Source organism: Osmerus eperlanus, chromosome 9 (genome assembly GCF_963692335.1).
Source record: "Osmerus eperlanus chromosome 9, fOsmEpe2.1, whole genome shotgun sequence".
NCBI classification, from domain to species: domain Eukaryota; kingdom Metazoa; phylum Chordata; class Actinopteri; order Osmeriformes; family Osmeridae; genus Osmerus; species Osmerus eperlanus.
This window is the reverse complement of record NC_085026.1, coordinates 18,278,207-18,348,789: the sequence shown is the minus strand read 5'-3', so window position 1 is coordinate 18,348,789 and position 70,583 is coordinate 18,278,207. Positions and strand designations below refer to the sequence as shown.

At 50.3% G+C, this 70,583-nt stretch overlaps 2 protein-coding genes and 1 long non-coding RNA gene across 8 annotated transcripts; 1 reads left to right on the top strand and 2 right to left on the bottom strand.

Annotated features, from left to right (window-relative positions):
- Positions 1–11,136: 11,136 nt before the first annotated feature.
- On the bottom strand, positions 11,137–24,855 carry bmf1 (BCL2 modifying factor 1). Of its 2 annotated transcripts, none has more exons than XM_062470079.1 (4): positions 24,715–24,855; positions 22,673–22,863; positions 20,405–20,583; positions 11,137–15,201 (listed from the first exon to the last, which is right to left on the bottom strand). In XM_062470079.1, the coding sequence occupies exons 2-4, from the start codon at positions 22,836–22,838 to the stop codon at positions 15,103–15,105; spliced, it is 444 nt and encodes a 147-aa protein (XP_062326063.1). In that variant the 5' UTR covers positions 22,839–22,863; positions 24,715–24,855; the 3' UTR covers positions 11,137–15,102. The 2 variants fall into 2 exon arrangements, with proteins under 2 accessions (XP_062326063.1, XP_062326064.1); XM_062470080.1 differs by lacking the exon at positions 24,715–24,855 and adding an exon at positions 23,756–24,199.
- A 5,726-nt stretch (positions 24,856–30,581) lies between these two features.
- LOC134027002 (uncharacterized) lies at positions 30,582–38,277 on the bottom strand. Its single transcript, XR_009931401.1, has 3 exons — positions 38,139–38,277; positions 34,289–35,686; positions 30,582–31,076 (listed from the first exon to the last, which is right to left on the bottom strand). It is a non-coding gene; the product is annotated as an uncharacterized LOC134027002 (long non-coding RNA).
- A 10,955-nt stretch (positions 38,278–49,232) lies between these two features.
- On the top strand, positions 49,233–54,563 carry LOC134026909 (adhesion G-protein coupled receptor G2-like). Of its 5 annotated transcripts, none has more exons than XM_062469956.1 (16): positions 49,233–49,323; positions 49,424–49,609; positions 49,706–49,755; positions 49,897–50,049; positions 50,197–50,277; positions 50,390–50,546; positions 50,973–51,129; positions 51,611–51,742; positions 51,862–51,972; positions 52,065–52,119; positions 52,225–52,322; positions 52,432–52,550; positions 52,677–52,942; positions 53,273–53,363; positions 53,447–53,727; positions 53,982–54,563. In XM_062469956.1, the coding sequence occupies exons 4-16, from the start codon at positions 49,965–49,967 to the stop codon at positions 54,095–54,097; spliced, it is 1,749 nt and encodes a 582-aa protein (XP_062325940.1). In that variant the 5' UTR covers positions 49,233–49,323; positions 49,424–49,609; positions 49,706–49,755; positions 49,897–49,964; the 3' UTR covers positions 54,098–54,563. The 5 variants fall into 5 exon arrangements, with proteins under 5 accessions (XP_062325940.1, XP_062325938.1, XP_062325937.1 ...); XM_062469954.1 differs by having other exon boundaries at positions 49,706–49,765; positions 52,068–52,119; XM_062469953.1 differs by having other exon boundaries at positions 49,706–49,765.
- The last annotated feature ends 16,020 nt before the right edge of the window (positions 54,564–70,583 follow it).

Sequence of the window (70,583 nt, the reverse complement as noted above, 5' to 3'; positions counted from 1 at the left end):
GTAAAAACACGCTAGCATGTGATGTAACACACTATAACATGTAAAAACACCTATCATGTGATGTAACACACTATAACATGTAAAAACACGCTATCATGTGATGTAACACACTATAACATGTAAAACACGCTAACATGTGATGTAACACACTATAACATGTAAAAACACGCTATCATGTGATGTAACACACTATAACATGTAAAAACACGCTAACATGTGATGTAACACACTATAACTTGTAAAAACACGCTAGCATGTGATGTAACACACTATAACATGTAAAAACACACTATCATGTGATGTAACACACTATAACATGTAAAACACGCTATCATGTGATGTAACACACTATAACATGTAAAAACACGCTAACATGTGATGTAACACACACCTAGTACTACATGTTCTAATATGTAATAACACGCTATAATGTGATATAACTCACTATAACACGTAAGAACAGGCCTCAACATGTAATAACACGCTATAACACCGTTAGATGGATAGATTTACTTTATTAATCCCCAGGTGTCTTCACAGCCAGGAACAAAAACATGTAAACAGTCACAACACAAACAACACAATAAATCACATTATATAATCACAATACAATTTCAGATAAATGTAATAAGATAAATAAATACAATAATGCTTAAAGCCCAGGGGCCGGTTGCACAAAACACCTTAAGTTAAGATTTTCCTTAAAGTCAGAGTTAAGGTTTCCTTAAAATATAATCAGTTTCACAAAACACCCTTAAGTCTTCTCCTTAAGGTTTCCTTAAATGTTCCCTTAAGTATTTAAGGCAGGGGTCCCCAAACCACGGCCCGCCAACGCATTTGGACCGGCCCTCTGAACAATGCCAGAGACTTTTTTTTTTATATAAAAAAAAAAGGTTTTACACTGATTGATATACAGAAGTAAGTAAATGTTTTGATTTCATTAGCAATGAATATGAAAATGTTTTATTACAATAGTAACAATGCTCTTTTAAAAGGCTATATATCCCTTGATATGTACAGATGTACGGTGCATAACAAAATAATAAACTAATCTAGCATAATTAATACATTTAAAACATAATAAATCTCCACAATAATACTGCTAGTCACTCTGGGGACACATCCCCCCCAATATTCAAATCTGGTCAAAATGTCCCCCCCAATATATTGATATAAAGATATAAATAAAATATAAATGTGCTACACTATGAAAGGCAACCAAATATAAAAATAAATTAATTTTTAACAAAAGTCTCAGGGCGGGACCCTCAGACTCCCCAGCAGATTTCGCCCCCCCCCCCATGTTAACTCCATGGCTACGGTCTTGCTCCGCCCATGTAATTTTCTGTTACAGACCGGCCCCACATTAAAGAAAGGAAAAATGATCTGGCCCTCGCAGAACAAAGCTTGGGGACCCCTGATTTAAGGTTTTCTCCTTATCTTGGTCTTATACTTAAGGTTTCCCTTAAAGTTTGTTAAAGCGTTGCACGAAAGACCTTAGCAGACAAAGTAAGGAAGAAAACTTAAGGTACATGGTTGTTGCACGGTTGTTGCACGGTTGTTACATGGTTATTATGTTGTTGTTACACTGTTACAACACTGTTATTACACTGTTATTACATCGCTATTACACTGCTATCATGTTGAAATTACACTATGACGTTGTTATTACACTGTTGTTACATTGTTATTAAACAGTTATTACACTGTATATACACTTATACTGTGTAAATACCCTGTTACTGTACTTCTAGTATCAGTACTTCACTATTAGCCCACACTTCTTTACTTTAACTTGAGTGAAGAATGTGTGTACTTTTGCCAACTCTGCATTATAACACACTTTAACATGCTACAACACATTATAACACGTAGCAGCCCAGTAATGAATGAATGAAAACCTTTATTGCCCCGAGGGGAATACCAAGAGCTTGAAAACAGATACTTTCAACCCTGCAGACAGTACGGTGGACATAACATCATTATTAAAAAGCACAACGGGACAACAGAGTCGTTGTGACTGCGTGCTTCAGTCTGACGGTTCCTGTGCTGCTAGCGACGTGAAACCGCTCCCCTCCGTGTCCCTCGACCACAAGCTCACCACCGCCTCACTCCAGCATCGCTGCCGCTTGGAGGGCAAGGCTGCTTCATTGCCACCACAGGGCCAACCCCCCTCACCACAGTCACATGGACGCCTGATGGCCTGCAACCCAACCATGTGTTCACCGTCTACCTTACCTAGCTTTCTTTCATCCACTCAACTTCAGCTTGTGACTCAGAGCAGAAACTGTGTGAGTAGTACTTCCTGTGTTTGTGGGTAGTACTTCCTGTGTTTGTGGGTAGTACTTCCAGTGGCACAAGGTTTGTGATTGCGGCAGCAGAGAGGATGCATGCTGACAGGGATCTTAAACCCCAAATTAAGAAGTTTCATTTTGAGATGGTCAAAATATGACGCATTAGTACAGAGATTCTAGACAGATAGATATGTAGCTAGAAGGCCAGTGTATGCAGGGTAGTTGGTGCATCTGCACCAGATTTGGGGAACTAGCATTAAGGACCCGAGGAGCTGTTTTTGACATCAGTATGATCGCAGTTTAGTAAATCATTTCAGCCATCACAAGTGTCAAAAACAAATGTTGCACATCTCGACTCATTAACTCACAGAGTCTTTTCCAACCCTCTCCACTCCATGACTCTGTTTGAAAATTCATCTGGCTGTCTTGGAAGGGAATTATTTATGAGGAGAATCTGTTCAAACCACCCATCTTGTTTTGTTTAGCTGTGTTCCCGAGGCGTGTGTTCAGCAGGGAATCTCTCATCAGGTTGTCTCCGTGCGGTTAATGGATTCAGTACCTAGAAAACACAATATGAAACCAAATTGTTTTGAAACAAGTTCCTAATTACTAGTCTGCCACATCCATAATGATATTATTGATATGAGTCTCTCTTTGTCCAAAAACATTCACAGCATCCTGACAGGAGTCCTAATGAGACGTGATTCTGGTTGTTTTGTTTGTCTTGGGGAGTGTTTTCACAACTTCCCAGGGGTGCCGTGGTGAAGGCGAGGGCGAGGGCTGAGGGGGGACTGGAGACTCTCTGAGAGGATGACCCAGCAGGCTCCTGCTCCAGATGTTCTCTTTGAGGAGCCCGGGTTCAGGAGTTTATCCAGAACCCCCTGGGCCAAGCCGCTCGCCGCCTGCAAGGAGCAGGAGCCTGCTGATTGGCTGGGATGGGACCGAGATGGCCCACTCTGGTCTGAGACCAAGGAGGTTACCGTGGTGACCTGGTGGCCCCCCATGGAGCTGTCAGTTGACATGGTCAGAGAGAAAGGAAGAGAGGAAGAGAGATAAAGACAGATAAAGACAGAGAGAGACACACACACAGAGAGAGAGAGAGAGAGAGAGAGAGAGAGAGAGAGAGAGAGAGAGAGAGAGAGAGAGAGAGAGAGAGAGAGAGAGAGAGAGAGAGAGAGAGAGAGAGAGAGAGAGAGAGAGAGAGACAGACAGAGAGAGACACAGAGAGAGACACAGAGAGAGACACAGAGAGAGACACAGAGAGAGATATACAGAGAGAGACAGAGAGAGAGACACAGAGAGAGAGACAAAGACAGACAGAGAGAGAGACAGAGAGAGAGAGACAGAGAGAGAGAGACAGAGAGAGAGAGACAGAGAGAGGTTCTGAGCAGTAATCCACTGATCCATCACACTCTGATCCATCACACTAACACCACACTCCTACTACCACATGCAGAACAAGATAACATGTTTGGAGATAACTGTGTCTAGAAACCACTCTCACTCAAATAAACCAGAATAACCCCTGTGAGTCCTGAAGCCTTCTCTACAGCTATGAGACCTGCAGGCTATGCTCCAGAAAGGGAGGAGAGGAGGAGAGGTGGAGGAGAGGTGGAGGAGAGGTGGAGGAGAGGAGAGGCGGTGGAGAGGTGGAGGAGAGGCGGTGGAGAGGAGAGGTGGAGGAGAGGTGGAGGAGAGGTGGAGGAGAGGTGGAGGAGAGGTGGAGGAGAAGTGGAGGAGAGGTGGAGGAGAGGTGGAGGAGAGGTGGAGGAGAGGTGGAGGAAAAGTGGAGGAGAGGTGGAGAAGAGGTGGAGAAGAGGTGGAGGAGAGGACAGGCAGTCTACTACTTTGTTTATTGCCTTCCAGTCTTGGCTCCTCCAGCCCTGCAGCTCGTGCAGTTGTTTGAGAGGAGTTGGCGTTCATCCGACCTGGAGCACACCAGCCCTGTCAGTCAGCTGCTAGCCCAGGGAGGGAGGGGGAGGGAGAGAGGGAGGGTGTGTGTATGGGAAGGAGGGAGGGAGCAAAGAAAGAAAAGTGAGCAAGAGAAAAGGAGAGAAAGAGGACGGGTGGAAAGAGGGGGAAGGGAGGTCTGAGTGAGAGCGTGCGAGAGAGAGAGAGAGAGAGAGAGAGAGAGAGAGAGAGAGAGAGAGAGAGAGAGTAAGCTTGGTTCACTGTTTTGAAATCTAAGCTTGGAAAAATGGGCTCCAAAGTTTAACACTTTTCTAAATGTTTTAGCAGTTGTTACTGTTCAGAGGAGTGCAGGCCTGAGCTCTCCTCACACGCAGAGCTCAGACAGTTTGTTTTTCTCCACCTCCCCCCACACCCCCGCCCCCCCCCCACACGTCTCTTATCAAGGTGAGGCGTGCTAACATGGCAGACATATCTGGCACCCGTCCAGCTTCATAAAACACTCACTGATCTGGACCAATGCAAAACAGGAGTCTCTCCTCTCTTTATCTCCAGGTCTGTCTGCCTGGAGACCTGTCTGCCTGTCTATCTGTCTGCCTGTCTGTCTGACAACCTGTCTGCCAGCTTGGCTGGCTGGAGAGACCCTGTGTTTCTCTGGGTGAGGAATGGACAGCTGAGCTCTTCTTCTGTGGTTGCTGAACAGCACAGGCAGAGCCTCCGTGGAGGCGGCAGGAAACCACAGCACCAGGAACCTCCTTCCTGCCAGTCAGCTCTCAACAATGAGCTGGCTTGTTTATGTACTGTCTACTGAGTGACTGAGTCCCGCATGATTCAACCTGGGCTCAGGTCTCCTGGTGCTACATGCCATGGCATGGCTCTCCACAAACACATGTCCACACGCTCACAATCACATACTGCACACGCTCTCTCTCTTACACACACTATCTTTTTTGTTCTCTAACAAGCTCTCTTTCACCTGCTCTCTCTCTTGCTCTCGCATTCATTCTCTGTCTCTCTCTCTCTCCTCTCTCTCTCTCTTCTCTCTCTCTCTCTCTCTCTCTCTCTCTCTCTCTCTCTCTCTCTCTCTCTCTCTCTCTCACACCACACACACACACCCACACAAACAAGTGACTGATACAAAAACACAGTTTTTGAGGAGAGGTTGCCCGAGGAGAGGTTAGTGAGTTAATAAGTTAGTATCTTTTAATTGGGGTTGACACAGCATCTGATAAGTGAGACTTGTGAAAGAATAATAAAACTGCAAACGTAGAAAACAACAGGCAGCAGGCCTGAATGGAGGTTCACCGGGTTCACATGCTGGAAGATTTAAATCCCTCCCCTTCACCGCAGGATACTGCCAGTGTTTGTGAGTCAGTGATTGTGTGTGTGTAAGTGTGTGTGTGTGAATGAGTGAGTGTGTGAATGTGTGAGTGTGTGAGTGTGTGTGTGTGTGTGTGTATGTGTGTGAGTGTGTGAATGTGTGAGTGTGTGAGAGTGTGTGTGTGAGAGTGTGTGTGTGCGAGTGTGTGCGTGTCACAGCTGTGAGGCTGGGTGTGACTACCGCTCAAAGCACAGCTCTGCCTGGTTGCTCTCGGTAAACAAAGGGGAACTGGAAGAGGGCTGATTGCACAACCTCTCTTCAAGAGTGAGAGTACATAGAGGGACTGAAGCCTGGCAGTAAATCCAGAGAGAACGGCACTCTCAAAGTTCAATCATCTCTCTGGAAGGATCTTCTAACAGCCGTGCAGCCACCCTGCGTGTGTTTGCACACCAGAGATATTAAACTCAGTTTGGACTCTGCATTAGCAGGGTTAGCACTGGGGCTCAGCACAGCTGTGTATGGTCTGGGATGTGGGAGTAGGGGGTGTAGGGAGGTGGGGGAGTAGGGGATGGGGGCGCGGGGGAGGGGCTGGGCTGGAGGAGGTCAGTTGTGTTAGGGTGGGGCTGTGGAGGGTGGGGGTGGCAGAGTGCAGGGTGAGTTGAGGGGGTTGCTGCTTCAAGGCAAGCCCCCCCTCCTCCTCCTCCCCTCCCCTCCCCTCCCCTCCCCTCCCCTCCCCCCCTCCCCTCTCTCTGTGGGTATGTTGGCTCAGCTGGTGTTCCCATGCCAACAGTGCTCTGGCCTTCCTGCCCTCCCCACCAGATGTGGACAGAAGAGAGGAAGGAGAGAGGAGGCATGTTTCCCTCTCCCTCTTTCTCTTTTTCACTCTCTTCCTCTCCCTTTCCCTCTCTCTCTCTCTTTCACTCTCCTCTCCCCCTCTCTCTCTTTCACTCTCCTCCTCTCCCTCTCTCTCTTTCACTCTCCTCCTCTCCCTCTCCCTCTCTTTCACGCTCCTCCTCTCCCTCTCCCTTTCTCTTTCAGTCTCCTCCTGTCCCTCTCCCTCTCTCTTTCACTCTCCTCCTGTCCCTCTCCCTCTCTCTTTCACTCTCCTCCTCTCCCTCTCTCTCTCTTTCACTCTCCACCTCTCCCTCTCTTTCACTCTCCTCCTCTCCCTCTCTCTCCCCTGCCCCCTCTCTCTTCCCCCCTCCCTCCCCCCTCTCTCTCCTCCCCCCTGCTCTTTCTGTCTCATGACACATGAGTCCACACTGTCAGGAAGAGTCTAAATCTGAGACGACAGGACTGCAGAGCACTTACTTGGTGATGATGTTGGTTGTCATTCTGTTGGTCCTGAAGGCAGCCTGTTAGTGTTGTAGTGACATGTTACCAGCCCTCATACGGACCGACCAGAGCGAGACAGACAGCAGCTCTCGTGTGTTTGGTATCCAAGGCACTAGACGAGGCCCTGACACACAAAGTGTACAAAAACAACACAGCGAGTAACAGTGTGTAAATGATACAGTCTTATCTGAGGGAAGGTGTGTAACGTTGTTGATGATCTGGGTTTTTAACAAACTTGGTAAAACATGGTGTCATGTGACAGGTCAGAGGTCAGTGCTGCTGTTGCCCAGGCTCTCAGGTCAGAGCAATGCTGAGCATGGCTCATCCTCACACCAACATCAACACGCCACGCTGACCACAGTGCTGTTTGCCAACTTGAAATGTACATACAAACATACAGCATGTGCTCCCGTCCTTCCCCTTGTCGCGATACGATCATCACAGACTGAAGTTGTCACTTCCTGGAAGAGAAAAGCATGATGACTCGTAATACTACAACCAGACCAGGTCCCTTGCAGCATGAGGAAGAACAAAGACCATTCATGTCACGACAGCAACAGCCTGCTATTCTTCTTCACACATCTCCCCAGAGAGTGCTTACTCACTGCCAACAGTCCAACATCACTACTGACTCAGTCATTCATGTCACAAGAGTCTCATCTAAATGAGCTGCAGTTACTGTCTTCCCTCTTTCAAACACGTCTAAGTGAAATTATAGCTTAATCAAATAAGTGTGCACACAGGTAACCATTTAGTAACTTCCCCAGGCTGGTGAGTGTATGTGAGGCGTGTTTGGGAGGAGGAGGGACCAACAGGCAGACAGGCAGACAGACAGACAGACAGACAGGCAGGCAGGCAGGCAGGCAGGCAGGCAGGCAGGCATAGAGACAGACAGGCAGGCAGACAGGCAGACAGGCAGGCATAGAGACAGACAGACAGACAGACAGGCAGACAGGCAGGCAGGCATAGAGACAGGCAGACAGACAGACAGGCAGGCAGGCAGGCAGGCAGGCAGACAGGCATAGAGAAAGGCAGGCAGACAGGCATAGAAACAGGCAGACAGACAGACAGGCAGGCAGGCAGGCAGGCAGGCATAGAGACAGGCAGACAGACAGACAGACAGGCAGGCAGACAGGCAGGCAGGCAGACAGGCATAGAGAAAGGCAGGCAGACAGGCATAGAAACAGGCAGACAGACAGACAGACAGACAGGCAGGCAGGCAGGCATAGAGACAGGCAGACAGACAGACAGACAGGCAGGCAGGCAGACATAGAGACAGGCAGACAGACAGACAGGCAGGCAGGCATAGATACAGGCAGACAGACAGACAGACAGACAGGCAGGCAGGCAGGCAGGCAGGCATAGAGACAGGCAGACAGACAGACAGACAGAGAGACAGGCAGGCAGGCAGGCAGGCATAGAGACAGGCAGACAGACAGACAGGCAGGCATGCATAGAGACAGGCAGACAGACAGACAGACAGGCAGGCAGACAGGCATAGAGACAGGCAGGCAGACAGGCATAGAGACAGGCAGACAGACAGACAGACAGACAGACAGGCAGGCAGGCATAGAGACAGACAGGCAGGCAGGCAGGCAGGCAGACAGACAGGCATAGAGACAGGCAGGCAGACAGGCATAGAGACAGGCAGACAGACAGACAGACAGACAGACAGGCAGGCAGGCAGGCAGGCAGACAGGCATAGAGACAGGCAGGCAGACAGGCATAGAGACAGGCAGACAGACAGACAGGCAGGCAGGCATAGAAACAGGCAGACAGACAGACAGGCAGGCAGACAGGCAGACAGGCATAGAGACAGGCAGACAGACAGACAGGCAGGCATAGAGACAGGCAGACAGACAGACAGACAGGCAGGCAGGCAGGCATAGAGACAGGCAGACAGACAGACAGACAGGCAGGCAGGCAGGCATAGAGACAGACAGGCAGGCAGGCATAGAGACAGGCAGACAGGCAGACAGACAGGCAGGCAGGCAGGCAGGCATAGAGACAGGCAGACAGACAGGCAGACAGGCAGACAGACAGACAGGCAGGCAGGCAGGCAGGCATAGAGACAGGCAGACAGGCAGACAGGCAGACAGACAGACAGACAGGCAGGCAGGCAGGCAGGCATGCAGGCATAGAGGCAGGCATAGAAGCAGATATCCGACCCTGGACCCTGGAACTGCTCCCCCAAAGGTGAAGCAGATATCCGCCCCTGGACTCAGCAAGTGGTTCTGCTGTTCTGTTTGTAAACGCAGAACCCATGCAGCCAGACATGGAGGAGTTAACCGCTCTGTTTTGATTGGCTTCACAGACATAAACAAGAGCTGCCCTCGCAAGTGACCCCTGCCTCTGACCCCAGAGATAGACGCTGCCTCTAATGGGTGTCTCTTTCAGCAGAGGGGCCCAAGACACAAAGGGGCCATTGTTTGGGTGAGAGCTGAGAGTCTCCCAGCTTGGCCAGGGGAGAGAAGCCCAGAGGAGCCCAGAGAAGCCCAGAGGAGCCCAGAGGAGACCAGAGGAGCCCAGAGGAGACCAGAGGAGAACAGAGAAGACCAGAGCCCAGAGGAGCCCAGAGGAGCCCAGAGGAGCCCAGAGGAGACCAGAGAAGACCAGAAGAGACCAGAGGAGATCAGAGTAGATCAGAGACCAGAGAGCCAGGAAGGTAAACAGTCAGAGACTCATGGTTCATCTCAGGGTGCGAATTACAGGGAAGTTTGGGGGGGTCTGACCCTCCTAATTAAGACGTGGACCCCCCCAAAAGAGGTAAAAACAACAGGTCGGGGGGGTTGATACACGCCCTGGAGAAGAAGTTGACCCCCCCCGATTTTCATTGTATAATTCGCACTCTGGTTCATCTAATAGATCGAACATTCTAGCTTCACTAAAACATGTCACTGGCTCGGGCCCCCTCCTACCAATCAGAATCAGAAGAAGCTCCCTTTACAATATCCACACGTCCACAAACACCATCACGGCTTGGTCATATGGTCACAGGAAAGAGGGATCAGATGTTAATACAGTGTATTTTCTGACAGTGATGTCAGTCGGTATATCCTTTCCTCCAGAGACATGGCTGAAGTCCAGGATCAGGATCCATCAACGCAGCACAGACAGGTACAGTGTTTACTGAACTGCAGGGATTTTCTTCTCTCTCCTTTGTGCAAGCTCAACCACATCCTCTGAAACACACACACACCCAGGCACACACACGTGCAGGTGAGTCAGTGTGTGTTTGGTGCCTCAGGTGAGGGAGGATCCTGCTGGTGTGGCCAGACAGGTGAATCAGGTATCAGACAGGTGAATCAGGTATCAGAGAGGTGTAGCTGCCACCAGGCTGCGTGACAATGGAGCTGCCACGCGCCAGCCCTGCCAGGAGATCCTGGAGAAGAGACCCCTGGGACCCTCTGGTACACACCTCACTACCTGGGACCCTCTGGTACACACCTCACTACCTGGGACCCTCTGGTACACACCTCACTACCTGGGACCCTCTGGTACACACCTCACTACCTGGGACCCTCTGGTACACACCTCACTACCTTAGACACGGCACAAATACTGTTGCCAATACTTCATGTATAAACATGTATACTGTATGCATTGTAGAACTGTCCAAAGTACACAGTAAGAACACAGTAAGAACATTCCCCCCAGTTTTCTTGGTATATTTCCATGTTAGGCAGGCTGCTTCTCACTGTGACCATCCTGTCACCAGCGATCCGTCAGGTGCTATGAAAGCAGCCAGGTACAGAACTGAGGAACCAATCAGCTGGCTCCACAGGCTGACCTCTGACCTCACAGGAAGTGACATCAAGCAGGAGAGAGAGCACTCTGCCTCCTGGGTCTAAACATGGACACATCCCTCTGCTCAGCCCAGTGGGGCGGGACACTGTGGGTTTCATCCTTCCACTGTTGATGTTGCTACGCTAAACTCTAGGAGTGTGTGTGTGTGTGGAGTACTGACAGCTAGTCATTAGTGAAGTCTGAGAGCTCCCTTGCGTCCAGTAAATTAATGACCAGGAGGAATGGAATGGGCACCACAGCGGCCAAACGCCTGGCTAGCTTCACGTGTCTGGCCCGCTCTGCAACGCTGAAAACCTTAACGATGCACTCCTGATCACATGCACGTCTTACAGTTGGGATGAACTTTAGGAGTTCAGGGAAAGAGTAGTTGTTTCACAGCAGAATCTAAAAGTTAACGTACTACTCACCTAAATGAGTTTATTTATTTATTTTACAAGAGGCTTTTGTTTGAAGGAAACAGGCAGGACGATGCACTTTCAATAACATTTTATTGAAAAAAGTACCAATAAAACAAGAAATTCAGAAAAAGATTTGTAGAGCAAAGCTCCTATGTACAGCATATTGCACTACATAACACATTGTCCTTATTTTCATATATCAACAAAAAGTAAAACAAAAAATTAGTGCACAGTACAGTCTCGAAAAACACACAGTCAATGTTTACAAAAATGCTACATGTTCACTGGGTCTCTTCTTGGTGGTCAGAGAGTGTGTGATAATCAAGACTTGGTTGAGACTGAGCAGTTAAAGGCATCTTTTAGTAGCACATGTACAGGTCATCTGTTTATCTTTAAGGAAGGGCAATGTGGGATTGTTACGAATACTCTACCACCAAATTAAAATCACAGAAAATCATTTGTGTTGGCTTGGTGTGGTTTAACACCAGGACCAAGACACAGACGGAATGTTGAATGTTCCTTTTATAGAAGGAAGACCTTGATCTCATTGGACTTGAAATGATAAATCAGGTATTAAAAATGATTTTAAAAGCCTGAACTGTCCTTATAAAAAGACCCTTTTGATAAGAAAATACATTTTCAAAAGTTCAGAACGACCATGAGAAAGAAATGTCCTTAATTAAAAATGTCAAACAATAAACATCAAAATTTAAACCTTCCTCAAAAAACTTCAAATGTATATATAAAGTGGACTACAAAATTCAAGACACTGACGGTTTCCATAAACTACAAATCCCAGTCAGGGGTTCCTGTAGACTAACACAATCATGATTAAATGACAGGTGAATCTGTGTGCAGCCAGGGAACCCCCAACCCAGGGCATCAAGGTGGCGTGTTTCCCTTTCCAATAAATCAAGCAGAAGGTCGTAGTGCAGGACCCAGACAGCCCCCACTGTGCAGCCAGGCTCATCTGGGCCTGCCTAGCACCGTCTTCTGAGAGAACAGCCCAGGGACTTTACAACACAGGAGAACAGGGACCCGACAGATCTACGAACACAAAGTACTTTCCAGTGCATGTTGATTACAAAGAAATGATAGAAATAAGAGTTTAACCCATAAACCAAAAAATGCCCTAGTTGGGAAAGGAAGCAGGTATCTAAAATGCCCTCGTTGGGAAAGGCAGGGTTCTGGAACAGGGCGAACGCTTACAAGATGTTTGTCTGACGTCATTAGGGTCAGTCTGCTGTCACACGAGGGGACGTGAGGTTGTGCCGAGGGCCTGGGTGGGAAAAGACAACTGGCTGTAGAGAGACGCGGCAGAATCGATGTGGTCTGTAGTTTGCACAGCTGTGCACGTTTAGCGCAGTCTCTCTGAACAGAGGACATGCGGAGGGGGATTTAGATCATGTCTTAACCGTTAAGCCCATCACTGGAGATCAAAAGCCTCAGGGAATACCAGACACCACCAGGCACACACCGCACAGTCAGATACACATCTAAGACCAAAAAAAAGGGTAATAGAAATTGCACACACAAGCATATACAGTAGAAATGGGCAAAGACACAAAATAAAATAAATACAGAAGGGGGATAAAAAAATATAAATTACAAACCTAAACAATAGGAGGGGCAGAAGGAGCAGGGGGAGGAGCCTGTTTACAGGGGGAGGAGCCTGTATGTGGGGGGAGGGGCCTGTCTGTAGCTGAGTGTCTCAAGATGAGGAGGAGGAAGGGGGAAGAGGGAGGCCTGAAGGAGGAACAGGAGGAGCAAGAGCAGGAGGAGACCACAGGGAGACTAGTCAGAAGCTAGGATAACTGGCTCAGCGTTCAGGATCTGCAGGAAACAACATTGAAGAGGAAAATTCAGCTCTTCTCCCTTCCTAGTCCCTGTCTGGGGTCAGCCCTGAGCTCTCCTCAGCACCTGTCCCTGTGCTCCAGACCCCAGGGGGCACACGCTACCTGCCAGAACACATGGGAGACCGCATCCACCATCCAGAGAGTGAATTCTGGTTCTCAAGGATTTGAAGGCCAAGATGTTCTGTGTCCCTGAGAGATAAGCATGTGTAGGATCCTAAACACGGAGGAAGCTCTGATCACATGGGGACGGCTTAGCAGACCTGACGGGATGAATCAGCAGGCTCCTGCTGTGGACTGCTCCTTCAACTAAACATCAAATATACAACAAACAGCATCTTCAAAAAAAGAATCAGTGTCTTCAAACGTTCAAACATATTCAGGTTTCAACAATAATTACAGTCTTTTTCTCACAAGGAGTTTCGTCGAATTGCAGAGAATGGCTCTCAGGTCAACTGGGTTCAAAACCAACAGTGGTCATTTCTACCTAGAGGACAACAGACGCTAGCAGGGCACCCTGCAGGTGGAGGGTGGGGCAGGTTGAACATATCCTGAGAAGAGAACAAACTTGTTTCGCAGGAGGGTCTGTACAGTATTGCTTTGGTGTCCAGAGTTTATGTGGGTCCTGAAAACACATCCAGAGAATCTAGAAAATGTTTGTCTGTTTCATCCAATGTTTGGCGTTTGCTCACGGTCCAGATTCACTATTCAGTCACTCAGGTCTTCAGAGTAGGAGAAAACACATTGTGTACAATCACGCCATGAGAAAACGGACACAGTTCAAACCTTCATTGGTTGACGAGGTTGTCTTGGTGGTTGTCTGCTCTGAGCACCAGTCCTAGTACAAACACAGTGGCTCTACAGCTCCACTTCAAGGGCATCTCAGAACTGACTGAGGAGAAACAGCGCCTCTGCACCCTGGGGTCTCCAGGCAGATGTGTCTCTCAGCAGCTTGAAATGCCTAACAACACATTGCACATAGGTGCACAGATGTCATAATCATCTTTTTAACTGCCCGAGAAGCATTCAGAATGAAAGATATCCAAGTGACTGGAGGAGCAAAGACTTAGAGGGCATAAAAAGTAAAAACTTTTTTGAAACTCCGAGGAGCAGAACAAGTTGAGGTGCAAACTGCTTTGTTCAGAAAAAAACGACCTCTTTGGGAGTTAGTAGGTCGTCATGTTGACCCGTAACCCACGAGGAGTCCCCTCCCCTGAGCCCCTCCCCTTGGCATCGCTCGCTGTCTGACTGCTCTCCAGCAGGCAGACGCTTTGTGGCGGGAGATATAGATAGATATTGATAAGGCATTCCCAGGCCAGCGGAGGAGTTCCAGACGTATACACAGGTGTATAAACGGAAGTGCAAACAATAAGATTCAACAAGAACAACCTACTGTACAAAATTGTAAATCACACATTTACCAAAACATCAACATTGTCCTGAAGAATCTCGTGATACAACATGGCAACTTCTCGGGAGAAAAAAATTATGTAAAAATGACAAAACAACATTGTTTGTAAAAGGGCTGCTGTCTCCGCCAGCGGATACTGAGCTTCAGTCTCCTCAGACCCTGGGCGATGAGGCACGGCCATCTGGAGTCCAGTCTGGGGAGGAGAGATGGGGGCTGTAGTCCTAATCTGACTGGCGAGATGGGGGGCTGTAGTCCTACTATGAGTGGAGAGATTGGGGCTGTAGTCCTAATCTGACTGGAGAAATGGGGGGCTGTAGTCCTAATGAGTGGAGAGATGGGGGGCTGTAGTCCTAATCTGACTGGAGAGATGGGGGGCTGTAGTCCTAATATGAGTGGAGATATGGGGGCTGTAGTCCCAATCTGACTGGAGAGATGGGGGCTGTAGTCCTCTGAGTGGAGAGATGGGGGCTGTAGTCCTCTGAGTGGGGAGATGGGGGCTGTAGTCCTCTGAGTGGAGAGATGGGGGCTGTAGTCCTCTGAGTGGAGAGATGGGGGATGTAGTCCTCATCTGAGTGGAGAGATGGGGGATGTAGTCCTCTGAGTGGAGAGATGGGGGATTTAGTCCTCATCTGAGTGGAGAGATGGGGGTTGTAGTCCTCTGAGTGGAGAGATGGGGGTTGTAGTCCTCTGAGTGGAGAGATGGGGGTTGTAGTCCTCTGAGTGGAGAGATGGGGGTTGTAGTCCTCTGAGTGGAGAGATGGGGGTTGTAGTCCTCTCACCTCCGTCCCCTGGGGTCTCTCTCCAGCAGCAGGGACAGGAGAGCTGAGGCCATGCGCCACCACACAGCTCCCTGGTTCCTTTGGTTTCTGTGGTACTGCAACACAGACAGCCACAGATGAGGCCGACAGTCATGAAACTTAAAAAACAGAAGCTGCTCAGGTGGCTGGAGTATTTTGATTTAGAAAATGTTTTATGTCCTCCAAGAGGCAATTTGTTGTGCAGGACAGAACACAAGCTTAGTGTCCTCCGCACTACTCGTTAGGCTCACTGCTAACTACCCCTCTTAGGAGTCCGCTCTACTGGCTCACTGCTAACTACCCCTCTTAGGAGTCCGCTCTACTGGCTCACTGCTAACTACCCCTCTTAGGAGTCCGCTCTACTGGCTCACTGCTAACTACCCCTCTTAGGAGTCCGCTCTACTGGCTCACTGCTAACTAACTCTCTCTCTATCTATCTGGAGAGCCAACTGGATTGCGTGTGTTCTGGGGGAATAATGTTATCTGGACCATTGAGAGGGGGAGATAAGATAATTGTGGTAAATAGGATTTGGGAGCTTTGAGGAGGGAGGGAGAGGGGTTGAGTTTGTGTGTCTAGGAGAAGCGTACAGTAGCTCTGCCCTGCAGACTCAACAGCTTCGTCCACAGACGAAACGCAGACGCTGCCTGGTCTGATAGCACTGTCGCTATGTTCAGACGCAGGCTATAAACCAGAGAAGAGCTGGAGCACACGACCAGATAAGCTTTTGGAACAATGCTGCTGAGTGCACGTTTTCATCCACAGCAACATCCAACTGTTTGTGTAGCTCTATGTATCTGACAGGGAAGATTAGATCGTTGGTGTTGACACAAGTGTGGAGGCAGTGTCTGGGTCTCAGTCTCAACGCCAGTCTGTTCACCAGCGGCCTGGCACTGTAATGACATGCTCCCCTTCAGAGGAGCATGGAATGTTGGTCCCGCCCGCGACGCTCGCTAACTGGGTCCCGCCTGAGCCCGCTCGCTAACTGGGTCCCGCCTGAGCCCGCTCGCTAACTGGGTCCCGCACACTTCAGTCTCCACTGTTGCTCTTCAAAGGTAAACACTGGAGGAGGGTGGAAGGAGTGGCTGTGGGCTGTTTGTCTGCCGGGAACGCTGATAGAACCTGTTTTCTGTTGTAATGAAGATCTAAACCTGGCCATTTCACAACATCAGACAGTGCTTCGTGAAAACACTTATCCACAGCACTGATTTGCTCACCTGTGCTTGCAGGTCACGAACACCATTGCTTAGTACAGTATCTGTATGTCACTGAGTACACCTGAACTGCTCAACTCCCACTGCAGATAGGAGGCCTACTGTGTCTGTGTGTGTCTGTGTGTGCGTGTGCGTGTGTGTGTGTGTGAGTGAGAATAAAGATTAGTATGACAGAAAATAGAGGGAGGGGCCTAGATTAGAATGTGATCTACTCATCTCTAGATTATCCTGATTTACACCAAACAGTCAGTACAGTACTACAGTATCACAGACAGCGTTAAGAGTTTATCACACTGTCTGTCTAGCTGTACAGTCATGAGTCATGCCACCAACTGTCAAACAGGAGCTTTATATCTAAGCACTAGATAGCAGAGGAGAGGAGAGCTGATGCAATGTGTCGTCAACCTCAGCCTGGTGTCTGTCTGCCTGTCTGCCTGTCAGCCTGTCAGCCTGTCTGCCTGTCAGCCTGCTGCTCCCTGGATACCCCTTATCTGCCCCCGACCAGCCTGCTGCCCTCACCGGCCTGCTGCCCACACCGGCCTGCTGCCCTCACCGGCCTGCTGCCCTCACCAGCATGCTGCCCACACCAGCCTGCTGCCCTCACCAGCCTGCTGCCCTCACCGGCCTGCTGCCCTCACCGGCATGCTGCCCTCACTGGCCTGCTGCCCTCAAAGGCCTGCTGCCCACACCGGCCTGCTGCCCACACCGGCCTGCTGCCCTCACCAGCCTGCTGCCCTCACCGGCATGCTGCCCTCACTGGCCTGCTGCCCTCACTGGCCTGCTGCCCACACCGGCCTGCTGCCCACACCGGCCTGCTGCCCACACCAGCGTGCTGCCCTCACCAGCCTGCTGCCCTCACCGGCCTGCTGCCCTCACCGGCCTGCTGCCCTCACCGGCCTGCTGCCCACACCGGCCTGCTGCCCTCACTGGCCTGCTGCCCTCAAAGGCCTGCTGCCCACACCAGCTGGGTTGCATACCCAGTCAAGAAGAATAGCAAAGGTAGAGAAGCATCAGAAGAGATTAACTTGTCCACTGCTAAACTGCCCCTGCCCCCTCCCTCCCTCCCTCCCTCTCCCTCCCTCCCTCCCTCCCTCCCTCCCTCTCGAAGAGAGAAGGAGCCTCTGGAGGAACAGAGTAGAGATAAGGACTGACACATGCACCCAGACAAACACAAACACACCAAGCACTTCACTCAACACACTGGTGAGCAGGGAGTATGAAGAGGTGTGTAACCCTGCAGACAGGCCCATCAGGACTGTCATCCTGTCTCTGACGGCAGGGAGCCTCCAGCCACACCCTCCTCCAGGAGACTCCTCTCCTCCAGCTCTGCTCTGCTCTCCTCTCCTCTCCTCCAGCCCTGCTCTGCTCTCCTCTCCTCCAGCCCTCCTCTCCTCCAGCCCTCCTCTCCTCCAGCCCTCCTCTCCTCCAGCCCTCCTCTCCTCCAGGCCTCCTCTCCTCTCCTCCAGCCCTCCTCTCCTCCAGCCCTCCTCTCCTCCAGCCCTCCTCTCCTCCAGCCCTGCTCTCCTCTCCTCCGGCCCTCCTCTCCTCCAGCCCTGCTCTCCTCTCCTCCAGCCCTGCTCTCCTCTCCTCCAGCCCTCCTCTCCTCCAGCCCTGCTCTCCTCTCCTCCAGCCCTCCTCTCCTCCAGCCCTGCTCTCCTCTCCTCCGGCACTGCTCTCCTCTCCTCCAGCCCTGCTCTCCTCTCCTCCAGCCCTGCTCTCCTCTCCTCCGGCACTGCTCTCCTCTCCTCCGGCCCTGCTCTCCTCTCCTCCAGCCCTCCTCTCCTCTCCTCTGGCCCTGCTCTCCTCTCCTCCGGCCCTGCTCTCCTCTCCTCCGGCACTGCTCTCCTCTCCTCCGGCACTGCTCTCCTCTCCTCCGGCCCTGCTCTCCTCTCCTCCAGCCCTCCTCTCCTCTCCTCTGGCCCTGCTCTCCTCTCCTCCGGCACTGCTCTCCTCTCCTCCGGCACTGCTCTCCTCTCCTCTGGCCCTGCTCTCCTCTCCTCTGGCCCTGCTCTCCTCTCCTCTGGCCCTGCTCTCCTCTCCTCCGGCACTGCTCTCCTCTCCTCTCCTCCAGCCCTCCTCTCCTCTCCTCTGGCCCTGCTCTCCTCTCCTCCGGCCCTGCTCTCCTCTTCTCCGGCCCTCCTCTCCTCCAGCCCTCCTCTCCTCTAGCCCAGCTATTTATCTGTCAGCACCATCCCTCCCTCTCCTGCACTCAGGCAGCCTAACTGCCCAACACACACACAGACACACACAGAGAGGCAAGAAGCTGGCAGAAGTGTGAAGGGGCCTGCTGTAGACTTTACACAACCTGAACACTGAGGCAGGAGAAGCAGCCCTGGGCCAACAGACCAGACAGACTTAACCCACACACCCTCTCTCTCTCTCTACTCTCCTCTCTACTCTCCTCTCCTCTCTCCTCTCTCCTCTCTCCTCTCTCCTCTCTACTCTCCTCTCTCTCTCTCTCTACTCTTCTCTCACCCACACAACCCCTGGGTTCTAAATTTTCTAGTAAGGCATTATTAAATAATCTGTGTTAAACGGATCCTGGTTTTGTGAGTGTATGTGTGTGTGTTGAATCTCTTAGCACCTTTAGGATATGACATCACCCACAAGGCCTCCTCCCTTTGCTGGTCATGATGTGTGTGTGTGTGTGTGTGTGTGTGTGTGTGTGTGTGAGTGTGTGAGTGTGAGGGTGTGTGTTTATTCAGCAACAGAGACAGAGAGCCACTTCCTCCTCCAGCCTGGTCTGTGGGCTGAACAGCAGTGTTCCAGATAACACAGTAACCAGCAGCCTGTCTGAGTGTCAAACACACGAGGCCTCCACAGCTCCCGCCTGCTAACCCTAACCCTGCTAACCCTGCCAACCCTAACCCTGCTAACCCTGCCAACCCTAACTATGCTAACCATAACCCTGCCACTCCTTTTAAAACCTAACCCTGCTAACCCTGCTAACCCTGCCAACCCTAACCCTGCCAACCCTAACCCTGCTAACCCTGCCAACCCTAACCCTGCTAACCCTGCTAACCCTGCCAACCCTAACCCTGCTTACCCTGCCAACCCTAACCCTGCTAACCATAACCCTGCCAACCCTAACCCTGCTAACCCTGCCAACCCTAACCCTGCTAACCCTGCCAACCCTAACCCTGCTAACCCTGCTAACCCTAACCCTGCCAACCCTAACCCTGCCAACCCTAACCCTGCTAACCCTGCCAACCCTAACCCTGCCAACCCCAACCCTGCTAACCCTAACCCTGCCAACCCTAACCCTGCTAACCCTGCCAACCCTAACCCTGCTAACCCTAACCCTGCCAACCCTAACCCTGCTAACCCTGCTAACCCTAACCCTGCCAACCCTAATCCGGATAACCCTAACCCGGATAACCCTGACCCTAACACCGCTAATCCTAACCCTGCCAACCGTAACCCGGATAACCCTGATCCTAACCCCGCTAACCTAACCCTGCTAACCCTAACCCTGCTAACCCTAACCCTGGGGGAAAATCACTCACACCAGAGAACTCAACCAGAAGTGGCTTGTATCTATAAAAGAGATTGGGCTAAACACTCTTGATTCTAACTGGACGGATTCTGCTCAGCTCTGACGGCCCCTCAGGCTGTGGGGGGCACCAAGTCCTGCACTTCTGCTTTCTCGGGGTGGAAGATTGTGTGTGTGTGTGTCCTTACATGTGTGTCTTTGTTTGTATGTCTGCTTTTGTTTGAACTTGTTTTCTCTGGCTGTGGTGTTCACAGTGACATGGCCTCAGAGGGGTGAACCCTGGTGTCAGCCTGACCAGAAGGGGGCCGCGTACCCCCTCCACCTCTGCCCCAGGAGAGAGGCAGCAGGAGGAAACGGAGGGAAGACTGAGGGAGGGGGGGGTGGGAGGCAGAAGGAAATAAACAGGAAGAGCCGGCGGGGGAGGGGAGTGGCTGAGACTGGCAGAAGGGGGTTGGACAGGGGCTGAGGGGGGGGCGGGGGAGGGGGGGAGGGGTGGTAGGGGGGGAAGGGTGGTAGGGGGGGAGGGGTAGAGGGGGAGGCGAGAGGGGGGGGGGGGGGTGAGCGTCTCCGCTCACCATGTGTAGGTGCTCCTGGTGGAACTGGTCTCCGATCAGCTGGAGCTTGTGTCCGACGCGAGCCTCCATGCTGTCCTGCTGCAGCTCCATGTCTCCAGGCCCCTCCTCCCCCCGCCCGGCCGCCGGGGCGACCACACGCTCGGAGTGCGCTGGGAAGTGCAGACGAAACCCTGCGTTGCCTGTGGCAACAACAACAAACACGTCACGTCTGGTCCTGAGCACGCACAGACACACTGAGACACACTGTGATACACTGGGCACACCCAGACACACTGTGACACACTGGGCATGCTCAAACACACTGTGACACACTGGGCATGCTCAGACACACTGTGACACACTGGGCACGCTCAGACACACTGAGACACACTGGGCACACTCAGACACTTCCTCTTCTCTGCCCTCACGCAGCTCAGTTCTCATGGGCTGCCCCGTCGCCAGCTTGTATCATGTCAGGGGTTATACAACCCTTCCAGGCCATCACACTAAACCCCAGCTAAGATGTGCTGTCCTCACTGGCAGGCCTGAGTAGCAGCACCTGGTGCTGTTTGGAAGAGAGATGACTGTGAGGCATGCTTCCTGTAGGGGAACCTGGACCCACAGCAGCACCACTAGCGCTGAGAGACCAGGAACAGGTCAGACAGACCGGGTGAGAGACAGACAGGGTGAGAGACAGACAGGGTGAGAGACAGACAGGGTGAGAGACAGACAGGGTGAGAGACAGACCGGGTGAGAGACAGACCGGGTGAGAGACAGACAGGGTGAGAGACAGACAGGGTGAGACACAGGTGTTTTCCAGGGACAGACAGGGTGAGAGACAGACCGGGTGAGAGACAGACAGGGTGAGAGACAGACCGGGTGAGACACAGGTGTTTTCCAGGGACAGACAGGGTGAGAGACAGACCGGGTGAGAGACAGACAGGGTGAGAGACAGACCGGGTGAGACACAGGTGTTTTCCAGGGACAGACAGGGTGAGAGACAGACCGGGTGAGAGACAGACAGGGTGAGAGACAGACAGGGTGAGAGACAGGTGTGTTTTCCAGGGACAGCCAGGTGTTTCAGGTGCGGTCTGTCCTCACGTCCCTGTAGAACAGCGTCAGCCAGGCGCCTGCTGCATGTCACAGCAGCTGGTTACACACACTCTCACACACTCTCATACTCACACACACGTACTCACACACACTTCGGGCCATAAAGCTAGTGCGGCCGGACTGCCAGGCGCCAGGCCTGCTGACACTGAGCCTAGCTGCTTCTCACAGCAGCCCTCTGGCTGTTTGATAGGCCATCTCAGGTCAGCACATCCACACCTGTTTTCAGGTGTGGAGCTCAATGTGTCCCATGCTGCTCACTTCTAGTGAGCTACATGGTGTGTATGTGAGTGTGTGTGTTGGTGCGTGTATGTGTGTGTTTCAATGTGAGTGTGTGTGTGAGTTTCCATGCGTGTGAGTGTGTGCGAGAGTTTTTTGTGTGCGTTTCCATGTGTGTGAATGTGTGAGTTTGTGCGTGGGTGTGTTTCCATGGGTGTGAGTTTGATGTGTGAGTTTGTGTGTGTGTGTGTTTCCATGTGTGTGAATTTGTGAGTTTGTGTGTGTGTGTGTGTTTCCATGTGTGTGAGTTTGTGCGTGTGTGTGTTTCCATGAGTGTGAGTTTGTGTGTGTGTGTGTTTCCATGTGTGTGAGTTTGTGCGTGTGTGTGTTTCCATGAGTGTGAGTTTGTGTGTGTGTTTCCATGTGTGTGAGTTTGATGTGTGAGTTTGTGCGTGTGTGTGTTTCCATGTGTGTGAGTTTGATGTGTGAGTTTGTGTGTGTGTGTGTTTCCATGTGTGTGAGTTTGATGTGTGAGTTTGTGTGTGTGTGTGTTTCCATGTGTGTGAGTTTGATGTGTGAGTTTGTGTGTGTGTGTGTTTCCATGTGTGTGAGTTTGTGCGTGTGTGTGTTTCCATGAGTGTGAGTTTGTGTGTGTGTGTGTTTCCATGTGTGTGAGTTTGTGCGTGTGTGTGTTTCCATGTGTGTGAGTTTGATGTGTGAGTTTGTGTGTGTGTGTGTTTCCATGTGTGTGAGTTTGATGTGTGAGTTTGTGTGTGTGTGTGTTTCCATGTGTGTGAGTTTGATGTGTGAGTTTGTGTGTGTGTGTGTTTCCATGTGTGTGAGTTTGATGTGTGAGTTTGTGTGTGTGTGTGTTTCCATGTGTGTGAGTTTGATGTGTGAGTTTGTGTGTGTTTCCATGTGTGTGAGTTTGTGCGTGAGAGTGAGTGAGTGTAGCCTCACCGTAGAACAGAGGTCTTGGCTGGTCTGAGCAGGGCAGCATCCCGCTGGGACTCTCCAGGGCGGGGCCAGGTGTCTGGGTACCCCGGTGTTCGTACTTTACCTCCCTGAAAATGGTGCGCCAGGAAAGCGAGTCTGGCTCAAACACATCGTCCTCCTCATCATCCATACGGGGGTGCTGTTCTCTGGACGCCCTGTGGGGACAGGAAGAGCAAACAGGTGTTCAGACAAAATCCCCTTGAGATGAGAGGTGTTAGCAGACCGGCTAGTCTGTCATTACCTGCACACAGGACAGGGTGGAAAAGGTTTCCCATGTAGGTCAAGACACTGACCCTAATGTGGACAAGACAAGAGAGCCCGAGTCTGAGGAGTTTACAGAAAGGAGTTTACAGAAAGGTAATTTTTTAAGCACTAACTACAGTATCATTAAAGACTACCTATCTGATCCATAATAACGGGCTGTACAAGAGCTCAACCGCAGCCGTGGACGAGCTGTGGAACCCAAAACGGACATAGGTCTGCCTCAGTTTGTGGTGAACAAACACAGTGCTGATTTAGACAAATGCCTGTGCTCAGCGCCTAACAGTGATAAAACCACACTGTGGCCGCAGCCTCGCTGACTAAATGTACCTAAATGGAGGGTTAGAAAAGCGAGGAGAAGTTAGAGGCAGTGTCTCTATCTCACTCCTCATCCACACAGCCCTTGGTCCTAACTAGCCCCAAGACACAGGGAGTAACAGAAAACTGGCTAAGTGGCTAATGCTAATGACTACCATAAACACTTTGCAAACCGAAAAAATAGACCTGGGGCTAATTTAGGAGACCATTACTCGACCATTTAAATCTATAAAAAGTTTCACCACAACATATATTTTCCTCTTGACAATCGCTAAAAATGGATCCTTAAATGTTAACCGTGTAATGTTCAGTACCTCCCATATTTCTGGGGAATCAAATCAAGCAGTAATCTCTGAAGAATCCCACTCCAACATCACCACCACTAAAGGACTATGAATGATATAGTGGGTCAAACAGTTATCAAAATACTGAAATGGAAGAAGCCTTGTAAACTCACTCCAAACTCACCATCAGTCCTATAATGCAGGGTTAGACTGTTACCACACTTCCAAATGAGTGTTCCCAGCCAACAGATAATGACAGCCTCGGGAGAACACTAGCCGCTCTCGCTGCTCCTGTCAGCCTGCCAGCAACATAGAAGTTTCCTCCCGCCAGCAGCAGAGAGGCTCCGTCTCCCCGGGCGCTATCAAGCCTGCCTCGCTGCACTCGTGCTAAGCTCTGAGTGTAAAACCACGTAATGCTTTGTTTTGACAAGAACATGGAAGTTGCAAAAAAAATAAATCAGGAGATATATTGAGGGATGTTACTACGCCCCAGCTCTGCCGCAGCCCAGTGACTGGCTCTAGGCTGGTATCAGCAGAGCCCTCTGCTGTAGAACCGACTCGTCCTCACAACACATCGCTCTCCTACTGACTCTCTCACACACTAACGTATGCGCTAATTAACATGCAAGCAAAACACAGAATGGGAGCAACTCCATTTGTAAACATGTGAATGGGGTTGCCGGGCTGTTATCCGGCGTCATTAAAGTCGTGTCTAAAAAGCAATGATACTAACTATCGAGATTTTAAACTAACTGCCGAGTCAGTTTGATTGGTGTAGGAGACAAATAAATTGCCGACCCTACACAATACAACACTTATCGGTTACAAATGTCAGCCATCCACAAAAGGACACAGGATCGTACCCTCGTAGGCTACTTTGCGGGCGACACCGCCGATATAGACGGTCTGCAGCCTGGAGCGATTGCGTCAAATATTGTGGCTTTATTGATGTTTAAACAGACTGAGTCTTTTTACGCAGGACACCCTGCGTAAAAAGATGTATTAGCCTAGTTGTAAATTTTCAGAGAATGAACATAACAAAAGACAACTGATAACGTTTTTCGTTAAAATTGTAGGCAAAAATTACATCTAAATATATAAAACGCGCGCGCAGCACGAGAAGTTAAAAAAATAGGAACTCACCTCAATATTATGTTAATTATTAGTCGTCGTTTGTTCTGACAAAATTTAGTGTTCCAGTCTTGAGCCAAATCAAGCGAAATTAGTCCGTATCACACAAAGACAACTTTCATTCTGTCTGTGAGACTATTGACAACACGCCGATTTCTTTTCGCAAACGTCAGCTCCGTAAGTCACTCCGCCTTTTCTGGGCGTGACGGAGGAACGCGCTTGTGTGTACTTGTTAAAGACACACCGCCCTGCCGCTCTGCCACGGGAGGGCTGCTGTGCCCACAGTCTCTGCTTCTTTAAGACCTGAGGACGTTCAGTTCCTGCAACCTATGAGCGTGTTTGTTATGATCCCGCCTTCCATTCAGACACGTGGACGGGAAATTCCCGGTAGCACGAGACATGTTTTACTATGTCACTCAGCTGATCCGCTAAGTTGTGGCTCACCGGCGTGCATGGAGGTTTGCAGAGTTTGTATGGTTTGAGCGCTGATAAAGGGATTGATTGAAGAGAGTTGCATTAAGAAGTAATTATGTGGCCCAGCACTTGTGCTTTGACCAGGATGTATTTCAAGACATCGGATACATTTGTCAGAATTAACTGTACTGTGTGATTTTCATATTTAGAATAGCATTGGTGGGCTTGCTCTGGCAGCACCACTACATGTGTTTTAGAAAGGCATTCATCTGGCAAGGACGCATCAGAACATTATCACCCCAACCCTCCTCACCAAGCAATGTGGAGAGAGAGGAACAGACAGAGAAAAAAGTGGGAGAGCTAATGGGCTGGTATGGAGGGTGCTGGCTGGGCTGGTATGGAGGGTGCTGGGCTGGTATGGAGGGTGCTAGGCTGGTATGGAGGGTGCTGGGCTGGTATGGAGGGTGCTGGGCTGGTATGGAGGGTGCTGGCTAGGCTGGTATGGAGGGTGCTGGGCTGGTATGGAGGGTGCTGGGCTGGTATGGAGGGTGCTAGGCTGGTATGGAGGGTGCTGGGCTGGTATGGAGGGTGCTGGGCTGGTATGGAGGGTGCTAGGCTGGTATGGAGGGTGCTGGGCTGGTATGGAGGGTGCTAGGCTGGTATGGAGGGTGCTGGGCTGGTATGGAGGGTGCTGGGCTGGTATGGAGGGTGCTGGGCTGGTATGGAGGGTGCTGGGCTGGTATGGAGGGTGCTGGGCTGGTATGGAGGGTGCTGGGCTGGTATGGAGGGTGCTGGGCTGGTATGGAGGGTGCTGGGCTGGTATGGAGGGTGCTGGGCTGGTATGGAGGGTGCTGGCTGGGCTGGTATGGAGGGTGCTGGGCTGGTATGGAGGGTGCTGGCTGTGCTGGTATGGAGGGTGCTGGCTAGGCTGGTATGGAGGGTGCTAGGCTGGTATGGAGGGTGCTGGGCTGGTATGGAGGGTGCTGGGCTGGTATGGAGGGTGCTGGGCTGGTATGGAGGGTGCTGGGCTGGTATGGAGGGTGCTGGGCTGGTATGGAGGGTGCTGGGCTGGTATGGAGGGTGCTGGCTGGGCTGGTATGGAGGGTGCTGGGCTGGTATGGAGGGTGCTGGCTGGGCTGGTATGGAGGGTGCTAGGCTGGTATGGAGGGTGCTGGGCTGGTATGGAGGGTGCTGGGCTGGTATGGAGGGTGCTGTGCTGGTATGGAGGGTGCTGGGCTGGTATGGAGGGTGCTGGGCTGGTATGGAGGGTGCTAGGCTGGTATGGAGGGTGCTGGGCTGGTATGGAGGGTGCTGGGCTGGTATGGAGGGTGCTGGGCTGGTATGGAGGGTGCTGGGCTGGTATGGAGGGTGCTGGGCTGGTATGGAGGGTGCTGGGCTGGTATGGAGGGTGCTGGGCTGGTATGGAGGGTGCTGTGCTGGTATGGAGGGTGCTAGGCTGGTATGGAGGGTGCTGGGCTGGTATGGAGGGTGCTGGGCTGGTATGGAGGGTGCTAGGCTGGTATGGAGGGTGCTGGGCTGGTATGGAGGGTGCTAGGCTGGTATGGAGGGTGCTGGGCTGGTATGGAGGGTGCTGGGCTGGTATGGAGGGTGCTGGGCTGGTATGGAGGGTGCTGGGCTGGTATGGAGGGTGCTGGGCTGGTATGGAGGGTGCTGGCTGGGCTGGTATGGAGGGTGCTGGCTGGGCTGGTATGGAGGGTGCTGGGCTGGTATGGAGGGTGCTGGCTGTGCTGGTATGGAGGGTGCTGGCTAGGCTGGTATGGAGGGTGCTAGGCTGGTATGGAGGGTGCTGGGCTGGTATGGAGGGTGCTGGGCTGGTATGGAGGGTGCTGGGCTGGTATGGAGGGTGCTGGCTGGGCTGGTATGGAGGGTGCTGGGCTGGTATGGAGGGTGCTGGCTGGGCTGGTATGGAGGGTGCTGGGCTGGTATGGAGGGTGCTGGCTGGGCTGGTATGGAGGGTGCTAGGCTGGTATGGAGGGTGCTGGGCTGGTATGGAGGGTGCTGGGCTGGTATGGAGGGTGCTGTGCTGGTATGGAGGGTGCTGGGCTGGTATGGAGGGTGCTAGGCTGGTATGGAGGGTGCTGGGCTGGTATGGAGGGTGCTGGGCTGGTATGGAGGGTGCTGGGCTGGTATGGAGGGTGCTGGGCTGGTATGGAGGGTGCTGGGCTAGTATGGAGGGTGCTGGGCTGGTATGGAGGGTGCTGGCTAGGCTGGTATGGAGGGTGCTGGGCTGGTATGGAGGGTGCTGGCTAGGCTGGTATGGAGGGTGCTGGGCTGGTATGGAGGGTGCTGGGCTGGTATGGAGGGTGCTGGGCTGGTATGGAGGGTGCTGGGCTGGTATGGAGGGTGCTGGCTGGGCTGGTATGGAGGGTGCTAGGCTGGTATGGAGGGTGCTGGGCTGGTATGGAGGGTGCTGGGCTGGTATGGAGGGTGCTGGGCTGGTATGGAGGGTGCTGGGCTGGTATGGAGGGTGCTGGGCTGGTATGGAGGGTGCTGGGCTGGTATGGAGGGTGCTAGGCTGGTATGGAGGGTGCTAGGCTGGTATGGAGGGTGCTGGGCTGGTATGGAGGGTGCTGGGCTGGTATGGAGGGTGCTGGGCTGGTATGGAGGGTGCTGGGCTGGTATGGAGGGTGCTGGCTGGGCTGGTATGGAGGGTGCTGGCTGGGCTGGTATGGAGGGTGCTGGGCTGGTATGGAGGGTGCTGGCTGGGCTGGTATGGAGGGTGCTGGGCTGGTATGGAGGGTGCTGGGCTGGTATGGAGGGTGCTGGGCTGGTATGGAGGGTGCTGGGCTGGTATGGAGGGTGCTGGGCTGGTATGGAGGGTGCTGTGCTGGTATGGAGGGTGCTAGGCTGGTATGGAGGGTGCTGGGCTGGTATGGAGGGTGCTGGGCTGGTATGGAGGGTGCTAGGCTGGTATGGAGGGTGCTGGGCTGGTATGGAGGGTGCTAGGCTGGTATGGAGGGTGCTGGGCTGGTATGGAGGGTGCTGGGCTGGTATGGAGGGTGCTGGGCTGGTATGGAGGGTGCTGGGCTGGTATGGAGGGTGCTGGGCTGGTATGGAGGGTGCTGGGCTGGTATGGAGGGTGCTGGCTGTGCTGGTATGGAGGGTGCTGGCTAGGCTGGTATGGAGGGTGCTAGGCTGGTATGGAGGGTGCTGGGCTGGTATGGAGGGTGCTGGGCTGGTATGGAGGGTGCTGGGCTGGTATGGAGGGTGCTGGCTGGGCTGGTATGGAGGGTGCTGGGCTGGTATGGAGGGTGCTGGCTGGGCTGGTATGGAGGGTGCTGGGCTGGTATGGAGGGTGCTGGCTGGGCTGGTATGGAGGGTGCTAGGCTGGTATGGAGGGTGCTGGGCTGGTATGGAGGGTGCTGGGCTGGTATGGAGGGTGCTGTGCTGGTATGGAGGGTGCTGGGCTGGTATGGAGGGTGCTAGGCTGGTATGGAGGGTGCTGGGCTGGTATGGAGGGTGCTGGGCTGGTATGGAGGGTGCTGGGCTGGTATGGAGGGTGCTGGGCTGGTATGGAGGGTGCTGGGCTGGTATGGAGGGTGCTGGCTAGGCTGGTATGGAGGGTGCTGGGCTGGTATGGAGGGTGCTGGGCTGGTATGGAGGGTGCTGGGCTGGTATGGAGGGTGCTGGGCTGGTATGGAGGGTGCTGGCTGGGCTGGTATGGAGGGTGCTAGGCTGGTATGGAGGGTGCTGGGCTGGTATGGAGGGTGCTAGGCTGGTATGGAGGGTGCTGGGCTGGTATGGAGGGTGCTGGGCTGGTATGGAGGGTGCTGGGCTGGTATGGAGGGTGCTGGGCTGGTATGGAGGGTGCTGGGCTGGTATGGAGGGTGCTGGGCTGGTATGGAGGGTGCTGGGCTGGTATGGAGGGTGCTGGGCTGGTATGGAGGGTGCTGGGCTGGTATGGAGGGTGCTAGGCTGGTATGGAGGGTGCTGGGCTGGTATGGAGGGTGCTGGGCTGGTATGGAGGGTGCTGGGCTGGTATGGAGGGTGCTGGGCTGGTATGGAGGGTGCTGGGCTGGTATGGAGGGTGCTGGGCTGGTATGGAGGGTGCTGGCTGGGCTGGTATGGAGGGTGCTGGGCTGGTATGGAGGGTGCTGGGCTGGTATGGAGGGTGCTGGCTGGGCTGGTATGGAGGGTGCTGGGCTGGTATGGAGGGTGCTGGCTGGGCTGGTATGGAGGGTGCTGGCTGGGCTGGTATGGAGGGTGCTGGGCTGGTATGGAGGGTGCTGGGCTGGTATGGAGGGTGCTGGGCTGGTATGGAGGGTGCTGGGCTGGTATGGAGGGTGCTGGGCTGGTATGGAGGGTGCTGGGCTGGTATGGAGGGTGCTAGGCTGGTATGGAGGGTGCTGGGCTGGTATGGAGGGTGCTGGGCTGGTATGGAGGGTGCTGGCTGGGCTGGTATGGAGGGTGCTGGGCTGGTATGGAGGGTGCTGGGCTGGTATGGAGGGTGCTGGGCTGGTATGGAGGGTGCTGGCTAGGCTGGTATGGAGGGTGCTGGGCTGGTATGGAGGGTGCTGGGCTGGTATGGAGGGTGCTGGGCTGGTATGGAGGGTGCTGTGCTGGTATGGAGGGTGCTGGGCTGGTATGGAGGGTGCTGGGCAGGCAGGTGCAGAGTGGGTTCCTCCCTCATGGGTGCATCACTGATCAATAAACACTGTGACAGCTGAGGGTGACCCTGCATTCTCCCACACAACAGTCACCCTGCCCCCATCTCTCTCTCTCACACACTCTATATGTCTCTCTCCCTCTGTCAGGTCTGGCCTGCTACAGTGGCTGCGTGAGAAGTCATGGGTCCCTGGTTTCTCTCTGCTTCTTTGCCGGGCCCTGGGTGCACCTGCAGCCTGTCTGGGGGTGGATTAGTTTCTCAGTGTGATATTGGAAACGTGATCATCCTCGCATGAGCGACCTCTAAAATAACAACGGCTTGGAGGAGAGGATGCACTGACGGTAAGCTCCTTTGTGCGGCAGGAAAACAAAATAGCTTTTCAATTTGCCACTTTAGAGTTCGTTGATAGAGACAAGTCGCGCAGAACTGAAGTAATTACTACAAAAAAGATAATTGCCCTTATATCACACTGAGTAGAATGTTATGTCACCCAATGCCTTTATTATGTCATGATTGTCAAACAGCCTTTTCACATGAGGTGATGAGGCTATGTGTGCTGGCATGTTTCCACATGAGTCATCAAGACCTAGACTGAGAAAGTAATCCCATAGTTTACAATGCTTTGTTTTCCTTTCTGTAAATGTTTTGAGGAAAGAGTTTATTGAAATAACCCTCCAGTATCACTGCCGTTATGATCTGTGTACACTTGTTTTCTCAGCAGCCTGTCACCAGGGGAAGTGCTACATGCAGATCCACTTAATACATTTCATACTTTAGACTCAATGATACTATTCGCCACAAACATGACTGGATACTTGGGAGTTCGCTTTATTTCTCTTATGATGAATTTCTTCATTTTATGATTATGAATATTTAATAGAGTATTTGACATCATAAACTACGGATTTGGTTGGGAGTGGTGTTATAAAGAGTGTTTACATCTTAGGAGCCCCATTCATATTTAATAACATGCAGTATGGCAGGATGTCCAGTATCAGGGATTATGAGCAGCAGGGGTCCTGAGATGGCAGAACAGCATCTCTTCTGTATCCAGGCTGTTCTCGGAAGCATTCTAATTACCCAGCCGTTTATCATTCAAATGTCTTTTTCAATCTCCATCATTTGTCTTGTGCTGACACGACCCATGCTGAGGCATGCTCCGAATCCCACACATGGAGACGTGAGATTAGAATAAGGAAAAAAAAGTATTTCACACTGAGAACCGGCAGTAATTTGTTTGTACAGGCACTGAGTCGAATGTCTGTTGAGTTGAGAGGGCATCAGTGTGGTCGCTGGCGTGTGGTCGCTGGCGTGTGCTTGCGGCGTGGAGGAGCTGCAGAAACAAACAAGTTCCCTTCAACGCCAGGCAGGCATCACTTTCAGTTGCATCAGAATGCTCTTACTAAGAGAGACTGTGAGACACACACACACACCACACACACACACACACACACCACACACACACACACACACACACACACCACACACACACACACACCACACACACACACACACACACCACACACACACACACACACCACACACACACACACCACACACACGCACACACACACACACACAGCTGCGCACATCACATGCTCCACTTCCCAGGCATCCTCCCACTCGATATCTCTCCACACAATCACTCACAAACACACGTACACACACACACAGACTCCCACCACAACATCATCAGCATGTGAATCCTGCCTAGAAACTAGAAAGGGGCGGGAAGGGGGAGGGGGATTCCATGTTCTCCAATTGGACGTGTTCCATGGCAACCACGTCCTCACAGCCAGCCAGTCAGAAGAGGAATGTGAGGACAGTGGAGACCCCGGTCAGGGAGCCTTGCTGACCTGGTAGAGAGGGTGCTGAACTAGGGATGCTCCCCCGTCGTCTCGTCACTGTCACCGACTCTAGAGACCCCAGGGCCACTCTGGCTAGCCCTCCTGGTGTTTACACCCTTCCTTCTCCCTTTTACACGCACACAGTCTTCTCATGGAATCTTCCTAGAAGTGTTGGTGCCACAGGGTCAAGATCGCTATCGCTAAACATCAACAATGTGAGACCAGCGTGAGGGGGACCAGGGAGAACAGGAGGAGGTGTGTGACCCACCAGGGTTGTGCTCCTGTAAACCCTATGCTGGTTTAGCTTCAGGTCTGTTATTGGATCATCAAAGTGATCTGTTGTTTTTGCAAAGCTAAATGACCCGGAGACATGCTGCTCCTTTTCTCCTCACGTCCGGCTGCCTCTCATCCTAGAACATTAGCAGGGCAGAGGGGCTTGCTTAACACCCTGCCATGAATGAAACTGTCCTGGAACGACAGGCAGAGGAGATGACAGAACAGAAGTATGACAGTCTAAGATTCATTGTGGCATTGACTCTTCTATTTACTGGTTGTTTTTTTTATCTGGCGGGGCGCGTGACAGCGTGTCTGTCAGAATCAGACATCTAGGAGAGGAGACAGAGATGACAAGATGTGTGTGTCTACAGCCCCTTGCAGGTCCTCTCAGGTGAAGACAGAGTCAATTATGCAGCAGGTCAAGCGCTGGGGGAGAGGGGTGTAGAATTTGCATCTGACCCCCCAGCTTTGTTCAGACAGAGAAATGTCTGAAGGTGAGGAGGACTCAGGACGGCCTCGTTATTAATGACATGTGATCCCTCCTCGGTAACAGAGATACGCAGAAACAAACCACCATTGTTTTCCTCTGGTGAACAAACATCTTGCCGGCAGAGCCTCCCCTTCACTGGCCAAACAAACAAACAAATATAGTTCCCGAAAGATGAGTAAGCGCTTTACTGGAAGAATCTGTTTCAGGGTAAGAGTTCCTTCCTCCTAAAGGCCAATTGCAGAAGACAATCCGACACAATAAAAAAAGGCGACTTCCATGTTGTGTTCAAGTGATCCATCTGACTGTGTTTGTTTGGGTTCAAACTTTAGGTTGGCATAGATCACTCATATTTGTTGTTAGATAATCTCTATTTTATTCCCATGTAATCCATGAAGAATAACCAAGTGTTCTAGTTTACTGTAACAAGCTGCAATTGTCAAAAGGGCCTAATCTGAATGTCTGAATGCAAAGACTGAACCCAGGATGTACAATTCATAAACATAAACTGGTCAATCAGGGTGTGAATCACCTGACCTGAGGTCTGTCTAAATCCATCTGTTTGAACAGTGGCCTTTCCATTGGTCACAGCTGATCCTGTCATCCTGGGTCCTGAGGCACAAACACAAGACTGGGATTTACTGTCCTGGCTGCATGTGCAGCTATGTACATCCAGGAATTAGAGCTACTGTTGTTATGTTGTTGACGTGTAACCCTGGGAGCTTTAACAAGCAGGCCACGCATGTAATGGCCCTGTGTCCGTCCATCACAACATGACATGCAGGATATTAAACATGTGAAAACATAATATTCTGGAGACAATGTTTGAACAAACTCTACATCCTTATTGAGACGTTACATGATGCTTTACCCTGACGGTCATTTCTGTTCTCTAGTCAGTGGATTTTTTTATGCACACTGAGGATGTGAGACTTGAGACCTCTCTACCAGCTCAGAGAGCGCTGATCTTTACCTGAACTGGTTATCTTCCCCTCAGGTGTCTGTCAGCTGCGTGTGTGTACCGTGGCTCACCACACATCACACACATTCAAGTCCACACCTCGGGTGATGCTTTCATCTTTAGTGATAAGAATCTACAACTGCAGACTCTGCTGTCCACAGTTAGAAGTTCTGCCTCCAGAGAGCTGCCTGGGCCCGTGCTTAACCACACAACGGATAAACTAGCTGCTTTAGGGATTCTAAGCATCATTTGATGAGATCATGAGTGTGTGAGGAAAGCTGCTTTCATCTGTTTTATCCTATGAAGTTTTGACACACACACACACACACACACGCAAGCAGCAGAGATGACTGTGGGAGAGTTGACCGGTGACCCTGCCTCTACAAAGACACCCTGTTTAATCTGCTGCACACATTAAAATCTGGCCGCCTAAAAGCAGGCATGTTCAAACAGATGTGGACATGACTGTCTCTCTCTATCCCGCGTGCTCGTTCTTTCTTTTCCCTCCCTCCCTCCCTCTCTCCCTCTCTCTCTGAAGGGAGAGAACACAGCTCAGAGGAGGAGAGGAGGAACAGCATGGAGACCGCACGCTACGAATGAGTCAATCTCACACCAGGGTTAGGACAACACAAAGAGCCCTCAAACCACACAGCAAGTCTCCCTCTCACACATAAAGGACTTTCCCCCGTACAATATCCACTGAAGGATCCCACTGCTCCTCAAAAGCCTTGAAGTGCCAAGAGCTTTTTAATTTTTTTAATGTTATCTTACTCTCGCAATCCTATTCTTGAAGTCATCAAGTAGTTTTGCAGTTTTACAACTTTATTGTTCCATAATTTATTGGAGCGCTGTGATACATCTATCTGTGATCATCAGTCATTCCACATGAATCCATCTGCAGGGTACCTGCAGACCACTGGCAGAGCGTTACTGTGGTAATCAGACAAGTGTTTGTTTCTCTGGGGCTTAATTACCTGTGGGTGGTTTAAAGTGGGCCTGGCTCGATCCCGGCTAGGAGCCGACGGCGTGACAAGCCAGCCTGTGTGGAGAAGCAGCACCAAAGGCATCCATCAGCAGCTGCTAATTACACAGCCCCGGGGAGCCTCAGGGTCCTGTTTCTGCTGCTGCCACTAAACACTTAGCATCCATATTTAATCAAACCTCATTATCTCACTACAATGTAGGAAGCAGCCATACCCTTACCTGATACCAGACATGGTCGACACACACACACACACACACACACAGAAAGAAAATCACACACGCCACCACCTAAAGACAGAGACAACGACAGCCAGACACATCAGCACAGCCCTCCAGCTGGCACACACACACACGCACCCACATACACACACTTCCCAAAAGTCTGTCTAGAAGTGACTCAAACCTTTGATGTGTAGATGTTCCGCAAGTTTTGCTTTCTCAGCAGAATGGCATTTCCATTCAGGATCCTCTGGTCAGACCTCGTTCTGGTTCAAACAGCAGCACAGCCAACATGAGGTTAAGCCTTTATCCACACAACAACGGCAGGTTTGTTGCTGGGTTATCAGCTTAGAGGCAGCTTGATGTCATTCTCTCAAGTCAAGGCTGTTGTATGTTGGACATCAAATATGACTTAGATCAGACCACCTGGCCATGTTATGGTCAGGGGAGACAATCACCACAATATCACAGCCAGTAACAGTGGGATTTAGCTACTGTCAAATCATTTCAGTGAGATGATTGTGTGTCTCTTTAGGTGTGTATGTGTGCAAGTGCATGTGTGTGTATGTCATGTGTATACAAGGGCACATGTCAGTGTGTGTGTTGCGCACATGTGTGTTTGTGTGTGCAAGGGCATGTGTGTGTGTGTGTGTTTACAGTACGTACTAGGGGAGATCAGTGAGAGTTAAGGGCCAGCTGGAGAGCTCCAGCTCTCTGCCAGAACCTAACTGACATGCTTGAGCAAGCCCTTTCAAGACCTGGTCCCAACAATTTGTACTTACACTGGCCCGGATCATTATCCAGCGCTTGTCATTCCAGCGCCAGGCCTCCAGCCAGCTGTAACCTGAGCCACAGCTGAAACATTCAGGAGCTATTAAACAAAAACACTCCAAACTCACCTGTCTCGTACCTGTGAATGAAGGTGTAGACCCAACCTCACATGGATGCTTTCTCCATCTTCATGGGAGGAATTTCTGTACTTGGGAACACTCATAACAAACAAGCCAAACATGTAAAGACCCCAGTCAGATATGTATTGTATTTTGATCCTGAATGATACAGTGGAATTGAAAAGCAAACTTCTCACCATCCAGGTATTAGTCTGTTCCTCTACAGCAGGGTTGGTGTAGCCACGTCCTGACTCTCAGAGGTCCTGTCACCTGTCCAAACTTTGTAAGCAGAATTTATCATCATCTTCATCATCGACACTTGCAAGTCCCAGTGAATCATGAGCCGTTTCGTCAGTCACATTGGCATGATGCAGACTCACTCTAAATGTTTTAGAAGGTACGTGCATAAAGCGTGGTGCTTTATGTCACCATTAGGCCTCTGTACGGCCTGACCCCGGCCACACAGGCCCAACTGTAAACAAGGCATTTAGGAGTCATCTGACCCCTAGCAGGGACAGGTAATCAGGCGGTGACCTCAGAAACAGCAGTTTCTCCTTTCCCGCCCATGGCACAAACACACCCTCCCAGGGAAAGTGTGCACACCTGTCCTGTGCTCCCACCACACACACCATGTACACAAACACAGCGGCCGTTCACACCAAACCACATACACACGTGCACAAAACTTCCCACGTACACCTTCGCACCATGACAACACGTTCATGATGTCATGATTTACTCATGTTTGATCTTCAGTGTAACCTTTTCATTATTCATCTCTATCAGTTTTAAATAATGGTTATATCATTGTGACCAAAATCTAAGTGAGCTGTTGATGAAAACCTGGAGAGCCAGTGTAACAGAATACACTGAGGCGTCACAAGGTATAACCCTGAATTATTCATCCAAGAGAAACACCAGCGATAGAAAATCAATCATTCAATCCCATGCACATACAGACTTCTGAAATATTAGCTGGGTAAGAACACCATACATCAGTCCATGGATGCCTCTTAATGTATATTCCATTAAATATTTACAGGCAGTCATGATGAGCTGTGAGTGTGAGCTCCACTGTCCCAGGACTCCCAGTCTGGCTGATATACAGGTCTCTGGTACACTGACCTCATATGTGTGTGTGTGTGTGTGTGTGAGAGAGACAGAGAGAGAGAGAGAGAGGGGAGAGAGAGAGAGGGGGGAGAGAGAGAGAGGGGGGGGGGGGAGAGAGAGAGGGGGGGGGAGAGAGAGAGAGAGAGGGGGGGAGAGAGAGAGAGAGAGGGGGGAGAGGGGGAGATAAAAGAAAGAGAAAAACTATAAATGTCTTCACAGTATGTTTGTGCAAAAATGTGTGTGTTTCTGTGTGTGTGTTTCTGTGTGTGTGTGAGTGCGTGAGAGGAGGGGTCACTCCATCCACTCCACCCGCTGCTCCGCATGGTGAGTGTGTGTGAGTGTGTGAGTGTGTGTGAGTGTGTGTTGTGGTGGCAGACTGAAGGGGTCACGTGAGAGCTGACCTCCAGGCAGAGTTACGTGACCCCCCTTGTGGGCAGAGATGAAGTCAGATTCTCTAATACACGGAAAACAAAAGTGCTGTCAGTCAGTCTGGACAAGACCTCACCAGCAGCAGCACAGGAGAATTCCAACAGACCCAGCAACTGTCTGCTGGGCACTTATGGAGTATTGATGATGAAACTGTGGGTTTTACAGTGCTCCTAATGGCCATTAGCTAAGTGTTGACAAAGAAACATTTGACTTCCTTTATAGATACCAAACCATTATGTACTCAGACAAATATGACACTTCTAAATTCTTTTTAAGATGTCGTACAGTAATGGCCACAATCATGTGTCTCTCAGTGTTTTAACACAGCAGTGACGAGTCTACAGCACGTAAACAACCTCTTCAGGGATCTGAATGTGTAATGTGAATGCGTCTCTATGCAGCATGTTGGACATTATGATACCATATAGATCCATGTATGGACCTGATAGGTTAAAAGCCACGCTGCAAACAGCTCATCCTGCTTAGTCTCCTCTCTCTGTCCTGAGGAGGATGGAGCTCACTGATTGGCCAGTTGATTGAATCCCAGCAAAACCTTGATAATCAGTTTAATCACTTTAACACCTAGCTCAACGAAAACAGTTTGATAACAAAGCGATTTTAAAAAGAAAAACTAGGATATATTTTCTACAATATTTTGTACCTTCACCCTGGAATACCCCATCTTCCTCCCCCATTGAGGTCCTGTATATACTGTGTGTTTTCAATGTGTCCGTCAGTCCTTGTTAGCTTGATAGGCGAATCGTGTCAGTGAGCCGTAATGAGCATCAGAATGAGATCATTTGCTGTGACTTGCCGCTAGCAGTCAACTGAGCGAGTTTGTTATGAGCGAGAACGAAGAGGTCATGTATGTTTACACAGCGAAAACCTTCCTCCATCACAGCTGAGACAAATGTTGTGAAATGTCTCCACGCTCCGTCTGACAAGGTAGTTCGTCACTCACGGGATTCGAACGCTCGGCCTCCGACTTGCCAAGCAAGTTTGTAACTTCTGGTGAAATTACAAACGTGACTTTTAATAATAAGAACAGGTTGGTTTACTCTTAGCTATTGCTCTCTTAAATCTACACTCAGCTACACCTAGCTAATGTTACTGCTCAAATCGGTTCGGACGATGGCTAGCTAGTGATAGCTAGCTCTTGCTACTTTTACTGTGTGAGTTAGACAAACCTTACCATCGTAATTGTCGATGTAGCTCGAAACGTAGGCTACAATTTGAACCCATTTTCCCTCTTGCTTGAAGGGGAGCAACATAGAATCCAACTAATCTGTTAATTGTCATTTTTGGAAGATCACCTAAACTCATAGTAAAAAACGGCATATTGTGGGAGCGATAACTTAACTGCTAGCTACTGGAAGTTGTTACCTTGGCTTATGCAATATGCGGAAGTGATGCGTGGAGAGTGAGCGTCATCATGGCTCAAACCTAGCCGACTTTACGACGGTTAGCTAATTAGCTCTGATTAAAGCACCGGCTACAGATTACACATATAGTAATTTACCGTTAACTATTATCATACAACTTTGTGAGTACAGAAAAATAATAGTTTCTCAACATATTTTATTCCCTATTATTCAATAAATTAAATCTTACTTGCTGCTACTGTAGGCTAATAAATTCCGACTGTCCTTGATTGACCGCTGGTGAGTGAGTAACGTTAAAATAAACTGACGACAGAGGCGAGAGAGAGAGGAAAGAGTCCAGTTTGTTGAATGGACATTGCCGCTGATTTTGATGCAGCTGTCAACCAGAACTACTTTCACAACAGAAAGCCCGCTGTGTTTCGTAAGTTTTGTGTAAAACAACAATTTTGTGATCCTGGGAATGTGTGCACGCACCGAAAATTACAACCCAACTTTTAACCTAAAAGATTCGGGGTTTTTGAGAAAACTTTCGGGGCTCAAGCTCCAAGCCACCGCTCCGCCCATGACTGACCAGTACTAAACCACATTCCTGGTGTATGAAGTGACCGCTAGTCGACCGCCCCGAAGGAATCCCTTTGATTGCGGTTCTATCTGCTGAACGATCAATACACACCGCTACTCTGATAAGAGAGCTGGCCTCACATCAAAGCACACTCCTGCCGGATAATACTCGTCTAATATTAATGGAAGGGCAAGGGTCTCCTTTCAAGTGGGGGGAATTAGATTGAGATCAAGTTGCCAATTAAATGTAGATAATTTATTGTTAATTAGGCTACTACACCGAAATAAGACATAGTAATTTTATACTCAGTTGTCCATCTCGAATAATAATTGCTTTTACTTGAAACGGGAAAGGAAAGATGCCATAACTCTGTAACACCAACAGCCTGAACACAAGCATCATAATGTGAAGCACCCAACCACACAGTGTGTGTTGAACCATATGCAAGCATGAAGGATGCTTGCATACTGGAGCTGTTGGGTGGCAGTCACAGCATAGAGAGACCAGATGATATGCATAACTCTGCAGCAACACTATCCTCCGAGCGTGTCTCACTGGGGGGCAGACCTGCGACCCCCTCCCTCCCTGACCCCCACGTCTGTCCACCAGAGAGAGAGAGAGGGGGGGGGGGCTGGGGTCCAGCCACAGAGATGGGCCCCTGTTTACCTGAACTCTACACACCTCTCTGAGGGTCTAGATCAATACTCTCTCCCTCAAACCCACACACACTCACGCACACTCACACCACAAACTGATAACACTGTCTTTGATGTTTGGAACATCATTGAGTCGGGTGGTAAAATTATATTCTGCTTTGTTTTGCTTCCGGCTGGCAATCGCTTTAGAAATTCCCGTCTTTCGATTCATCTTGTCAGAGAGGATGATTTATTGATCAGAGCGTGGCATGAAAGCAAGAAGGCTGGGCTGGGAGAGAGCTCTCCTCCTGTCTGTGCACAAGTGTCAGAGAACGCAAGGATCTGCTGTGTGGCTCTGCTGGAATGTTAAATATTCATGCATGAAGATGCTTTAACATATGGATTAACATCCATATTTCATGCTGGGGGGGCACATGGCAGGCTAGCTCACTGTACCAATTGCCTTCCTAACGATAAACATCTCAGTCTTCTCTCTCCTGCCCTTTCTCTCCTGCCCCTGGGCAACAACCACAGGAGCTACAGGAGATGACAACACAGGCATGAGCCCAGGGTCTCTGCTAATGAGCCAGTGAGAGCCATTCTGGGTCATTCCTCCTTGAGAAGTTCACATAAAAGCAGCTTTATTGATTGCTCATAGCAGGCAGTGAAGTTTCCTGTGTCTCCCCCTTCTTGCCTCCTCCTCCTCTGAGGAAGAGCTTGGCCAGAACAGCAGAGAGACTCTTGGTTTGTTTTCATCAGACGGGTCAGAGACGTCATCCTGAAACAGCATTGTTTGTGTTCCTGAGTAGGAGCAGGATGCCACGATGGCCTTGTTGTTCTCTCCATGACCTTTCCCCTGGAAATGTAATCTTTCCTTCTTCTCGGGGGCTTAACTCCTCCATACAGTTCAGGAACATGGGCTAATGATACAGCCACCACAGGGACAACAACCTCTCACACGTCACAGAAGGCAAACACTGCTTCACACAGAGACCAGATGCCTGTAAAAACCTCATCATGTATGTTTCTGTTAGACCTGCAGGCCACTGTGTCCTACAATCACCGGGACTGAAGACAGTTTTCCAGGAAAACCCCTAAAAACCCCAGAAGGTTGGTGAGGGGCTGGGCAGGCAGGCAGGGCTGGGCAGGGCTGGGGTGGGCTGGGGTCAGTGTGCTGTATGCAGATGCATGGGCTGGAGGCTCAGTGGGGTCTCTCTGTGAGTTCCTTAATCCTCTCCTTTGTCAGGGTAATGTGCTGACTCTGGGAGTCCTACTGGAGCACCCCCTACCTCAGCACACACTCACACACACTTCAGCCACCTGCAGCTGTGGCCAGGAATGATGACATCAGGTTTGACAAAAGACCCTCTCTGACCTCCAGCTGGGGAGTTATGGGTGTGAAAGTCCTTTATCAGGGGGGAACCCTAACCCCCCCCCCCCCCCCCCCCCCCCGTGACCCTGGGAAGGACAATCAGACATTTCAGTGCCTCAACAGTCCTCTTAACCTGTTTGGGTTCTTATTCATCCTGAGGGAAACAGAAGCAGGGATCGGTTGTGTCATTGTCAACATATTCAATCAAGACGCTGCATGTTGGAGTTAAACTCATCAAACAGGTTCTGTGTCATCTCAGTCTGAGCTGTGATCTGGACCCTGGAGGTCAGCTGGGACCAGGAGCAGCGGGGTGTATCTGAGCCAGAGAGAGGCTCCCTCAGCCTCAGAGGAGGGGGCTGTTAGAGGCTCCCTCAGCCTCAGAGGACGGGGCTGTTAGAGGCAGGCCCCACCTCGAGCTCGGAGCCCTTCTGATAGGCTGGCATCCGACACACACAAGACGTGCTGGATGATGTCACTTCCCGCTGCCAGACGGCTGTGGAGGCGGGCCTGGTCGATGGGACAGTCACCTTCCCAGGGTTCCAGACAGAAACATGATGAAACCCTCGTCTCAGGGTGGTCATGGATCTGTGGGAGTCGCCCCCAGTGAGGTCACCACCCACTTAGATCTTGTGGCCTTGCCCCGCTTGACTCATGTGGGGCAAGGGAGAGGGAGGGGGAGAGGAGGGGTTGGGCGTGTCATGGAGGACCACACACGCCTCTCTGGTCACGGTGCCTGCGATGAGGGCAACAACCGGCCGGTCTATGAATAGTGAGACGTGTTAGAAAGTGGGATAGGGGATGTGGGGAGACTGAGGTATTTCTGCTCCATTTGTGGCTTGTGAGTCAGACTAGAAATCCTTTACTGTGAGGTACTTATCAGAATCATGTAACATTAGACAACTACAGAAGCACCAGAACTGCTTAACTCCAAAAAATGAATCACCTCCTCTTGTTTATGACCTGTTGTTTTTCCCAACATGCCTCTCTCTGCAGGCCTCCCACAGTCCGTCCCAGCTCATCCCTCCATTTCCACATTCCTGCTTTTGGTCCTGTTTCTCTCACTCCTCTGCGAGCCCTCTCCTCCTCCTTCACACCCCTCCGTGACGCTAGCCAGTCTGTTATTACAGCTCCTGGATCTCCTGCCTTTCTGAGGCTCTTCACACCTCTGTGTGGCCCCACACCCGGCACCCTGGAGGGGCTTAGCAGTACGACACAGGCCCCTAGTTCACAGCCCCCAGCCCCCTTCCCCCAGTCCCAGTCCCCTAGCCATTAGTTCATAGCTCCCGTGAGTCTAAGGGCCGGGTAAACAGCTGTTGTCATGATGTAGTCCCAACATCTCCTGCGAGGGGAACTGGACCTCAGTGATGGGTGATGCCCCCTAACGAACCTCGTCCACCTGGACTTTCCACAGCGGTGTTTCTGTGTTGCTGGGGCCTGTCTGTGTGTTTGTTGTTGATCTGGAGGCCTGAGGTACTGGCCAGTGTAGGGTGCCAGCCTGTGACCTGGTAAATGAGAAGCTATGAAATGTTAATGGGAGAAACACAACCGCCCTGTTTTGTTTTGCCATTTAAAGCTTTCAAGGTCATTAATTATGATCGGGTTTTTTTCACGCCCTTTCTCCCCTCCCCTCCCAGATATTTGGATTACAGTTAGCAGAGGTGGACTTTACAGTTGTGTTCTGGTAACCGGAGTGGACTTCAGTTTACAGCAAATTGATTTATATCTGTGATATTTCATCCAGATGCCGATCAGGTTTTACAGTGGGCAGTAAAGCAATCAGTGACCTCACCACACAGACCCATCCATCATGGCTACGCACAGTGAGACACACACACCCCGCACACACAAACATTCACATACGCACACACACACAAACAACAGGGTAATGCAAGAGTCAACCAGGAAAGAAATCATGTCCTGTCCTGAGTGTGACGGCCTAATCCATCACACCTCCAGTTCAGACGGAAGATCTTTGTCTCTGACCAGACTGGAGACGGAACGACATTCAACATAATAACAAAATAAACAGTAGGTGCCAATGACTCTTGCTATCTGTGTGTGTAATTGTGTGTGTGTGGGTGTGTGAGTGTGTGTGTGCATGAATGCATGTGTGTGTGTGTGTAGGGCACCTGTCTCTTCTGGGCCTCTCTTCTTCTGTGCATGTTGGAGCCTGTACCCCCCCCCCCCCCGTACCCCCCCCCCCCCCTCCAGCTGCCCAGCATCACACTGCTATTTATGACCCACATACAGGGTCAGCGATGCACCTTCCCTCTCCAAACACACACACACCGCTCCTCTCATGTCCCACATTCCAACATACACACAGACCCCTCCACCTCCCCCTCCCCCTCCCCCTCCACCTCCCCCTCCCCCTCCCCCTCCCCCTCCCCCTCCCCCTCCCCCTCCCCCTCCCCCTCCCCCTCCCCTCCCCTCCCCTCCCCTCCCCTCCCCCTCCCCCTCCACCTCCACCTCCCCCTCCCCCCCCTCCCCCTCCCCCCCCTCCCACTCCACCTCCCCCTCCCCCTCCACACACCTGCAGCATCACAGCACCCAGCTCTCTGAACACACACACACACCTGCAGCATCACAGCACCCAGCTCTCTGAACACACACACACACCTGCAGCATCACAGCAACCAGCTCTCTGAACACACACCTGCAGCATCACAGCACCCAGCTCTCTGAACACACACACACACCTGCAGCATCACAGCACCCAGCTCTCTGAACACACACACACACCTGCAGCATCACAGCACCCAGCTCTCTGAACACACACACACACCTGCAGCATCACAGCACCCAGCTCTCTGAACACACACCTGCAGCATCACAGCACCCAGCTCTCTGAACACACACACACACCTGCAGCATCACAGCACCCAGCTCTCTGAACACACACACACACCTGCAGCATCACAGCACCCAGCTCTCTGAACACACACCTGCAGCATCACAGCACCCAGCTCTCTGAACACACACACACACCTGCAGCATCACAGCACCCAGCTCTCTGAACACACACACACACACACCTGCAGCATCACAGCACCCAGCTCTTTGAACACACACACACACCTGCAGCATCACAGCACCCAGCTCTTTGAACACACACACACACACCTGGCCTGCAGCTGTTCAGCCAGGCTCTGCAGCTAACCACTAGCAGTCAATCATCTGTACATTCACTGTCACTATCAATAAGTACTGTACATCAACTACACAATTGATTGGTGGATTCAAGACTGGATCTCAAACTGAAACACATTCATCATCTGCTGTGGCCAGGAACGATCGGGGGTCATGGAAACTAATGACCCAGTCAGACTGGTCTGATGCAGTCATGATCACATGACAGATTAGCCTGGTTTCACGCTGGTCAGTAACCAGGTTTCTGGCGGTTTAGTGGAGGAGCATGTCACACGGTTAGTTTAGTCTGACCTCTCCACACTCTGCCAATGACATCACTGTCTTAATCTGTTGAATTAAGTTGGAGCGTGTCAATGAAAACTCGATCCATCCAGAATGTGATTGTATCTTAAATGTATTTAGTACACCAGAATGGGTTCTAATCACCATAGCTGCCTGCCCGCTTGCCTTTATGTTTTTGAAAAAAGGTTTCGAAAGGTTCGGGAAAATATATATTAAAAAAGGTTCTGCTTGACTCTGTTTTAGGTTTCTCTGTTCTCCTCCCCTCTCCTCTCCTTTCACTTTGTGAAAAGAAAAGTTTTGAAAAAAAAGTTTCAAAAGGTTGGAAAAATATTTGTGGAAAAGATTTATTTTTGTTTCAAAAGGTTACTCTGCTCAGCTTGACTCTACTGTACTCTACTCTGCTTTACTCTACTGTGCTCTGCTCTGCTTTACACTACTGTACTCTACTCTGCTTTACTCTACTGTACTCGACTCTGCTTTACTCTACTGTGCTCTGCTTTACTCTACTGTGCTCTACTCTGCTTTACTCTACTGTACTCTACTCTGCTTTACTCTACTGTACTCTGCTTTACTCTACTGTGCTCTGCTTTACTCTACTGTGCTCTACTCTGCTTTACTCTACTGTACTCTACTCTGCTTTACTCTACTGTACTCTACTCTGCTTTACTGTGCTCTACTCTGCTTTACTCTACTGTACTCTGCTCAGCTTGACTCTACTGTACTCTACTCTGCTTTACTCTACTGTACTCTACTCTGCTTTACTCTACTGTGCTTTACTCTGCTTTACTCTACTGTACTCTACTCTGCTTTACTCTACTGTGCTCTGCTCTGCTTTACTCTACTGTACTCTGCTCAGCTTGACTCTACTGTACTCTGCTCAGCTTGACTCTACTGTACTCTACTCTGCTTTACTCTACTGTACTCTACTCTGCTTTACTCTACTGTGCTCTGCTCTGCTTTACTCTACTGTACTCTACTCTGCTTTACTCTACTGTGCTCTGCTCTGCTTTACTCTACTGTGCTCTACTCTGCTTTACTCTGTTCTGGTCTCCCCTCGCGTCCTCTCACTGTGTGTGGAAAAAAGTGTTAACCCTCGTGCTGCCTTCGGGTCACATGACCCAAAGGTTCATAACGAACCATCGTTGTGTTTACCCAATTTTACCCAATACAAAAACAAATACAAATAATTTTCTTTTAACCATTCCAATGTGGGGGGTCTGAGACAGCCCGACAGTTAAAAGAAAATGCTTCACTTTGTTTTTGTATGAGGTAAATTTGTCGCAATACGACGGTGGGTCACAATGACTGATGGGTCAGAATGACCCGAAGATAACACAAGGGTTAAGTGTTCAAGTTTGTTAGAAAGAAACTTTAAAAAGGTTAAAAAATATTTTTGAAAAAAAAAGTTTTGAAAGGTTGAAAACATATTTTCGAAAAAAAAAGTTTAGAAAGGTTGAAAATATATTTTTGACATTCCTGATCACCCATGGCCATATATGAGGGAGATGTTCTAAATTGTCACCGTCAAAAAAAGATTCCTGACAAATGTGCTGAGTGTATTTTTGTATTTATGTATTCATATGATGTGAGGTCCCGTTACCTGTGTGACACTAAAACAGATGTAGTCAGTACTTTTGGACTAGAGTCTTTTTAAAAATGAGTATCTGTACTTCTACTTGAGTGACGGATGTGTGTACTTTTGCAATCTCTGAGTATGAATATGGATTGTTCAGAGAATCCTGTTGGTCACTGCGTCGCAATAAACACAAGAGGGCGATCTTGAGCTGCATTCACAGCACAATTCTCTAGATATTTGGTCTCTTCAGTAGAAAAGGGGGCTGCACCTGTTAAACACTCCAGCTGCATGGAGGAGGGGGGGGGCTACTGGTCTGCTACTGGTCTCCTGCTGGTCTCCTGCTGGTCTCCTGCTGGTCTCCTGCTGGTCTCCTGCTGGTCTCCTGAACTGTGATCATGGGGTTCTGTGTGCTGTGGAGTCAGTCTGCTGTAGAGCTGGAGAGGGGTTAGTTTCCTTGCAGCTATCACACACGCACACACACACGCACATGCAAACGCACATGCGCACACACGCACACAAGCACATGCAAACACACACAGACACACACACACACACAAGCATACGCACACACGCATGTACACACACACACGCATCCACCAAGCCACAGTCTACAGGTCATTTATGATGTGAACTGGTGACACAAGGGAGCTATTGTTGCTGTGCACAGTTAGGCTGTCTGAAAGCTGAGCACAGTTAGGCTGTCTGAAAGCTGAGCACAGTTAGGCTGTCTGAAAGCTGAGCACAGTTAGGCTGTCTGAAAGCTGAGCACAGTTAGGCTGTCTGAAAGCTGAGCACAGTTAGGCTGTCTGAAAGCTGAGCACAGTTAGGCTGTCTGAAAGCTGAGCACAGTTAGGCTGTCTGAAAGCTGAGCACAGTTAGGCTGTCTGAAAGCTGAGCACAGTTAGGCTGTCTGAAAGCTGAGCACAGTTAGGCTGTCTGAAAGCTGAGCACAGTTAGGCTGTCTGAAAGCTGAGCACAGTTAGGCTGTCTGAAAGCTGAGCACAGTTAGGCTGTCTGAAAGCTGAGCACAGTTAGGCTGTCTGAAAGCTGAGCACAGTTAGGCTGTCTGAAAGCTGAGCACAGTTAGGCTGTCTGAAAGCTGAGCACAGTTAGGCTGTCTGAAAGCTGAGCACAGTTAGGCTGTCTGAAAGCTGAGCACAGTTAGGCTGTCTGAAAGCTGAGAGGCTGAAAGCCTGAAGAGCCCCCAGCTGTAAGGGATCACACACACACCACATATCCACACAGACTGAAGACTAACCACACACACACACTCACAGATGCACAAACGTGTATTATTTTGATATGAAAAGGGACCACATTCATACATTTCTTAAAATAAAAATAAAATAAAAATTTGATAGGGTCATTTGTCACCAAGTGTTTTTATGATCTGAACCCCAGATTACATAATGATGTGATCTATCGCCCGTGACTCACAGTGGCTTCTGTGAGTCACGGGCTCAGAATAGAACTGACATTTTCATATTTCATATTTAGGAGAAACTCTCATTCTCAGTTCGACACATCATCAGTGATGAACCCTCACAACCTCATGGCTCCTCCTACCAGCCTCAGAGGTCAGCACACCTGTCCAGCACACCTGTCCAGCACACCTGTCCAGCACACCTGTCCCGCACACCTGTCCAGCACACCTGTCCAGCACACCTGTCAAACACACCTGTCCAGCACACCTGTCCAGCTCTGTCCAGCACACCTGTCCCGCACACCTGTCCAGCACACCTGTCCAACTCTGTCCAACACACCTGTCCAGCACACCTGTCCAACACACCTGTCCAGCTCTGTCCAGCACACCTGTCCAGCTCTGTCCAGCACACCTGTCCCGCACACCTGTCCAGCACACCTGTCCCGCACACCTGTCCAGCACACCTGTCCAGCTCTGTCCAACACACCTGTCCAGCACACCTGTCCAACACACCTGTCCAGCTCTGTCCAGCACACCTGTCCAGCACACCTGTCCAGCTCTGTCAAACACACCTGTCCAGCTCTGTCCAGCACACCTGTCCAACACACCTGTCCAGCACACCTGTCCAGCTCTGTCCAGCAAAGGAGTGATTGGCAGCAAGCCAGAAAGATGATTAGCTGATAATATCACAGTTTCTGTACACAACAGTCAAAGGGTCATATTTGAATGGACTATTTGCATCATACTGTACACATATGGTCATTACTGTTATTTGAATATTTGGGACAGCAGTGCACACTGACATTTGCCACGACTATACAGCATCAGACAGGATTCATAACAACAAAATATTCAGAACAGCCAAAACACAGCTGGACACACACTGTGCTGGACACCTGTCCAGCACACCTGTCCAGCTCTGTCCAGCACACCTGTCCAGCACACCTGTCAAACACACCTGTCCAGCACACCTGTCCAGCACACCTGTCCAGCTCTGTCCAGCACACCTGTCCCGCACACCTGTCCAGCACACCTGTCCAGCTCTGTCCAACACACCTGTCCAGCACACCTGTCCAACACACCTGTCCAGCTCTGTCCAGCACACCTGTCCAGCTCTGTCCAGCACACCTGTCCCGCACACCTGTCCAGCACACCTGTCCAGCTCTGTCCAACACACCTGTCCAGCACACCTGTCCAACACACCTGTCCAGCTCTGTCCAGCACACCTGTCCAGCACACCTGTCCAGCACACCTGTCCAGCTCTGTCAAACACACCTGTCCAGCTCTGTCCAGCACACCTGTCCAACACACCTGTCCAACACACCTGTCCAGCTCTGTCCAGCAAAGGAGTGATTGGCAGCAAGCCAGAAAGATGATTAGCTGATAATATCACAGTTTCTGTACACAACAGTCAAAGGGTCATATTTGAATGGACTATTTGCATCATACTGTACACATATGGTCATTACTGTTATTTGAATATTTGGGACAGCAGTGCATACTGACATCTGCCACGACTATACAGCATCAGACAGGATTCATAACAACAAAATATTCAGAACAGCCAAAACACAGCTGGATGTGTGTTTGAGGGAAACTGTCACACCTTTGCCACTGAACTTTATCATGAAGAGTGTGTTTTATTACTGTAACACTCCGGTTGTTACAGTTGAATTCTGTCCATCACAATCATGAATCCAACATGCATCTACTGTAAGTTTAACATCCAGATCTCATCCATAAAGCAACCAAACATGGGACAGCCATGTTGAGAGAGGGGCCAGGATCAAACATGTATCGGTCAGATAACATCTACACATAGATTTATCTGACCATGACAAGGCCGAGTTGGCCTCCAGGGGAAAGGGTTCTGAGAATACATAACATCTCATTTGCAAGGTAAATATCAAAACTCGAAACGTCAGCTGTCATTTTTCCACCCAGTGGACTGTGTTGTGTAGCCTGACGCAACACTCGCTCACACTCATCCAACAGGTAAGAATCATTCAGGATTTGTTGATCTAAAAAACATTTTGTACTGAAAGTTAGCTGTGTATGTATTACGTTGAAATAATGACGTTATTTTGGTCTTCAGACTACAGGGCAGCCATGCAGAGATGCGTGTATTATATACTCTATCTGGCCACAGCAGAACTGGTCTCTGGAATTACTAGTGAAACCTCGGAGGGATGTCCAGATCACGTATTGATCATACATGACAACCTGACAGAGGTCCTGTCAACAAATGTCAGTTCGTTGAATTTCACATGTCCTATCAGGAGTAAGATCAAACATGTTACTGAGACTTCAATCACATTTCAAGTCAAAATATAAAACTGTGATACCATTTAAAAAAATCATTCCGTTTTTTTTTCAGATCTTACGGAGAACAGAAAATTATTTCTGTATGTTGACGTCGGAAAAATGGTGAGCTCAGGTGAGTGAAGCCTTGATCCCTGGAGTGCAGTAGTGAACCTTGTGTCAGTGACTGGATTTCTTTACATTGATGTCCTGACTTGTAGGTGAAGTGTGAAATGTGATTTGTATCCATGGAAATGTGTCACCCAGGGGATTCCACGTGTAACTTTACGGTTTGGAGAAATCAAAATTCAGACGTGATCCTTTTTGATGCTGAAATGGTTGATCGATTCAACTTAAGTATTCTTAAAAATGGATCTGCAAGACCTTCCCAGTTGAATAATACCTTTTACACCTGGATAGGTAGGTGTAGGGGATTGTCTTTGGAGTAAATAGTAGAGACAGCTTAGCAAATGATCATAGAGGGTAAATTAATAAACTGATTAATAAACTGTTACACATCGCCCTCTACTGGCAAGACTCACTTCAACACTTTCTCTTCTGTTGAAGCTGACTTTGACATCCAGGAGATCAATCTCAGCACCATGTGTGATAAGGAAAAGTCCCTTTACAATGAAACTACTTGTGCAGGTATTGTAATCTACCTTCTGTTCTTGTTTTCTACAAGAAATGACACGCAACATACAGGCAAAGGCATTTCTGAATGAGAATTTAGGTTTTGATCAATCTTCTGTTTTGATAGACATAGTTGATAAAACCAGCTACATTCTGACTGTCACATCCGAGGGGCTTGAGTCCTGCCAGACATGTGACAACCCAGTGAAGAAGCCTGACATGGAGCTCGAACTCGACAACGTGGGGGGGGGCTCTGGAGGGGTGATCGATGCAGCTGCTGCAGCGTGCGTATCAAACAACACTGTCACACTGTTACACTGTTAAACTGTCACGCTGTCACGCTGTCACGCTGTCACGCTGTAACGCTGTCACACTGTCACACTGTTACACTGTCACACTGTTACACTGTAACACTGTTACACTGTTACACTGTCACACTGTTACACTGTCACACTGTTACACTGTTACACTGTCACACTGTTACACTGTTACACTGTTACGCTAACTGTTACACTGTCAAACCATCAGTACTAACTCATACAGTAGCACTGTCAAACGATCAGTACTAACTCATATAGCATTATCCTTACAATGTACGTTCTAATAGAAAATGAAATTGATTACGTAGAAAATTCACTGCTTAAAAAAATATATAGAATAAAAATAAATACAAAACCTAACTGTGTCCCACTGTTGCTGTCCTGTGACAGAGGGGTCATGAACAACCTGTCGTCCTTATTGGAGAGAATGGGCAACTCAACGACAGCAGCCCTCTCCATGGGTGAGGTCAAAGGCCTACTGAGCAGACTGCCCAAAGAGCAGCCTAACAAGATCAACTTTGGCTTCTCATCCGATAAGGACATGAGCGTACGTCCCGGAGGGAGAGGGCTACCAAGTACACAAACCTGACGTAGAGATGATTGTGAAGTGTGATTGACAGCGTGTCTTCTGCAGATTGTGAAGTGTGATTGACAGCGTGCCTTCTGCAGATTGTGAAGTGTGATTGACAGCGTGCCTTCTGCAGATTGTGAAGTGTGATTGACAGCGTGCCTTCTGCAGATTGTGAAGTGTGATTGACAGCGTGCCTTCTGCAGATTGTGAAGTGTGATTGACAGCTTCTCTTCTGCAGATTGTGGACAGTTTGATTGACAGCATGTCTTCTGCAGTGAGATTGACAGCGTGTCTTCTGCAGTGAGATTGACAGCGTGTCTTCTGCAGTGAGATTGACAGCGTGTCTTCTGCAGTGAGATTGACAGCGTGTCTTCTGCAGTGAGATTGACAGCGTGTCTTCTGCAGTCAGATTGACAGCGTGTCTTCTGCAGTGAGATTGACAGCGTGTCTTCTGCAGATTGTGGACAGTGAGGACGCCCTGCAGAGAGAGTTCAGCAGGTCCGTACACGTGTCCAAGGAGGCTGTTGCCATGGCAGTGAACAGAAGTGGTACATTTGTTGGGGTTCTTGTCTTCCTGAACATGGCTCAGGTGAGCAGAGACGACCCGAGCATGACTGCTACCAGGCACAGTAAACTGGTAAGCTTCAGCAAGGTTGAATTCAACATCTATGTCTCATTTTAATCCATCCATCTACCCACTCTCTTCAGGATAAATTAAAAAGCAAGGTTTTGAATAATGAGGTAGTCGGAATCAAGATGGGGGCTGAAATCCACAACCTCACAGATACCATCGACATTCACTACAGAGGCGTTAACCAGGTGAGTTAACCAGGTGAGACAGAGGGAGACAGCCCTGGTCACGTGCGAGGAGAGAGACCAGGGGACTTTATCTTGTGTGTGTTGTTTTCCAGAAGGAGTGCAATGCAAAGGAATGTAATTTCACTTGCAATTCCTGGAATGGTGAAGGTACTACCCCAACCAGATAAACTCATGATTATAAACAGCATCACGATAGAGCAGTTCTAGCAGGAGGAATGTTCCAGACAGGTGAGCTTACTATCTGTTTTTCAGGGGAAGTCAACTGGACCACTGATGGATGTGAAACAGAGTTTCTCAACGACAGCATCAAATGCAACTGTACTCACTTGTCCTTCTTTGCTATTTTAATGGTGAGACTCCTCTCCTGTGAATACGTGTAAAGGAGAGCTGCATCTGTGTGTTGACTGGTCTGTATAGCTCCCTCTCGCTAACTGACTTTTAAAACTGTAACTGCAACAGTCACAAACGGACAAGATAACCTCAGCAGACATGAAATCTCTGACGTACATCTCCTACATCGGCTCTGGCTTGTCCATGTTCTTCTTGGGAGTCGCTCTCTTCATGCAGTGTGCTATGAGGTAACAAGCATGCTTTAAAACAACCTTCCTGGTTGTCGTGGTTTGATAGTTTTGACAGGCCAACAAGCCTAGAAGGCTGAAACACTGATAACTGAGGCTACTGACTCACTTCCTTCTCTGTCGCAGGTTAGCCAAGTCGAACTCGACCACCAAGATCCTGCTGAACCTCTTCCTGTCCCTGTTCTTCTTAAACCTCACCTTCCTCCTGAACCAGACCATCGCAGGCTTGAACAACCCAGCGTCCTGTGTGGTCATGGCCGCGGCCATGCACTACTTCATGCTGTCCACATTTACCTGGTTCTTTTTAGAGGCCCTCCACATTTTCCTGCAGACGAAAGATGTCAACACTGCTATCAAAAGCTACCTGGTGAAGATTTACATTTCCGGATGGGGTGAGAGTGATGACAGAGCTGTCCTTGTACCTCCAACATATTTTACATCCATCCATCCCTCCCTCCCTCTCCCTCCCTCCCTCCCTCCCTCCCTCCCTCCCTCTCTCCCCTCCCTCCCTCTCTCTCCCCTCCCTCCCTCTCTCCCTCCCTCCCTCCCTCCCTCTCTCCCCTCCCTCCCTCTCTCCCCTCCCTCCCTCTCTCTCCCCTCCCTCCCTCCCTCTCTCCCCTCCCTCCCCTCCCTCCCTCTCTCCCCTCCCTCCCTCTCTCCCTCTCTCCCTCCCTCTCTCTCCCTCCCTGTATTTCCATAAACATCCATGTTCTGTCTTCCAGTTACTCCAGGTCTTGTTGTTGGCATCCTCATTATCCTTAATAAATATCAAATGCAAATCATACATGTAGATGATGGAAGCACGGTAAACATGTACGTTTGCAATTCAATAATTACATTTTCCATGACAGACAAATTGAACAAAACGGTGCTGATAAAATGTTCTTTTATCTCAGGTGTTGGATCCCTGATGTCCAGGTTCACTATGCAGTAAACATTGGCTACTACACGTTGGTGTTTCTCTTCAACTTGGCCATCTTCATCTTCGTGGTGCAACAGATTCATCTCCAGAAGAAGTTCAAAGCCAAGGAGTTGAAAGGCTCCACGCCCACAAACACCTTCTCCATCCTGGGCTTGTTCTCCATGCTCGGCCTGTCCTGGGGCTTTGCTTTCTTCAGCTACGGCAAGATGGCAATCCCATCTTACTACATCTTCAGCATCATCAACTCCTTCCAAGGTGGGCCCAGCCAAGAACATTTCTAGGCGTGAATTAAATCTTATAAAAAGCGTTACCGCTTTGTGAATTATTTGGGGGGGTATTGTTAGGATGATATACCTTTCTGTCTCCCTGTTCTCTGAAGAAAAACCTCCTGTTTTGGCTGTGTGATGAACTTCCTGTTGTGATATGTGATGTGTGAAGGACTTCCTGTTGTGATATGTGATGTGTGAAGGACTTCCTGTTGTGATGTGTAATCTCCTTTGTTTCTCCAGGTTTTTTCCTTTTCATTTATTACTACAAGAACAGCCAAGGTTTTGAGGCCAAGCCAGTGTCTGTGTTCACCAGCAGTAGCACGGACAAGACAACAAACACCTATGATATCAACTAGCAATAGCTCTGTTCTGTACCATACATAATGTTCTCCAGGGTAGGTATGCGCTATTGTATCCATTTATCTGTAAATCTGTCGGTTGTAATGTAGATCTGAATGTAGATTAGACCGATGCCTTCAGTACCATACTGCTTGTATCAGAAATCCAATAATCTACAAACATAATCATATTGTTGGTTTATGTCATTTTAGTTGCCTCTATATTATGCTCCCATGTTTTATTGTCTCCAAAAGGGGGCACTATCGCGTTTCTGCTTCTGAGCATAGATAGAAGTGTGTACCTGCTGCAGAGTCCTGCCTGCTATTGAGGATCTAACATCCAGGATGAGTTTAGCCACAATAGGTGGTTACTTTGGAGACAGAGTGTCAGTTTGCTTAAACTTTTTATGTTCAGTTTTACATTTGATTGAACTATTATTACTGGTGGCTGAGGTTATGAATAAAAATTAAATTGTTTCAGTAAGATTTGTATCTGTCTTTCTACTGTTTGCTAGTCAAGTACTGTAATACTAAAGTGCTAAAGCCCCAATAGCACCTTATGCAGACTTAGGAACTTCAGTACAAGCACCTTGTGCACTGCAGACTAAAGAACTTCAGTACAAGCACCTTATGCACTGCAGACTAAAGAACTTCAGTACAAGCAGTCACCCATAACCCTCTCGCATGAATACCATTTGGGGCTGGGATGAAATACATTTGTTTCATTGTGCTAGTCTCAAAACCACAAAATTGGCCTTCCTAAGGCCTAGTTTTGTGCAAATTTAAATCACACAGAATGATTGCATTCTCTCCTACTCACTGACATGAATGGCTGCTGGCGACCAGGTTTGTCTAGAACGATTTTCACGAGTCTTGTTCCTTGGATCTACGGTCAGTCACCCAGACAGGCAGACTGTTTCTGAGAGGAGACGTCCGATGTGGTTGTGTTGAAGCGGATCCTGACGTGGAGGGGAAGAAGCTCTCTGCCTGTTATGAAACCCCCTCAGCCAGCTCCCCTGCCCTGCACATGGGTGCACGGGCCTGCAGAGAGCGGACTGAAGCCAAGCTGAACAACCTGGAGGTTTGCTGGGCGCCATACTGAGAGTGAACCCTGTTTATTTATCTATGGCTGATGAATCTTCTAAATGACCCAGCGTGCCAGCCAAGAACCAGGGTAATTACTGCCATACATGTTTGATTTGCACCCCCCCTCCTCCTCCTCTCATTCCCAGCGTACCACAGAGGGGCGTGAGGAAACCCTGGCCGTCTGAACACACTGACGACTCAAACGCCTCTCATCTGAGAGCACGGAGTCACAGGCTGATCATCAGGTCTTGTATTCATGCTGCAGATTTTTTCACAGTACAGAGATTCAGACCTCCAGGTTCACAGTCAACTGCACCGGGCTGCATCGTACAACTAAGGAACTCATTCATATCCTTATCTTACTGAAATAGTGAGAGGGTTATAGAGAGGGTGAGAGAGGGTGAGAGAGGGTGAGAGAGGGTGAGAGAGGGTGAGAGAGCGAGAGAGAGCGAGAGAGGAGAGAGAGAAGAGAGAGGGTGATAAGGAGAGAGGGTGAGAGAGAGGGGGGAGGGTGATAGAAAGAGAGAGAGAGTTCAGAGTTCTTTCCCTCTCTCCAGGAGTCCCTTGGAGCTACACAACAACCAAACTGCTCCCAAACCAGCCTTCAGCATGTGGGACTGTGTTTATCAGGCCGGGAATCCCTCACACTCGTCTGGACACCTTCCTCTTTTCCAACCCCTCCCAGTCCTCTCCAGGCCCAGACAGCACCAGGCTGAGGTCAGTCCTCCAGGCCCAGACAGCACCAGGCTGAGGTCAGTCCTCCAGGCCCAGACAGCACCAGGCTGAGGTCAGTCCTATCCAGGCCCAGACAGCACCAGGCTGAGGTCAGTCCTCCAGGCCCAGACAGCACCAGGCTGAGGTCAGTCCTCCAGGCCCAGACAGCACCAGGCTGAGGTCAGTCCTCCAGGCCCAGACAGCACCAGGCTGAGGTCAGTCCTCCAGGCCCAGACAACACCAGGCTGAGGTCAGTCCTCCAGGCCCAGACAGCACCAGGCTGAGGTCAGTCCTCCAGGCCCAGACAGCACCAGGCTGAGGTCAGTCCTATCCAGGCCCAGACAGCACCAGGCTGAGGTCAGTCCTCCAGGCCCAGACAGCACCAGGCTGAGGTCAGTCCTCCAGGCCCAGACAGCACCAGGCTGAGGTCAGTCCTCCAGGCCCAGACAGCACCAGGCTGAGGTCAGTCCTCCAGGCCCAGACAACACCAGGCTGAGGTCAGTCCTCCAGGCCCAGACAGCACCAGGCTGAGGTCAGTCCTCCAGGCCCAGACAACACCAGGCTGAGGTCAGTCCTCCAGGCCCAGACAACACCAGGCTGACGTCCTGCTGCAGGCTGTCCATGTTGTTATCAGCTATAGTCAGAGTGTGTGCGAGGGGCCAGTTTTATGATACTCACATTTCAGGTTACTAGAAGAATGGCTTGTCCTTTGCAGGTATTTTATGTTACAGAGACGGGGCCAAATCCTGCTTCGTAAAAGCCAAATTGCCTATCTCAAATGACCTGTAAAGCTAGAAGCCTTAATCCCGGAGGCCTGTATGTAAGGAAGAAAAATGATTAGGCTAATAGAATTAGCTAAGCAGATAGACGAATATTCGGTTATTATTCTAGAGGCAGAAACCTTGATCCTTGCAGTTAATTGCATAATTCACACACCTCCACTTGGAGGGAACATTTTAAAGGGATGCTTGTTATCCCAGCAGTGTAATCACACCTTATCTGAGCAGCAGAACTGGGAACGTGCCACAGTGCACAGACAACGTTTTGTTTTGTGTGCTGCCTCAGCCCCAGGACGCCCCCCTCCATCACCTCCACCCCTCCCAGCTCCTTTCTCATAAGTCCTTGAAATGATTTATTTCCCTGTAACTTTGCTCATGAAATTGATGTGGGCCGGGGCCCTCTGTAGAGTCTGGTTTCCCTGCAGGCTGCAGTAAAGAAGGCTGAGGTCCAGACTCGGGGCAGTGCTCGCGTGACAGTAGAGAGGGGGGCCCACGAGGCTCCGCCCTGGGGCACCTGAGGGGCCCCGCCCCCTCGCATGTCACCACGGCGACCCAGACCCAGAGCTGGAAGTTAAGTGTGTGGATTTATGACCGGGTCGTTACGGCATGTCAGAGAAGCAGAGTTACTGTTGCTACAAGCACGAAATGAGGCCCAGGACTGGGGGAGATGAGGGAGGTGGGGGGCGGGGGGGGAGAGGGGTGCTTTCAGGTTGCAGGTTGTGATTGGGGAGTTGGGAAACACAATGCATAGAGTATCTGCTTTGGGGGCTAAAATGAATGGATGGAAACGAGAGAGCAAGACACTTCCCTGAGACAAGCTGTCTCTGCAGCTGCCCTCTCCAGCTTGTCTCTCTCTGTATCCCATGAGGTAGGAATCACTTCTGTCTCTCTCTTACTACTCACATTTACCATCAGCTGCTAAGCAGGGGACTGGGAGAGGGCTGTCTGCAGGGGACTGGAGGACTGGAGGACTGGAGGAATGGAGGGGCTGGAGGACTGGAGGACTGGAGGACTGGAGGACTGGAGGACTGGAGGACTGGAGGACTGGAGGGGTTGGAGGAATGGAGGACTGGAGGGGCTGGAGGACTGGAGGACTGGAGGACTGGAGGACTGGAGGACTGGAGGACTGGAGGGGCTGGAGGACTGGAGGACTGGAGGACTGGAGGACTGGAGGACTGGAGGGGCTGGAGGACTGGAGGACTGGAGGACTGGAGGACTGGAGGGGCTGGAGGACTGGAGGACTGGAGGGGCTGGAGGACTGGAGGACTGGAGGACTGGAGGACTGGAGGACTGGAGGACTGGAGGACTGGGAGACGACATGCTGTGTGTTTGCGTGTGTGTTGCAAGGGGGGCGTGCTGTGTGGGGCGGCAGGGGGGATGGCGGGGGGGTGAACCTGTAAAACCATTCAGAACGGGGGGGGGGGATCTGCCCTCTGATGTCATGCCTCTCCTCCCCACGGAGTCCGTCTGCCCTTCTCACGTCAGGGAGGGGCGGCAGGGGGGCTGGCTGCTCCGTGGCACGCATGGGGGTGCCCCCTCCCCCCTCCCCCGGCCGGGGAAACACATTAACCCCTTGACCTGTGACCTTGCAGCACTATTACCCCATCAGTCACCCACACTTCCACAAATCACACCCTGATGCAGCCGGCTCCCACGGGCAGCTAGCTGACATGCTACTGACACGACCAACACACACTGCACCAGCTTACAAAACGCTGATAAAACATGCCATGATGTTGGAAGTTTACACTTACATCTCCACTATCTCCACACATGCTTTCACAATAGAACTGATGTACACAGAATGGAGAAATCAATCTTTCAGATGAAGCTGCTGGACTGAGGATACCGCAAGCAAATTAGCTCGTATTTCCGAGGGAATTTGAGCCAAACTCATAACTTCTCGTTTGGTCCCACACTTTTGAGACAGGAAGCAGTATGGTGAGGAAAGGATGGCGGTCTGGATTCTTTCAAGCCTTTGCCTGGTTTGTCTTTCAGTGACTTGGCTGTTATGTTCCCTTTAAAATTCACACTTGGTTAAGTTGTGTTATTTTTCCTTGCAGAAGCGGTAATAGTTTTCCCACAATGATGAAGACTTTAAATAAAAGAGCTGATTCATGCTTCGCTTTGGCACTACAGTTATCCATGTTTCAATACCACAACAGGTAGAAACAAAAAAATGTTTTTATCCAAAGGCATTGTTGTTCTAATTCTATCAGATTATTAATGTTTTATAAATGATTATTAATGTTTCTTATCAAGAAATTTATGACTTTGTCTTGTAGTTCATTTAAAAAGCAACATCCGCTTCTTTACAACGAAAAATCTGAATTCCAAAACCGAAATGTTCTTCAACATCCTGGTTTAATTAGCATGATGCAGCGGAGCGTTTGACTGGGACCAGAGAGAGAAAGCAGTCGTGAGATCCTTATCTGTCATTTCCCCTGGGGACAAGCATTCTGGGTAGAAGTGCAGCAGGATGTGGGGTGTGTGTGTACGTGTGTACGTGTGTGTGCTTCTAGCCCACAGGGATCTGTTTTCAGTTTAGTCAGACTATTGCTCAAGTGTGGCATTCTCTGAGGGATTCATTTGTCTCTGGCTAGATTGCTCTCTCTGTGTCTCTCTGCCTGTCTCTCTCTGTCTCTCTGTCTGTCTCTGTCTGTCTCTCTGTCTGTCTCTCTGTCTGTCTCTCTCTGTCTCTGAGGGATTCATGTGTCTCTTGCTAGTGAGATTTTGTTCCCTCTGTAGATTTCTACTTTACACATCCGAGTGTGAGACTCTTCGTTTACAAGGCTGTGTTTCCAGCGTGCTGTGTTTCCAGCGGGCTGTGTTTCCAGCGGGTATATAATCGCATGCCAATCCCAATCAGATTTTGTTTGCATCTATGTGTGTTTGCACTAGTAGCAGTTTACAATCAGGGACCACCAGAAACGCCTGTTTCCAGGAAGGGGAGGGAGGAAGCTGTTTCAGTGGCCTATTTGTAACGTTTCTCATTTGTCATTCATGGAAGTCTGAGCTCCTCAGGGGAACATCCCAGCCCGGGCTCAAACTGTTTCAAAGTACCATCGGACAAACCGCACAATTTGCGGTCGCTGAATTTTCATTTGGAGAGAATAAATCTCTTCAGCATGGTACAAGTGCCCATTAAGCTACGTGATGATGGCACTGAGGAAATACTGTTTCCAAGCTCGACGGCAGTGTTGCTGGTTGATAACGACCTGTTTGCTAAATTGGGAAGAAATTGAGAAATGTTTACCTCGACTCACGGTTCCTTGATGACTTGGAGTGTGCAGCTCTTTCAGGAACGTGCTGTCATGTGACCTAAACAAGAACCTTCAGGGACTGAAATATTGTCCCAACAAAGTATACATGCATAAGTATAGGGGTTCAACTTTTGTTCACAGAAAGTGAAGCGTTTGACTTTTAAAACAAGTCTGTGTTTCCATCCAGGCCCCCCTGCTCCCGGGCCAGGGAGGGCTCTGCCTCAGCCCAGTCAGAGCCCTCCCTGGCCTCACCTACTCCCGGGCCAGGGAGGGCTCTGCCTCAGCCCAGTCAGAGCCCTCCCTGGCCTCACCTACTCCCTGGCCAGGGAGGGCTCTGCCTCAGCCCAGTCAGAGCCCTCCCTGGCCTCACCTACTCCCTGGCCAGGGAGGGCTCTGACTGGGCTGAGGCACAGGTTAATCTGGAACATACTTGTGACGTCTGCCTGAAGTCTGAACTGCTGCTGATTTATGGGATTCATCCTTTATGGGATTCATCCTTTATGGGATTCATCCTGGTCTGCTGTCTGGCCCACAGGATCACCATCCTGGATGTCTGGTCTATACACGCTCTCAGTGCTCATAGAAATGTGTGTGTGTGTGTGGTGCATGTGCGAGTGATCACACACAGGCCCTCTGGATGAACAGCACTCACAATCCTCCACACACAGTCGAATCTCCTTCTGTCATTCTGATGATAGTCCATTAAACACTGCAGACAGTAAAATCGACACATTAATGACACACTGCACCTTCCACACTTACTTCCTGTCTGACCTCCTGACCTCGTCAGAGAAGTCCCTGACACAGGGTACAGCTTGGCCCAGCACCCCAGCAGCCTCACAGACCCCAGCAGCCTCACAGACCCCAGCAGCCTCACAGACCCCAGCAGCCTCACAGACCCCAGCAGCCTCACAGACCCCAGCCCGATCTGTAAACTCTAGATGACCTGCATGTCCATGTCCTTGCTCAACAGCAGTTACAGTGGGGGCAGATTTCTCTTTCAGCAGGCAGGGAGAGGTCACACTCAAACACACCACCACACACACACACCCCTGCAAGCACACACAGTCACACACTATCAGAACCACCACACACACACCCCTGCAAGCACACACAGTCACACACTATCAGAACCCCCACACACACACACACACCATTGCTCTAAATAAACATGAACGTCATCTCACCCGAACCAACACCCCCTCACTTCCACCTCATCCACCGGCCCCCCCGCCGGCCGGCCCTGCTCCTCCACACCTCCTGTCCTACCCCTCCATGACCCCACTCCCCTACACCGGGTCCGAATGAGCCTTTCACACGGGCGACTGGCCAAAGCAAATAAACCAGCAGTGCTCCGGCTAACGAGGGCGTGAAAGGGGTCGTGGAGGGCTCAGCGGGAGGTGGCAGGAGTGACAGGGAGGAGGACATGGTCACGCAAAGAAAACAAGCCACAGAGCAGCCAGCCTTCTCACGCAGGGACAGAGTCAGAGTGTCCTGTCATGCTGCAGCCGCACATCAACCCAGATTAGGAGTGACGGAGCTGGTGAAGAGAGGGAGTGGAGCAGAGGAGCAGAGGAGGAGAGGAGGAGAGGAGGAGCAGAGGAGGAGAGGAGAGGAGGAGCAGGAGAGGAGAGGAGGAGCAGAGGAGGAGAGGAAATTAGGAGCAGGAGAGGAGAGGAGGAGCAGAGGAGGAGAGGGGGAGAGGAGGAGCAGAGGAGGAGAGGAGAGGAGGAGCAGAGGAGGAGAGGAGAGGAGGAGCAGAGGAGGAGAGGAGAGGAGGGGAGGAGCAGAGGAGGAGAGGAGGAGCAGAGGAGGAGAGGAGAGGAGTGGAGCAGAGGAGGAGAGGAGAGGAGGAGCAGAGGAGGAGAGGAGGAGCAGAGGAGGAGAGGAGGGGAGGAGCAGAGGAGCAGAGGAGGAGAGGAGAGGAGGAGAGGAGTGGAGCAGAGGAGGAGAGGAGGAGGGAGGGAGGGAGGGAGGGCCAGCCTTCACCCCTCCCCTCACCAGGATCTCAGACTGAATCCTGGGACGTGTTGGTGGGTCCTATTGGCAGCAGAAACTGTTCCCTCTCACCCAGCTGGTCCAGGGGCCAGTAACAGGGCATGTCATGGCTGCCTGGTTAGGTCCAAACACACCAGAGCCATCTGGCTGAACGCAACATGGGAGCTGTTCTGTCCAGAAGACCTCAGATAACCTCAGCTCCAGAGCTCTCCGTGGAAACAGACCCTCTGACTGAGTCCAGTACTTCAGAGCTCTCTGTGGAAACAGACCCTCTGACTGAGTCCAGTACTTCAGAGCTCTCTGTGGAAACAGACCCTCTGACTGAGTCCAGTACTTCAGAGCTCTCATAGAAATACATTTCATTTGTATCCTGCTGATCTGCTGCCGGCTGAGGCAGATATAGCAGGTCTGGGCCAGATGACCTGGGCAGGGTGCCCCCGGACCCCCAGGACCCCCCGGACCCCCAGGTGCCCCCGGGCCCCCAGGCCCCCGGACCCCCCGGGCCCCCGGGCCCCCAGGTGCCCCCGGGCCCCCAGGACCCACCGGGCCCCCAGGTGCCCCCGGGTGTTCACCCAGGACTGGGGAGGCTTTTCCCCCTCTCCCTCTCTGTCTCTATGTCTCTCTCCCTCTCTATCTGATTCTCTCCCTCTTTTTCTTTCTATGTCTCTCTCTCCCTCTCTCTTTCTATGGTCAGATGAAGAGTGTTTGAGATGCAAAACATTCAAATGATGCTGATTTACATCCTGCTGTGGGAAACACTCCTGGGTGGCTTGGTCTCTCTCTATCCATCTAGAAAATATGTGCATGTAACACACATGTAACACACATTAAACAGAAATCAAACACACATTAAACGCACATTAAGCGCACATTAAACGCACATTAAGCGCACATCAGCATGTCACATTCCCCCTGACTGTCTCACACACGGACAGATAAGCTGTGTGATTCACACAAACACTTCAAGTCTCTTCATTGTTTGCAGTGAAAACATGACAGGAAAAACACAGGTACTGAAGCGAATGGCGGCATTCGGCTCGGAGAACTGGAAAGCGGCATTTTCAAACACCCGACTCACTTCCTGGTTTCAAACACCCGACTCACTTCCTGGTTTCGGTAAAGATCATGTTGGCTCCGCAACAGTAATTACTCATTGTAATTTACAGCCCTGCAGACACATGGTTGTGGTGAGGCAAGCTGCACACCAGCTTCCACAGCAAGCCCACACACCTCTCCCCTCACACACACTCTCCCCTCACACACACACCTCTCCCCTCACACACACTCTCCCCTCACACACCTCTCCCCTCACACACACACTCTCCCCTCACACATACTCTCCCCTCCCACACACACTCTCCCCTCACACACTCTCCCCTCACACCCACTCTCCCCTCACACATACTCTCCCCTCCCACACACACTCTCCCCTCACACACTCTCCCCTCACACACACTCTCCCCTCACACACCTCTCCCCTCACACACACACTCTCCCCTCACACACACTCTCCCCTCACACACACACTCTCCCCTCACACACACTCTCCCCTCACACACACTCTCCCCTCACACACACTCTCCCCTCACAAACACTCTCCCCTCACACACACTCTCCCCTCACACACACACTCTCCCCTCACAAACACTCTCCCCTCACACACACTCTCCCCTCACACACACACTCTCCCCTCACACACACTCTCCCCTCACACACACACTCTCCCCTCACAAACACTCTCCCCTCACACACACTCTCCCCTCACACACACACTCTCCCCTCACAAACACTCTCCCCTCACACACACTCTCCCCTCACACACACACTCTCCCCTCACACACACTCTCCCCTCACACACACCTCTCCCCTCACACACACTCTCCCCTCACACACACCTCTCCCCTCACACACACACTCTCCCCTCACACACACACTCTCCCCTCACACACACACTCTCCCCTCACACACACACTCTCCCCTCACACACACTCTCCCCTCACACACACGCTCCCCTCACACACACCTCTCCCCTCACACACTCATGATGAGAACAGAGGCAACAATCAGTCAGCTGTGCCCTGCTAGAACAGAGGTAATAATTATAGTCAGCTGTGCCCTGCTAGAACAGAGGCAGAAATCAGAGTCAGCTGTGCCCTGCTAGAACAGAGGCAGATATCAGAGTCAGCTGTGCCCTGCTAGAACAGAGGCAGAAATCAGAGTCAGCTGTGCCCTGCTAGTTCAAGTCCAAGTCTTTTATTGTCAGATGCACAGAACAACACAGGGTCAGACTGGGAACTGAAATTCAACAGACAACGCAAGCAACCTGGTATAACATAACATATAAGTACACAGAACATAGATTACATCTATGATAAGCTGAAATATAGTAAACCTCCTAATATACAAATAATATCCAATACAGTATACTAAACCTCTAAATACACATAATACACATAATAACCTATACTAACCTTATAAACCTATACTAACCTAAGACAAGTGAAGGACAATAGTGCATTGATAGAACAGTGCCCTGCTATAATGTGTCTTTACACCATGACTGAAAACAATCCAGATGCTTTAAAACTTCACTCACACACACACCACACTCACTCACACACTCATTAGCACACACTCACACATAGACATGGTATTTTGTAAGTTCCCCCAGCCTTAGAAAATAAAATATGTATTTGTTTGACACAAACATGACACAAACAAAATAATTTAAATATATAATATGCAATTTATTATAATAATAGTTCGCAATACAAAAGAAGACCTTGTGATTACACGTCTTGGCTCCAGCTATAAATGTCTCCATAATTTCTCTTAACCATTTTATTTCACACTTTACAAAACAGCTCTTTTGATTCTCTTTTTTCAGGAACATTTTTAAAATGTGTCAAAGAAAGTGTCTTCTAAAACAATTACTGAATCAATTAGGCCAACTTCCCCGAGTTGTGAGATCATCAGCGCTTTAAGTATGCGAAAGGGATGTGATGCATAGTCGGGGAATTTCAAAGAAAAGCTGGAAATGCGCACACAAATCATTATTACGCACAGCTGGCGTTAAGGTGGGAAATGCAAACTCACTGAGCCGTACTGGTTTGTCAGCCAAAGGATGAGCATCGAGACCGATATCGGGGTGACGGGTCATCTCGAAGCCATTTCTACTTTTCCCTACTTTGGCTCATTTTAATCTGCTAGTAGAATCTCCACCCCCGCTCTCTGGGGGGGCTGGGCTGGGGGGGGGGCTGGGGGGGGTTGTTGGGGGGGGGCTGGGGGGGGGCTGGGGGGGGGGGGCTGGGCTCTATAACCAGGTTTTACGCACGCTAGGCCGACATGGCACGCAAACTCATCCCAGCTCCATTTCCAGGCACGCAAAAACTCAACAGAAGAACAAACAATACATGTACATAACACATGGGTCGTAATCACTGCTACCTGGAGTAAAGCTATGTCACGCAGATCGTCTTACACGTGGAAAGAACATGGTAAAATCCAAAACGAAATTGTTCTGAAGTTTGGTCTCTTGAGAATGTTTTGCAGGCTAGGCTGCAAGTGACTTCACAGGCAGCAGTTATGTAAACAGTTGTTGTTACGTCATCCTACCCTCATTCACCTTAACCTCTCGCCTCCCCCCAAACATTTGAAATTAAAAATGTATATTTGCATGGACTGAGCGACGGATGAGGCCATATTATGGGATGTATCATAGATGTCAGAGTAGGCCTACCTTCATCTACAGTACATCGCGCTATTTCACAAGAATGCTGCACTACACTTTAATTTAAGATATTAAAAAAAAATGTTTTTACTTATTTTGCTTACAGGATGTTTTTACGCTTACTCGTACAAGAAAGTTGATTTGCCTACTTCCAAAGATTGGAAGTAACGAAGTACAAATACATTGTTACTAATAGATTGTTCTGGTATCAGTACTTTACTTCACAGTAAAACAATTTTACACATCTTTCTGCTTCTTACATTTTCAAGCCAGGCTCGTTACTTTAGTTTAAATCTGTATTGGGTGGCATGATCACTCTCTCCTCTCTGGGTGGCATGTGATCACTCTCTCCTCTCTGGGTGGCGTGATCACTCTCTCCTCTCTGGGTGGCGTGATCACTCTCTCCTCTCTGGGTGGCGTGATCACTCTCTCCTCTCTGGGTGGCGTGATCACTCTCTCCTCTCTGGGTGGCGTGATCACTCTCTCCTCTCTGGGTGGCGTGATCACTCTCTCCTCTCTGGGTGGCGTGATCACTCTCTTCTCTCTGGGTGGCGTGATCACTCTCTCCTCTCTGGGTGGCGTGATCACTCTCTCCTCTCTGGGTGGCGTGATCACTCTCTCCTTTCTGGGTGGCGTGATCACTCTCTCCTCTCTTCTCCGTTCACTATGTGTGTGTTTTTGTTTGTTTTGAAAAATACGTTTCTAATGTTTTTTGAAAGGTTGAAAAAATTATTTTGAAAAAAAGTATTGAAAAAGAAGTTGGGGAGAAAAAAAGTATTGAAAATAACTATTATAAAAATACATTTAGATTAAATTTTTTGAAGGTCGAAAAAATATTCTTTGGGCCATAAAGTTTTTTGAAGTTTGAAAAAAGTAAAAAGTTCAGTGTTCAAAAAGATCTCAATTTATTGAATCTGTATTTGGTGGTGTAAAATCTTAGCCTAGCTCTGCCCTCCTACGTACTTCCGCTCAATTTAGATTTTGCTTCTGTACTAGGTCTAGGAATTCGGCACATAAGTAGGTTTTCTCCAATAATTTTTTTGTAGGGCCAATCAGCGAACAGAGGGAGTGGCTGACAACGATGACATTGATGTTGTGTGCTAGTTTGAGTTGTAGTTCAGTAATGGCAGCGGAGAAAGATGCGAGCGAAGCCATTCATTTTGTCAGTTGTGGCAACGGTGCAGAATATCCAACAGCTAAAGCCGGAGCAAGAACAAGTTTTGCTGAGTTTTGATGGTGGTCATGATGTTGTGGCCCTCCTCCCCACGGGGTTCAGGAACAGTTTGATTTTCCAGCTACGGCAGCTAGCTCTGTTACAGTAGTGGTGAAGGAGTTGGCTAAGGCGAAGGCTAGCGATTGGTTATGGCAGATCAGAGTGGCTCTGGGCAGATCCAATAGTTTTAAACTTCAACAGAGTACCCGCCTTCAAGGAAGTTAACGCTTGTCAATGGAGCGATCCCAGGCCCTCTGTACAAATGAAATGTACGAGGGTCTGGTTAAGACCAGGCTAGTGAAATCTCTCTCTCCTTTCCTCTCTTCTTCTTTCACTATGTGTGTGAAAAAAAAGTTTTGAAAAGAAAGTTTTTAGAAAAAAGTGGATGGTTGACAGCCATCGTTTAACTTGAATCCACATTACGTGACAAGGCTTCCTCCTCCAACCACAAACTCAAGATGTTATCATTCCACTGACATGAATGGTGCCCAAAGGTTTTGTTGTTGTTGTGGTTGTACTTTTTTCCTTTCTAAGTCGTGTACTCAACAATCCAGACAGTGACCATGTTTGTCAGGAAGACCAGTTAAGTGTCTCAACACCCCCCCCACCCCAAAGCCCACTAATCTTGAACATGTACATCTGACCTTGCAGTGTCCGGTGTTACCTGCGTGGCTGGAGGGAGGGCCCAGAGCCCAGAGGCTGTTTTGGATGAGTCTGCTCTCCCCCTTTCCAGAGTCCCATCGGCTCCCCAACTGCCTGTCCGTCCCTCTCCCAGCTCCTCCTCCCTCTCCCAGCTCCCCCTACCTCTCCCAGCTCCCCCTACCTCTCCCAGCTCCCCCTCCCTCTCCCTGCTCCCCCTTCCTCTCCCTGCTCCCCCTACCTCTCCCAGCTCCCCCTTCCTCTCCCTGCTCCCCCTACCTCTCCCAGCTCCCCCTTCCTCTCCCTGCTTCCCCTCCCTCCCCTACCTCTCCCAGCTCCCCCTACCTCTCCCAGCTCCCCCTCCCTCTCCCTGCTCCCCCTACCTCTCCCAGCTCCCCCTACCTCTCCCTGCTCCCCCTTCCTCTCCCAGCTCCCCCTTCCTCTCCCTGCTCCCCCTACCTCTCCCAGCTCCCCCTCCCTCTCCCTGCTCCCCCTACCTCTCCCAGCTCCCCCTTCCTCTCCCTGCTTCCCCTCCCTCCCCTACCTCTCCCAGCTCCCCCTACCTCTCCCAGCTCCCCCTCCCTCTCCCTGCTCCCCCTACCTCTCCCAGCTCCCCCTACCTCTCCCTGCTCCCCCTTCCTCTCCCAGCTCCCCCTACCTCTCCCTGCTCCCCCTTCCTCTCCCTGCTCCCTCTCCCTGCTCCCCCTACCTCTCCCTGCTCCCCCTCCCTCTCCCTGCTCCCCCTACCTCTCCCAGCTCCCCCTACCTCTCCCAGCTCCCCCTCCCTCTCCCTGTTCCCTCTCTCCCTGCTCCCCCTCCCTCTCCCAGCTCCCCCTACCTCTCCCAGCTCCCCCTCCCTCTCCCTGTTCCCTCTCTCCCTGCTCCCCCTCCCTCTCCCTGCTCCCCCTCTCCCTGCTCCCTCTCCCTGCTCCCCCTTCCTCTCCCTGCGCCCTCTCCCTGCACCCCCTGCTCCCCCTCCCTCCTCCTTCCTTCCTCCTGGCGGTACTGTGCGTGACAGTAGCTCACTGAGAAGTGGAAATGAGACTAGTAAACAGTGATTAGCTCCAGAGCCGCAGGGCTACGCAGACCAGCACAGTCCACCGCTGGCTCTGTTTCCACAAGCCAATGCCGGCCCCCAGCACTGCCCTCCTCCAGCGCAGTACATGTCACAGGTAGACCCCCATCTCCCCAGCCCCCCTCTGCCCCCCTCCCAGCCGAGTCAGCTAGGGGTCAGGGCCAACCTTTCACAGCCAGGCTACAGGAGATAATCACAGGCAAACACGGCAGCCACACGCAAAATGCACACACGAGACCCCCCCTCCCTTCTAGTAAATCTGGGTCTGATTAGAGAGGCCACATGTGTATGGAGAGAGTTCTGTACGGGGGGGGGGGGGGGTTAGGGTGTAGTGTTACGTCCAGGGAGGGGAAGGATTCCCTATCCAACCACAGAACAGAGAGACAAGCAGGAACCAGCCATCCCCCTTGGTTAGCCTGGGTCTTGGTTAGCCTGGGTCTTGCCTAGCCTGGGTCTTGGTTAGCCTGTGTCTTGGTTAGCCTGGGTCTTGGTAAACGTCGCTGTCTCATGTTGGACCAGAGACTCTGTGTTCAGAGACACCTCAACAACACATTAAAGACTTTGAAAAAAGGAAATTACGTGAAAAGTGTGAATAAAAATACTACGACTATTCAGTTGATGAACTCAACCAGACAAAATGTATTTTTTTGTTAAATCAGGAATCAACTGTGTGATTTTTGCTTCTGTTCTCCATGTGTGTGCGTTTAGAATGAGCCTGTGTCTTAGTGTGGAAGTGTAGGCCTGAACATGCAGCACTACCCTGTACTATGGAGGATATATACCCTGCAGTATGGAGGATATATATCCTGCAGTATGGAGGATATATACCCTGCAGTATGGAGGATATATACCCTGCAGTATGGAGGATATATATCCTGCAGTATGGAGGATATATACCCTGCAGTATGGAGGATATATACCTTTGGGTTCGTTATGAACCTTTGGGTCATGTGACCCGAAGGCAGCACGAGGGTTAATGTCTGACTTGTAAGAACTTCCTAACCTCCATTCATAGAGTAACAAGAGGCAAAGTTGAAGTGAAACATTTTGCTTCATGTTCCCTTTGACATGTGATCGGAGCAAAAATCGACAGTGTTTTTAATATTTATTTTCTATACAACTTATGGTCATTCATATAGAAATTACATTTATTTAAAAAGATTGAATTTTGATAAAACACATGTGAAGCCTTATTTGATATTCAGGCCATTGTATTCTCTCTTTGGATAAACTGTGCGATTCAAAGATGAAAGAGGTTTCTTGCTTGAATATGGACACCAGCAGCCCCATGCTACACCCCACAGTCCTCCTCTGCCTTCCCCGCGCCCCGATAATGAATCACTGTGCTGCAGTATTACTGCAGTCTCTGTCCCCTAGCTTACTGCCCTGCTTCAGAAACGGGTTAGTGCTTCAATTAGCGTCATTAAAGTCACCACCTCCCTGCAAAAATAAACTTCCCAGTTAGCGGGGAAACAAGAAACACAAATTTCTTCTTTGGCAATGAAGGAAAAAAAAGTTTTGCCTGGGGAACTAAAATTTGGCTTTGAACTGAAAGGTTGGAAGAATCAATGCCATGGTAATTTCCAGGATCAGTGTGCGCTCGTGTCTGAAGCAGCATCCATCCACAAGACTGGGCGCATTACTTGACAAGGTGAAATGAATACTGTATTTCATACCTGCAGGCCAACACACACGTATTACTCTCTGCCGTGTCGCTAACATAATTATACAATCCTGAAACCCACTCGTCTTTATCTGGTATATATTCAACACTATGTCTGAGAAAGTGTTCAAGAAGATCTCCATTTATTGTGTTTCAGGTGAGAAGTTTTCCTAGAGCTTTTGAGGACAGCAACCAAAGAGGGGAGTTTATATAAGTTTTATCTTATATAAAGTTTCTGTTAGGTGCTGCACAGCTGCAACAGGGCTGTCATGCAAAGTTGCAGAGACTGTCGGCATTGTTAACCCTTGTGTTATCTTCGGGTCATTCTGACCCATCAGTCATTG

Coding starts and splice junctions, on each gene's coding strand:
- bmf1 (XM_062470079.1), bottom strand. CDS start 22,838: ATGGATGATGAGGAGGACGATGTGTTTGAGCCAGACTCGCTTTCCTGG. Junction 20,584..22,672: donor GCCAAGACCTCTGTTCTACG/GTGAGGCTACAC, acceptor TTGTTGCCACAG/GCAACGCAGGGTTTCGTCTG. Junction 15,202..20,404: donor ACCAGGAGCACCTACACATG/GTGAGCGGAGAC, acceptor TCTGTGTTGCAG/TACCACAGAAACCAAAGGAA.
- LOC134026909 (XM_062469953.1), top strand. CDS start 49,438: ATGCAGAGATGCGTGTATTATATACTCTATCTGGCCACAGCAGAACTG. Junction 50,050..50,196: donor TACCTTTTACACCTGGATAG/GTAGGTGTAGGG, acceptor CTTCTGTTGAAG/CTGACTTTGACATCCAGGAG. Junction 50,278..50,389: donor CAATGAAACTACTTGTGCAG/GTATTGTAATCT, acceptor CTGTTTTGATAG/ACATAGTTGATAAAACCAGC.